Source organism: Watersipora subatra, chromosome 6 (assembly GCF_963576615.1).
Source record: "Watersipora subatra chromosome 6, tzWatSuba1.1, whole genome shotgun sequence".
Classification (NCBI taxonomy): Eukaryota; Metazoa; Bryozoa; class Gymnolaemata; order Cheilostomatida; family Watersiporidae; genus Watersipora; species Watersipora subatra.
The window spans coordinates 13492290-13564378 of record NC_088713.1 but is presented as its reverse complement, the minus strand read 5'-3'; the positions used below and the strand labels follow the sequence as shown (position 1 = coordinate 13564378).

The window sequence follows — 72089 nt, the reverse complement described above, 5'->3', positions numbered from 1 at the left end:
CTCAGATACAAGTGAACAATAAGGACATAAATGCTCGCTTGCGTCATTTCTCATTTAGTAATATAATACTTAGCCGATGTATTGTTATTCAAAACACACATATACTGTAGAAGGTACTTTGATGACTACTTCTATATACTACTTTAGTAGCTAATTATGAAACTACATAGTGTGTCACTTGTGTGCATGCGATAGAGCAGTTTGGATTTCTATTTGCTTCAAACTAATAGAGAAATGATCAGGATTAACATTCATTGAGTAGTCTCAATGGCCAATGTTCAGAACGATTGCTGCTAAGCTTAGTGTGACCTGACTGGGTAGCTATTAATTGAGTCATTAATTAGGCTAATATTTGACCGATGGGGTCAAGCACTGTGGTTAAACACGCATTGTTCAGGTGTTCATTGAAACCACTAATGCCTAGATTGCTCTAGATACCTAAATGCCTCTGACTAGGAGAGCTACATATGTTTTGTAACCTGACAGCAGCAGAACACAAATACTAGTGTCAGCATTTATGTAGGCAATGAATTTGGCTGAAATACTTGAAAAGCTAGACTTCTTTATTTTTTTCCACTGCAGTTGAGCTACAGCAAAATAATCACGCTTGGTTCCCTAGTACATTGTGTTAGTTTAAAGCCACTTATCATAGCATTACCTACATTTAATCTGATGTCTGAAAATCACTTTTCGGTGTTGATAATCCATGTATGTCACTCTGCACTTATTTAAAATCAATGCATTTTTGATTAGATGCTACTACACAAGGAGAAATATACCCTTGGGTTCTTTTTTTAAATTCATGCATTAGTGATTTGCAAATATATGAAAGCAGAGCCTCATTTAAAACTAAAATCTTTTTGCGTCGATATTAGCAAAGTTATGTTTGCTATTTTAACCTTGACCCAAAACTCCAATATCATAACATTCTGAAATACAGCTAAATTGACATAAGGTAGAATCTTAATTTGAAGGCCATGTTCATTTGAGTGCTACTCTCGAAGTGTTGAAAACTAGAGTGTCACCCTTTAATTGACAACCACTTCCAGTTGACTGCGACTTCAACATTCTTTGATCTTTGGATCCAATTTTGGACATGATGGATAGAAAAATGTTGACAAATTTTTACTAACAATGACTCAGTTACAACAATAGCAATTAATACTTTTGTCAATGCATATTGAAGCGAGTTTTCTAACTTCTAAGCTTTACAGTGTTTTCGTTAAAGCTTTGAAATCAGCACCATGGAAATAATTAATAACCCTATCAGGCTGATAATAATTTTATTGTTTAAGCGGCCTTGATAGTTCGGCATATATGAAAAAACGGTTTAGCAAATACGATGAAATCTGTACTACTATTTGAGGCTAAAATTTCTTGCACATGCTACAGCATTAGAATAAGCAGTTAACAATGGCATTTTGCAAGCTCAACGCCCAGTGTATATGTTATCACTGGCTCACAGCTTAGTTTGTGTGTTATATAGTTTTTATGTGTTTTTCAAAAGAAGTAACATTCACTTGAACGATGGAGTTCTATTTTTTACCATCATCTATTGTAGCGCAGGTCTAATAGAAGGGCGTTTAAATAAATGGGGATTCAATTAGAGATTCCATAATATTTTATTAACCCTTTCACCGCTGCATGCACATTTAGGCGAAATCAATGGACGACTGGCATATGTGCATGCTGCGAATTTCCTGGCATTTGCGTAGTAACTTAATTTTATTATTCGTTGACAACATAACTAACAATCTTTAAGACCTTTTATGGTATTGACAGTGTTGTCCAAAAATTTTCATGTAAAATTACCCTAAACTCACGAAGCAGTTTTAAATTTTTGTTTTGGACTTTTCAACATAAAAAGAAACATTTGTTCTTTATGATTTTCGAAATATTTAGTGCTATTATAGCTTTCGCAAGTACATCCAGAATTGAAAACAGATAATTACTTATGTTGATGACATTATTGATGATTGTTGATGATGGATTAAGATTTTAGTGATTGCACATATAATTAAAGTAGCAGCTCCAATAGTGACTCCAATGGTGGTCAAAGTAATAGTTTCGTTAGAGTAAGGAACATGGTAGAGCATTGTTTTTCGAGACTCGAAGGGATCGTAGCTTCACATTGCTTTAGCAATGCACGAAGTAGGAATGCATTAAGTTTTTTGAATAGTACTATTTTTTAACGTGTTGGAAAAATAACATCTATAACAAAAGTCTTTTAGATAGAGTTGAAGCTAATAAAGATTGAACATATATTATGAAGCACAATCGACAATTTTTGCCACTATAATTGGAAGGGTTAAAAACTGCAGTGCCATGGCATTCAAACAAAGGTTTTATAGTAATCTTATTTATTATAAACTTTGTGAAATAAAACTTTTATTAATGTGGCACGCTTTTGTGTAAATTAACCGTTAATCAGCAACATACCCCCCTTCAAGCAAGCGTCCAGCTGTACTTCGTACCATTTTCCATCTGGTGGATATAGTGCTTGGATGCGGTGACCAGGTTTCTACCAAAATAAGCAAAACAATTTGAATAGCCCAAACAGATGTTATTCAGATTAAAAATTGATGCAAAAGATGCCTGATGTTTTTAGGTTTTTCAGCAAATCCGTGTCCATACCTCCCATTACTAAAATTCTATGAAGCAGTAATATTTTATCTCATGCGATATTCTTCTACAAAATTGAAACGTAGATTTTAAAGCTTCAACAATGTAAAGGGTTTCATTTGCTCCAGTCACCTACTTATGACTCCGCCTCTAGTTTAAATCCGTATCAAATTACAGCTAAAATGCATCAACTTGTTAATTACAATGAAAATAATACATTATCATAACTTTATACTGCCCTAAGCAAGCAAAACACCCTATCTGACAAGCTTTTAAAAATTCCCTTTTTTTGTGCTTATATGCAAGTTAGGTTGAGATCTAACATGTCTCAAAATTTCATATATCTGAGACCACCAGAAATAGCACTTTTCACTATGGGCAAAACACCCTATCCACATTTACCACACATAAAGTGGCAATCAAAACGCTCTATCTGCAGATAGAGCGTTTTGATTGGCCTGAACATACACAAAGTTGGACATTATGGGCAGTATTATGTAATCAAAGAGTATATAAACAAAGGGAAGCGAAACAGAAGCATATATATTTTGTTGTTTTAAGGCAGCTCATACAAGCTAGTGCACTTCTAAGTGCTCAATCTTATTGCTATATTTTTATCATAATATATTTATTATGACAGGACGATATCTAAGTGACAAAAGTCTCGATTTAAAAATCCGACTCAGATTTGATGAAAAATTTGTTTTAATTACATGTCCATGGGAAGGTTTTGCTTTTTAAAAATACTGTCATTATTGCACTCAGTTGTTTGTTTTAAATTATTTTCAATAAAAGCGTTTGATATTATTAAAACTACTATTTTGCTTACTCCTTTCATTTCATAACATCAGGTTTGAAGGATACCTAGATTTTTGATCATCTCTTAACTTTTGAGCTGAAGGATGGCTATTACAGGGCTTTAATCCATGTGTTGACTGGATGAGTAATAGGAATTGCAACATATATCCTTTTGTTGACTAATTGCAGATTATTTTCAGAATTTAAACTTGCAATCCTTTGATAATCCAGTCATGGCAAATGGTCTTGTGGCAAATTAACAATGAGAAACCAGTCCAATTAAGCAATCAAAAGGCCCTATCTGCTGTGATAGGGCGTTTTGATTGCCTAGTGCCAGCTTAGTAAATTGTCAATTTAAGCAAACAAAATGCCCTAAGTAAAATAACTCCTTTGAAATTAAAGTTTCACGAAAAATGTTTTCCGGTAAAGTTTGTGGGATATCTCACCATAATAAATCAGAAAAAACAACTAAAATACTGCTAATACTGATGCCAGGCTCGACCAAAACGCGTTTTTGCTTGTGCTGAACAATTTACAAATATCAAGATACGGCGTTTTGCTTGCTCAGGGCAGTATAGTATACTAATAATTCTGCCTGTTTGGTGCTATCAATCAGCTAACACTACTAATCAGAATAAAAAGCATCCAAAATTATTTAATGCTTTTTAAAAAGTTACAAAAGTTAGGAGCATTGACAGAGTCGCAGATATTCATCAATTGCTGGCTACCATGCTATATGTTACCATAATTATTTTAATGTGTGTCGGTTAATCTCACAAAGCTACCCTCATGTATAATTACAAAGTTATCATTTTATAAAAATTAGTAATAATTTCATTCTTTTAGCATTATAAAGTTGGGGTTTCTTGACCTTTTTAACTTGACAATATTACGATCCTGCAGTTAAGGCAGTAAAATCCAAATCCGAAATAGCTGCGAAAACCTATGCATTGTTGTTTGCCGTCGCAATTTGATGACATGAGTAAGTTGCCTAGAAATAGTATTTAAAGTGGCTCGCCCTAATGATCAAAAATGGCCACTACCGGTCTAACCTTTTGCATTGGTATTGAGACGAAGTAAAATACTTTTCATGATGCCTTTTCACCATAATATGGTACAATTAATTCAATGACAAAATTGGCAAAAGTAATATAAAACAGTTGTGACAAACAAATATACCAATTGTGGCATGCTTAGTCTGTTCTTCTGCTGCTGCAAAACCCTAAATGGCTAGACGCGTGAAAAAAGCAAAAAGTTTAGCGGCTACAATCTCGCAAGAAGGTTGAACTTATGTGATAAGTCTTTAGGTTGTGTAGGAATGAGAGGTTGACTTGTTTCTTACAATCTATTTAATCAATTGACTAGCATGCAAGAAGGGGTAGCAAGCCAGCTCACATTAGGAGAATGAGTCACTTTAAGCACAAACCACAATTGCATAAGTACATAGGTCATTTCTGCTAGTGAGAAGACCTTGGAGAATAAGACCACATTATGCAATTATGTGCAGATTTTATTACTGAAGTTATGCTTGTGCTGCAATACTTCTAATGGAGTGAAAAGCAAATGAGCTGCCAAACCACAACCTCCTTTATTATAAAGTTACAAAGCATAGGATTAACAACATTAGATTTCATTGGGAGGCTAGGCTATTGAGAAGTAGAAAGTGAATTAGCTAAGCAGGCAATAGTAGAACACACATAATAAGAGCATTGGCATCATGATTGACATGTATGCAGGCAATGAATTTATGTACAATTTCACTACCAAATTCTTTAGTAAAGCTAAACACCTTTGGCTAAAGAGTGCTAGATATAGGTCAAAACTAGCCAGTGACAAATTTCATGTTATGCATCCTTGTTTGGACACTTTATTTCTAAAGTGTTTAATGCATTGGAAGTTTAACATAAAAGTATACCAAGAATGCACAAAGAACATTGAAAGCAATAACTGCATAGTACTGACAGCAATAAATGAATAGAACATGATGTTTAGTTAAAATCTAACATAAAAATAAACATTTTATTTTTTTTTGGTAAGCTTGCAGCAAAAATGTTTGTTGTGCACATAAAATATTATTTTGCTCCAAATACTTTACGAAACAAGTAATAATAACTTTATCGATGCAAGTTGTACTTAAATTATATTTGCTACGAGCACCAATGGATGTCAAAATAAGTAATACAATAATTCTTACAGACCTTTTAAAAACAATGGCCTTTGCTGCTACAAAACCTCGAGTAGACCCATAGGAAAATAAGTATATGTTCTTACACTGCTAAAACTACCTTTGGTTCAGAAATCAAATTTGAAAAGGGCAATGAATTATTATAAGCATTGGCAAAATGTTTGTGACGGATAGGAAACAAAGCTGGGTATTGCACATGCTGGTAATTTAGCTAATGTAAATATATTTCCTACACTACCTAATTGAAAGCATCAATGCAAAATCTAAACACATGTAAATACTTACTAGCCATAGTACAGAGTGACCTGTTAATGTTTGTCAACATAAAATTCGTACCGCTTTGAGCATCTTGAAACTATATTAAAGTGGACTTCATTATGAGCTCCCTTTGACATTTTAAAGTATTAACACCGGCAAATACAAATTGCATTTTCAGAGAACTTTTCAATTCAAGTCATATGCAACAAAAAATTCCTCTGCGTTGTTTGTAGTATATTCTAAAAGTGCTAACACTACATTTGTTTTAAATTTTAAAGTTGACACCAATAATTGAGCAAATTATGTAGCTTATTAGTAAAACTTTTGTTAACATCTGCGAACAAACTGCATACATTCTGCCCGATACCGAGGGCCAAAAATAATAATATATATTGCTATTTATATTTTTACCAATAGTTTTGCTGTTTTGTCTTTGTATTGCAATTTGTATGAAACCTACTGTATTTCAGGTTTGAGCAACTATGAGTTTTAGTAGTGTTCTGACCCTTCCTATCGCGTGTTTTCAACATTTTGAGGTAATAATGAAAAGCCATAAGTTGAAATTCTAACAAACTATTAAATGCAAGTCATTGCGCAACTTCAGCATTATCTTGCTTAGCAATTGCTACCATGACTCATAAAGACTAAGAAGAGCAATACTAAATCTCTTTGCTATGCTACATTCCTTTGATTGGTTTGTGCTATTTATATTATGTAATCTGCCAATAATAGATGAATAGAACACAAAAGTGGCATAATGGTTTATGTAAGCGTTTGAAATAATGCAATGCCTATAAAAGTTGACAACTTTTCTTACTGAAGCTATGGCTATATCAAATTATCACACTAATTTTTGGCTCGCTTGTATAATGTGCTAGTTTACAGCAACTTATTGCAATATCGCATACCTTTAATTTGATGTCTGCAAATCAGTCTTTGGTGTGGGCCATCAATGCTTCTCATCCTGCAGTTATCTATAACTAAAGCGTCATTGATTAGTTGCAACTATACAAAGAAAAACTACTTCTGGGCATGCTGTTACATTCTTACGTCAGGTATACATTTGCTAGTTACAGTAAAACTTTGTACAGTATATTTTGTATTGGTGATTTTAAAGGTTTGCTTATCATAGTAACTTTGCCCAAATGTCAAACATTACTACATTTCAAAATACAACCTTACTGATATAATGTTTTACAGTTTGTAATCTATAATTACCGTATATGTTCAAAAATATTATAAAATTTGGTAGATGAAACCTTGATAATTTTGACATACTTGTTATGCAAACCAACGTGTAATTAGCAACATACTTTTTTTAGAAAAGAAGATCCAACTTTGCCTAATACTCTCTGCCATCTGATGAATATACTGGTAATAATGCTTACCAAGTTTCTACAAAAAATGAAAAGATAATTCAAATAGCATAAACAGATACACAGACCAAAATGAATGCAAAATACACATTTTAGTTCACTGGTTAGGGTTTTTTGGCTAACTTGAATGTCTGCCTCCTACTACTGAAGCTCTATAAAACAGCTAGGCTCTTAATTACTACACAATTACTACACAAGATTTAAACTAAATACTAAAAGTTTTAAAATTCAAAGGCTGCATATACCCCACTTACTTGCTTATGCCTATGCATGTACTACTATTACTTACAAAATCATAACTGAAATACGCAAACTCTCACTATTCATGATAACAACAATACAATAACATAATGATCATGATATTCTAATAATAGTTTTGACTGTTGGTAGAACCACATTAATATCTTTACTTATCATTATAAAAAACATCAAAATTTATTATAATAATAACAACTGAAAATAGATTAAAGTTGGAGAATTAACTGACTCACTAAAATAACTATTAATTGTCAGCAGGGGTGTCTGTGTTAATGTTACAAAACTGAGCATTCGTGTAACAATAATAAAGTCCAAAATTAGGATTTTACAAAAAATTTTGATATTTTTCTTTATGGTATTATAATGTTGACCTTTTTTGACTTTTTTATGCAGAACAATATCAGCAGTTGGATGACATAAACGAGTGTAAAAGAATATATCAAACATGTTCTATGCTACATTCCTTAAAAATTATAATAATTGAAACATACTTTTTTCACACTAGTCCTATTTCAATATTAAATAAAATTTATGCTGCTTTTCTACAACTGTATGTTTCAAGTAAATAAACTGTAAATTGACTAAAATAACATGAACAACTTACCAAATGTGACGTGCTCCCTTACATGTAGTTATTCTGCTGCTACCAAGCTCTAGTAGACTACATGGGTGAAAAACTAATAGTCCTAACAGCCACAGCAACATTATAACAGCCACATCTCTCTAGCTGTTATATACTGTGGTTATACTTTTGCCACTTTACTTCAATAAATTTAAAAAATCAATTCTTTGACTAAAAACCATCTCTCAGGTATTACGTTCGGATCAAAGTTTCAAAAAAGGATTTATTTTGTGGCTGGATGCAACGGCAGCGAAAATATGAATTGCACCGAAGATAGACTTATTTAAACTTTTACTACAGCCATGCTTAAACATCAGTTGAAACCATAATGTGCAATTATTGTGAATTTTCACAAAAAAGAGCAGATCAATGAGAAACCTTGCAAAAAAAGGGAGTGCTTAAATGGCAGTCTGGAAAACCATAAAGATGGTCAGCAAATAAATTGTAATGTATTGTAGTTTGTTAATATACAACTTTATTTCTCAAATCTAATAAAGCTATCATGGATATTAGCAAAACTGACTGTATCCGACATAGCTGCTAATTCCTTGTATTGGCTGATGCTTAGTCATAAGCTTATTGCAATATGTTTTTAAATAGATTGTGCTATTAACTGAAACGATACCAAAACAATTAAAAGTAAGAATATTTTAAAATTGATATATGCCTCCTAGTTCCATATATAAGAGCCTCCTAGAGTTTATAATTTATTGACAGAAATTACACATTTTTGTTGGAGTTGTCTCCTCTTTTCCATATATATGAATATAGATATATAAGGCAATTATGGGAATCATGTTTAAAATACTTCTATAGGGTTGTTAAGCACTATAAACACTGCTAGAATTAGGAGGCTCCCTGGACGCCTCCTAATTTTTCAGAGCCTCCTAACATGGATTATATATTGATAGAAGCCTCCTAGTTGGGAAATATAGTTCTATATATATATATATATATATATATATATATATATATATATATATATATAGAACTATATTTCCCAACTAGGAGGCTTCTATCAATATATAATCCATGTTAGGAGGCTCTGAAAAATTAGGAGGCGTCCAGGGAGCCTCCTAATTCTAGCAGTGTTTATAGTGCTTAACAACCCTATAGAAGTATTTTAAACATGATTCCCATAATTGCCTTATATATCTATATTCATATATATGGAAAAGAGGAGACAACTCCAACAAAAATGTGTAATTTTCTATCAATAAATTATAAACTCTAGGAGGCTCTTATATATGGAACTAGGAGGCATATATAAATTTTAAAATATTCTTACTTTTAAGTGTTTTGGTATCGTTTCAGTTAATAGCACAATCTATTTAAAAACATATTGCAATAAGCTTAGGACTAATCATCTGCCAATACAAAGAATTAGCAACTATGTCGGATACAGTCAGTTTTGCTAATATTCATGATGGCTTTATTAGATTTGAAAAATAAAGTTGTATATTAACAAACTACAATACATTACAATTTATTTGCTGACCCTCTTTATGGTTTTCAAGACTGCCATTTAAGCACTCCCTTTTTTTTGCACGGTTTCTCATTGATCTGCTCTTTTTTGTGAAAATTCACAATAATTGCACATAATGGTTTCCACTGATGTTTAAGCATGGCTGTAGTAAAAGTTTAAATAAGTCTATAATCAGTACAATTCATATTTTTGCTGCCGTTGCATCCAGCCACAAAATAAATCTTTTTTTGAAACTTTGCATCTGAACGCAATACCTGAGAGATGGTTTTTTAGTCGAAGAATTGATTTTTTAAATTTATTGAAATAAAGTGGCAAAAGTATAACCACAGTATATAACAGCTAGCGAGGTGTGGCTGTTATAATGTTGCTGTGGCTGTTAGGACTATTAGTTCTTCACCAATGTAGTCTACTAGAGCTTGGTAGCAGCAGAATAACTACATGTAAGGGAGCACGTCACATTTGGTAAGTTGTTCATGTTATTTTAGTCAATTTACAGTTTATTTACTTGAAACATACAGTTGTGAAAAAGCAGTATAATTTTTATTTAATATTGAAATAGGACTAGCGTGAAAAAAGTATGTTTCAATTATTATAATTTTTAAGGAATGTAGCATAGAACATGTTTAATATATTTTTTTGCACCCGTTTATGTCATCCAACTGCTGATATTGTTCTGCATAGAAAAGTCAAGAAAGTTCAGCATTATAATACCATAAAGGAGAATATCAAAACTTTTTGTAAAATCTTTATTTTGGACTTTTTTATTGTTACACGAATGTTCAGTTTTGTAACATCAACACAGACACGCTAGCTGACAATTAATAGTTATTTTAGTGAATCAGTTAAATCTCTAACTTTAATCTATTTTCAGTTATTATTATAATAATTTTTGATGCTTTTTTATAATGATAAGTAAAGTTATTAATGTGGTTCTACCAACAGTCAAAACTGTTATTAGAATAACATGGTCATTATGTTATCATATTATTGTTATCATGAATGGTGAGAGTTTGCGTATTTCAGTTATGATTTTGTAAGTAATAGTAGTACATGCATAGGCATAAGCAAATAAGTGGGGTATATGCAGCCTTTGAATTTTAAAACTTTTAGTATTTAGTTTGAATCTTGTGTAGTAATTGTGTAGTAATTAAGAGCTTAGCTGTTTTATAGAGCTTCAGTAGTAGGAGGCAGACATTCAAGTTTGCCAAAAAACCTAACCAGTGAACTAAAATGTGTATTTTGCATTCATTTTGGTTTGTATATCTGTTTATGTTATTTGAATTATCTATACATTTTTAGTAGAAACTTGGTAAGCATTATTGCCAGTATATTCATCAGATGGCAGCAAGTATTAGACAAAGTTGGATGTTCTTTTCTAGAAAAGGTATGTTGCTAATTACACGTTGGTTTGCATAAAAAATATGTCGAAATAATCAAGGTTTCATCTATAATTTTTTAATTATAGATGAATTTTATAATATTTTTTAATATGTAAATAATTATGGATTACAAACTATAAAACATTATATCAGTAAGGTTGTATTTTAAAATGTAGTAATGTTTGACATTTTGGCAAAGTTACTATGATAAGCAAAACTTTAAACTCACCAAAACAAAATATACTGTACAAAGTTTTACTGTATTTAGCAAAAGTATACCTTACGTAAGAATGTAACAGCATGCCCAAAAGTAGTTTTTCTTTGTATAGTTGCAAATAATCAATGACGCTTCATAATCAAATTAATCAATTAGTTATAGATAACTGCTGGATGAGAAGCATTGATGGCCCACACCAAAGACTGATTTGCAGACATCAAATTAAAGGTATGCGATGTTGCAATAAGTTGCTGTAAACTAGCACATTATACATGCGAGCAAAAAATTAGTGTGATAATTTGATATAGCCATAGCTTCAGTAAGAAAAGTTGTCAATTTTTACAGGCATTGTATTATTTTAAACGCTTACATAAACCATTATGCCACTTTTGTGTTCTATTCATCTATTATTGGCAGATTACATAATATAAATAGCGCACACCAATCAAAGGAATGTAGCATTGCAAAGAGATTTAGTATTGCTCTTCTTAGTCTTTATGAGTCATGGTTGCGATTGCTTAGCATTTGCATAATTATATAAAATGAATAGTTTTCTATGGTTACCCATTATCACTTTTAGTTACTCAGCCAACACTGAGAGTAATTATTAGATTTGAGATATCATGTTTAGAGGCAGGAGATTGACAAATATTTTGTTGGTTTTTACTCTTACCCTACCATATGCGAATTTATGCTAAATCTATCAGCAACTGCCGTATGCACATTTTTGCAAATTTTCCAACAATTGCGTGGTCACCTAATTTTATTATCCGTTAAAAACATAACGGATGATTTTAATACTTTTATGGTATTGTCAGTGTGGTTTGAAAATTTCTCTAATATATTAGTCTAAAATAACCAAGCAGTTTCAATTTTTTTTTGAGAATTTCCAAAATAAAAATGGAATTTTTTGTGTAAGTTTTATTAAGTATCGCGCAATTCAGAAAACAGATAATTACTTACATATATGTTGACGACATTTTAGCCAATTCAAATTCAGATTTTTGTGATTACACAGATAATTAAAGTAGCAGCAGTGACTCTGATGATAATGAAAATAATAGTTTTGTAAGTGTAAGGGACATTGTAGAGCATCGTTTTAGCTTCGTAGCGATCGTAGCTTCACATAGCTTTAGCAGTACACAAAGTGAAGGTACATTGATTTTTGCATAGCACTATATGTTAACATTTTAGCAAAATAAAATATATTACAAAAAGTTTCTAGATAAACTTTGAAGTTGAAACAAAATTGTATACATGCTTCATGTACATATCATGAAGCTAAATTGGCAATTTTCGGTGAAATGGCTGGCGGTAGGCCGGTAGCTTAGTTTGTACATGGAAGTAGCTTAGTTTAAAGTGGAATACAACTATAAATATGTGTGGACATCTAATCAAAGAATATATCTGCGTAAAACTCCTGACTCGGATGCCATCCCTATAAACTCTGAAGACGATTTAGAAACGCTAAAACTTCTTTAAATACTCCAGTGAACTTTTACTACTGAGCTTCCTGGCAAAATGGCAGATTCTGAATTGGATTTAGATCTAGATTGTCATGGATACTGTATTAATGATTTTTTGTTCAGCCAGAGTTTCTTCGCTGACAAACTTTCAATACTTAACGTGAACTGCCAGAGCCTTAGAAATAAATTTTTTCTTTTTGAACAATTTCTGGCATGTTGTAATGTTCCTTTTGATGTTATTTGTGTAACAGAAACATGGTTGAATGATGACGAGACAAAATTTTTTGAAATTTCAAATTACACTTTTTCAGGTGCGCAACGTGCTACGCGCGGAGGTGGAGCTGGGATCTATGTGCGAGATGGCATTGGTGTGGAGGTGTTGCCGGCTGTGGACATTGCTGGGTCTGACACTCATTCTGTTGGACTGCATTTTGGTGTTTATGCTTCACCTATTATTCTAACTGTGATTTATCGGCAGCCCAGCGCAGGTGTTGCTGAATTTCTTGATGATCTTGAACGCCACATTTCTTCTTCTCACGCAAGTAATCACATCATTGCTGGTGATATCAACATTGATTATTTAGACAATTCAAGTGATGACTATGCCAACTTGTTAGCAACTTACTGTTTTTATAACACTATAACTATTGCAACCCACCATTTTAAGCCCTCAAACAAATGGACGTGCTTGGATCACATTTTGACAAACTTTGTTAGTCCGACAGTGACATCTGGAACTATAAGCGCAGACTTTAGTGACCACTTGCCCACATTTTCATTTTTTCACAAATTTAAAAATAATCAACCCATCTCCCGAAAAACTACTAATTCATATCCTGTAATTGATTATAAAAGTCTAAGAATCATGCTTGAAAACACTAATTGGGACAAAATCTTTTCAAATGATGTCGATTACTTCTATAACGCTTTTTTTGACAAATTATCTGATTGTTCCCAGAAATGTAAATACCAAAAATCAGTAAACACTAAATCTAATCAAACTTTCTTAAAGCCATGGATGACTGAAAACCTTTTGTTGAGCATTAAAAAGAAATATCGTCTTCATAGAAAACTTCAATCTAACCCACTTAATTTAAAATTGAAGTGCCAATATAACAAACTTAGAAACGATGTTAGCAGGAATTTGAGGGACTCCAAATATAATTATTTTTCGCAAGCTTTCAATAGCTGCACCAGCTCAAAGCAGATTTGGCAGCTTGTAAACTATGAGCTTCTAGGAAAACAAAAGACAAATAGCCATAAACAGCCTTCTAAACTGATTTGTTATCTTAATCCTGATGAACTAGCCATAACGGATGTTGAAAAAGCTAATGAGCTCAATTCCTTTTTTAGTAATATTGGTAAAAGACTGGCCTTGAAATTTGTAAACTTAGTACCTCAACCCCCTATCCAAAATCAAGCATTGTGGCTTGAAAATAATGCTGGTGAAGCTTTTGAATTCCAATACATCGATATAACTGGTTTATTAAAAATTGTAGATACAATAAATTCAAACAAAGCCTCTGGCCTAGATCAAATTTCTGCTAAATTTATGAAATCGGTTTCACAGAGTATTGCTTACCCTTTATGTAAGATTTTTAACAAATCACTAGAGACTGGGAAGGTACCTGATGCACTTAAAAAAGCTAAAATATTACCTTTGCACAAAGGGGGTTCTTTAAATGAATGCGGTAATTTTCGTCCAATTTCAATTCTACCAGTCTTTAGTAAAATATTGGAAAAACTTGTTAATCAACAAATTGTTGATTATTTAGAAAATAAATCACTTTTATATAAAAACCAATTTGGATTCAGAAGAGCTAGAGGCACATCTGATGCCATCTCAACTTTTACTAACCAAATTCTAGAATCGTTTGACCGAAGTGAATGTGTTATAGGAATTTTTATAGATTTCAGGAAGGCCTTTGATACGATCGATCACGCAATATTATTTAAAAAACTAGAGCAATTTAATTTTAGTGAGTTAACCATCAGATGGATACAAAGCTATTTAACCCGCCGAACCCAAACAACAAAAATTAATGATACTTTTTCTAACGCTGACAATTTGACTTGTGGCGTACCTCAGGGCTCGGTGCTAGGCCCGACTTTATTCTTAATTTACATAAATGATCTTTGTGATTGTTTAACTCATCTAACTCCTATATTGTATGCTGATGATACCAATTTGTTTATGAGTTCAAAGAACCTAAACGACGATTTACCTAAAGTCCAATCTGATCTTGAAAAACTAGCTGATTGGTGTCAAACGAACAAATTAACCATTAACTTTGACAAAACCTGTTTTACTGTTTTTAAAAATTACCAGAGCAAAATTAAATTTGATCAGCCTATTCTTTTTAATAACACTTTTATTAAAGCAATTGATGAAGTCAAATTTCTTGGAGTGTCAATTGATAAAAATTTGAACTGGTCTTCCCACGCTCGTAAGCTTTTATTAGATTTACGGCCTATATCAGGCATCTTTTACCGCATAAGTGCTTTCATTCCAAAAAAATTGCTGATTATGCTTTATTACACACTTATTCACTCCAAATTATGCTATTCAATAGAAACTTATGGCAATGCATCCAAAATTCATCTTAGCAAAATAATACAGTTTCAAAAGAAAATTGTCAGAATCATTAACAGTAAGCCATTTGGATTTCCAACAAACGATTTATTTAAAACCTCTGATATTTTAACTATTGATAAATTGCATAAATATAAGTTGCTTATTCAAGCCCATAAATTATTTTACTCAAAATGTGATCCAGCACTACCATTTTATAATACTCGTCATCAATTACTTTCTCTTCCCGTACCTAATCATCTAACTTTAGCCGGTCAACGATCCTCAAACTTTGCAACACCTGCGCTGTGGAATCGACTACCTAATTCAATAAGATCAATAAAATGTCTCGGTAAATATAAGGTGGAACTGAGGCACCATCTCCAGTCTGGAGAGTGAGTGTTACGGTCTGGTTTTTGTGCTGCTGACTCGGGCTCGCGTACCACTGGCTTTGCCATTTCGCAATGGGCCCCATCATCATTTCTTACTTATTGTTATTTTTTCACGCATTGGTTAATTATATTTTGTCTCGAGTATTAATTCAATTGTGTAATCTTTAAAGGTGAAATAAAACACACACACACACACACACACACATGGGTGGCAGTAAAAGGGTAAAGCTATAAAAGAATTAGAGATACAAGTGTATGTATTTCCTTTTGAATGATTTAGTGAACTTTGATGATTAAGACAATGAGTTTGGCGAATGATATATATGTATAAGATGCTGCTGAAGTTGCTCATTGAACTCATGGCTTTTAATTATTACCTCAAAATGTTGAAAACTCGCGATAGGAAGGGCCAGAACACTACTAAAACTCATAGTTACTCAAAGCTGAAATACAGTAGGTTTTATACAAATTGCTATACAATAACAAAACTGCACAACTATTGGTAAAAATATAAATAGCAATATATATTATTATTTTTGGCCTTCGGTATCGGGCAGCATGTATGCAGTTTGTTTGCTGATGTTAACAAAAGTTTTACTAATAAGCTACATAATTTGCTCAATTATTTGTGTCAACTTTAAAATTTAAGACAAATGTAGTGTTAGCACTTTTAGAATATACTACAAACAACGCAGAGGAACTTTTTGTGGCATATGACTTGAATTGAAAAGTTCTCTGAAAATGCAACTTGTATTTGCCCATTTTAATACATTAAAATGTCAAAGGGAGCTCATAATGAAAGCAACTTTAATATAATTTCAAGATGCTCCAAACGGGGTGCGGATGTTATGTTGACAAACATTAAAAGGTTACTCTGTACTATGGCTAGTAAGTATTTACATGTATTTAGATTTTGCATTGCCGCTTTCAATTAGGTAGTGTAGGAAATCTATTTACATTAGCTAAATTACCAGCATGTGCAATACCCAGCTTTGTTTCCTATCCATCACTAACATTTGCCAATGCTTATAATAATTCATTGCTATTTTCAAATCTGATTTCTGAACCAAAGGTAGTTTTAGCAGTATAAGAACCTATACTTCTCTTCCTATGGGTCTACTCACTGTTTTGTAGCAGCAAAGGCCATTGTTTTTAAAAGGTCTGTAAGAATTGTATTACTTATTTTGACTTCCATTGGTGCTCGTAGCAAATATAATTTCAGTACAACTTGCATCAATAAAGTTATTATTACTTGTTTGTAAAGTATTTGGAGCAAAACAATATTTTATGTGCACAACAAACATTTTTGCTGCAAGCTTACCAAAACAAAATAAAACGTTTATTTTTATGTTACATTTTAATTAAACATCATGTTCTATACAGTTATAATTGCTGTCAGTACTATGCAGTTATTGCTGTCAATGTTCTTTGTGCATTCTTGGCACACTTTTATGTTAAACTTCCAATGCATTAAACACTTTAGAAATAAAGTGTCCAAACAGGGATGCATAACATGAGATTTGTCACTGGCTTGTTTTGACCTATATCTAGCACTCTTTAGCCAAAGGTGTCTAGCTTCACTAAAAAGTTTGGTAGTGAAATTGTACATAGATTCATTGCCAGCATACACGTCAATCATGATGCCTATGCTCTTATTATGTGTGTTCTACTATTGCCCGCTTAGCTAATTCACTTTCTACTTCTCAATAGCCTCAGCCTCCGAATGAAAGCTATTGTTGTTATTCCTATTCTTTGTAATTTTATAATGAAGGAGGTTGTGGTTGGGCAGCTCATCTGCTTTTCACTCTATTAGAAGTATTGCAGCACAAGTATAACTGCAGTAATAAAATCTTCACAGAATTGCATAATGTGGTCTTATTCTCCAAGGTCTTCTCACTAGCAGAAATGACCTATGTACTTATGCAATTGTGGTTTGTGCTTAAAGTGACTCATTCTCCTAATGTGGCATGGCTTGCTACCTTCTTGCATGCTAGTCAATAGATTAAATAGATTGTAAGAAACAAGTCAACCTCTCATTCCTACACAACCTAAAGACTTATCACATAAATTCAACCTTCTAGCGAGATTGTAGCCGCTAAAATTTTTGTTTTTTTTCACCTGTCTAGCCATTTAGGGTTTTGCAGCAGCAGAAGAACAGACTAAGCATGTCACAATTGGTATATTTGTTTGTCACAATTGTTTTATATTACTTTTGCCAATTTTGTCATTGAATTAATTGTACCATATTATGGTGGAAATGCGTCATGAAAAGTATTTTACTTCGCCTCAATACCAATGCAAAAGGTTAGACCGGTAGTGGCCATTTTTGACCTTTAGGGCGAGCCACTTTAAATACTATTTCTAAGCAACTTACTCATGTCATCAAATTGCGACGGCAAACAACAATGCATAGGTTTTCGCAGCTATTTTGGATTTGGATTTTACTGCCTTAATTGCAGGATCGTAATATTGTCAAGTTAAAAAGGTCAAGAAACCCCAACTTTATAATGCTAAAAGAATGAAATTATTACTAATTTTCATAAAATGATTACTTTGTAATTATACACAAGGGTAGCTTTGTGAGATTAACCGACACACATTAAAATAATTATGGTAACATATAGCATGGTAGCCAGCAATTGATGAATATATGTGACTCTGTCGATGCTCCTAACTTTTGTAACATTTTAAAAAGCATTAAAATAATTATGGATGCTTTTTATTCTGATTAGTAGTGTTAGCTGATTGATAGCACCAAACAGGCAGAATTATTAGTAGCCTATACTATACTGCCCTGAGCAAGCAAAACGCTGTATCTTGATATTTGTAAATTGTTCTGCACAAGCACAAATGCGTTTTAGTCGAGCCTGGCATCAGTATTAGCAGTATTTTAGTTGTTTTTATTTATTTATTATGGTGAGATATCCAACAATCTTTACCGAAATCTTTTTTCGTGAAACTTTAAAATCAAAGGAGTTATTTCACTTAGGGCATTTTGTTTGCTTAAATTGACAATTTACTAAGCTGGCACTAGGCAATCAAAACGCCCTATCACTGCAGATAGGGCCTTTTGATTGCTTAATTGGACTGGTTTCTCATTGTTAGTTTGCCACAAGACCATTTGCCATGACTGGATTATCAAAGGATTACAAGTTTAAATTCTGATATTAATCCGCAATTAGTCAACAAAATGATATATGTTGCAATTCCTATTACTCATCCAGTCAACACATGAATTAAAGCCTTGTAATAGCCATATTTAGCTCAAAAGTTAAGAGCTGATCAAAGATCTAGGTATCCTTCAAACCAGATGTCATGAAATGAAAGGAGTAAGTAAAATAGTAGTTTAAAAAAGATCAAACGCTTTTATTGAAAATAATTTAAAACAAACAACTGAGTGCAATAATGTCAGTATTTAAAAAAAGCAAAACCTTCCAATGGAAATGTAATTAAAACAAATTTTTCATCAAATCTCTGAGTCGGATCTTTAAATCGAGACTTTTGTCACTTAGATATCGTCCTGTCATAATAAATACTTTATGATAAAAAATATAGCAATAAGATTGAGCACTTAGAAGTGCACTAGCTTGTATGAGCTGCCTTAAATTAACCAAATATATATGCTTCAGTTTCGCTTCCCTTTGTTTATATACTCTTTGATTACATAATGCTTCTCATAATGTCCAAGTTTGTGTATGTTCAGGCCAATCAAAACGCTGTATCTGCAGATAGAGAGCTTTGATTGCCACTTTATGTGTGGTAAATGTGGATAGGGCGTTTTGCACATTGTGAAAAGTGCTATTTTTGGTGGTCTCAGATATATGAAATTTCGAGACATGTTAGATCTCAACCTAAATTACATATAAGCACAAAAAAGTGAATTTTGAAAAACTTTTCAAATAGGGCGTTTTGCTAGCTTAGGGCAGTATAAAGTTATGATACTGTATTATTTTCATTGTAATTAACAAGTTGATGCATTTTAGTCATAATTTGATACAGATTTAAACTAGAGGCTGAGTCATAAGTAGGTGACTTGAGTAAATGAAACCCTTTAAATTGTTGAAGCTTTAAAATCTATGTTTCAAATTTGTAGAAGAATATCGCATGAGATAAAATATTACTGCTTCATAGAATTTTAGTAATGGGAGGTATGGGCACGGATTTGCTGAAAACCGTAAAAACATCAGGAATCTTTTGCATCAATTTTTAATCTGCATAACATCTGTTTGGGCTATTCAAATTGTTTTGCTTATTTTGGTAGAAACATGGTCACCGCATCCAAGCACTATATCCACCAGATGGAAAATGGTACGAAGCACAGCTGGACGCTTTCTTGAAGGGGGTATGTTGCTGATTAACGGTTAATTTCCACAAGAGCGTGCCACATTACTGAAAGTTTTATTTCAAAAAGTTTATAAGAAATAATATTACTATAAAACCTTTGTTTGAATGCCATGGCACTGCATTTTTTAACCCTTCCAATTATAGTGGCAGAAATTGTCAATTGTGTTTCATAATATATGTTCAATCTTTATTAGCTTCAACTATATCTAAAACCTTTTTGTTATACATTTTATTTTTCCAACACGTTAAAAAATAGTACTATTCAAAAAACTTAATGCATTCCTACTTCGTGCATTGCTAATGCTATGTGAAGCTACGATCCCGTCGAATCTCGAAAAACAATGCTCTACCATGCTCTTACGAAACTATTACTTTGACCACCATTGGAGTCACTATTGGAGCTGCTACTTTAATTGTATGTGTAATCACTAAAATCTTAATCCGTCATCAACAATCATCAATAATGTTATCAACATAAGTAATTATCTGTTTTCAAATCTGGATGTACTTGCGAAAGCTATAATAGCACTAAATATTTCGAAAATCAGAAAGAACAAATGTTTCTTTTTATGTTGAAAAGTCCTAAACAAAAATTTAAAATTGTTTCGTGAGTTTAGGGTAATTTTACAGGGAAACTTTTGGACAACACTGTCAATACCATAACAAGTCATAAAGATTGTTAGTTATGTTGTCAACGAATAATAAAATTAAGTTACTACGCAATTGCCAGGAAATTCGCAACATGCACATATGCCGGTCGTCCATTGATTTCGCCTAAATGCGCATGCAGCGGTGAAAGGGTAAATAAAATATTATGGAATCTCTAATTGAATACCCATTCATTTAAACGCCCCTCTACTAGACCTGCACTATAATAGATGACGGTTAAAGATAGAACGCCACTGTTCAAGTGAACGTTACTTCTTTTGAAAAAACACATAAAAAACTATATAACACACAAACTAAGCTGTGAGCCAGTGATAACATATACACTGGGCGTTGAGCTTGCAAAATGCCATCGTTAACTGCTTATTCTAATGCTGTAGCATGTGCAAGAAATTTTAGCCTCAAATAGTAGTACAGATTTCATCATATTTGCTAAACCGTTTTTTCATATATGCCGAACTATCAAGACCGCTTAAACAATAAAATTATTATCAGCCTGATAGAGATATTAATTATTTCCATGGTCCTGCTTTCAAAGCTTTAACGAAAACACTGTAAAGCTTAGAAGTTAGAAAACTCGCTTTAAAATGCATTGACAAAAGTATTTAATTGCTATTGTTGTAACTGAGTCATTGTTAGTAAAAATTTGTCAACATTTTTCTATCCATCCTGTCCAAAATTGGATCCAAAGATCAAAGAATGTTGAAGTCGCAGTCAGCTGGAAGTGGTTGTCAATTAAAGGGTAACACTCTAGTTTTCAACACTTTTAGAGTAGCACTCAAATGAACATGGCCTTCAAATTAAGATTCTACCTTATGTCAACTTAGCTGTATTTCAGAATGTTATAATATTGGAGTTTTGGGTCAAGGTTAAAATAGCAAGCATAACTTTGCAAATATCGACGCAAAAAGATTTTAGTTTTAAATGAGGCTCTGCTTTCATATATTTGCAAATCACTAATGCATGAATTTAAAAAAAGAACCCAAGGGTATATTTCTCTTTGTGTAGTAGCATCTAATCAAAAATGCATTGATTTTAAATAAGTGCAGAGTGACATACATGGATTATCAACACCGAAGAGTGATTTTCAGACATCAGATTAAATGTAGGTAATGCTATGATAAGTGGCTTTAAACTAACACAATGTGCATGGGAACCACATGTAATTATTTTGCTGTAGCTCAAATGCAGTAGAAAAAATAAAGGTGTCTAGCTTTTCAAGTATTTCAGTCAAATTCGTTGCCTACATAAATGCTGACACTAGTCTTTGTGTTCTGCTGCTGTCAGGTTACAAAACATATGTAGCTTTCCTAGTCAGAGACATTTAGGTATCTAGAGCAATCTAGGCATTAGTGGTTTCAATGAACACCTGAACAATGCATGTTTAACCACAATGCTTGACCCCATAGGTCAAGTATTAGCCTAGTTAATGACTCAATTAATAGCTACCCAGTCAGGCCACACTCAGCTTAGCAGCAATCGTTCTGAACACTGGCCATTGAGACTGCTCAATGAATGTTAATCCTGATCATTTCTCTAATAGTTTGAAGCAAATAGAAATCCAAACTGCTCTATCGCATGCACACAAGTGGCACACTATGTAGTTTCATAATTAGCTACTAAAGTAGTATATAGAAGTGGTCATCAAAGTACCTTCTACAGTATATGTGTGTTTTGAATAACAATACATCGGCTAAGTATTATATTACTAAATGAGAAATGACACAAGCGAGCATTTATGTCCTTATTGTTCACTTGTATCTTAGAAACCGTCAATTCTGTTTTGACTTGCCGCACATAAACCAGCTTATTTACCTTTTGAATGGAGCTGAGCAATGATATGTGATTCATCAAAACCATAGCTTATCAGATTTTTATAAATGATAATTCACATTATTTACTATTTCAATCAGCAGAAAACGGTAAATTGCAGAGGAAATAGCAGAATTTGACAAGCACTGGACTGAAAAATCAGGCAAACTTCCAACAAGATCAGTGTTGGATGCTATACACTCAACGCTGCCTAACAGAAGTGTTATAGTGATTCGATCTCGACCCAACAACTTGCTAAAGAAGGCTGCGAGAAAAAATGCCAGCTGAATTTTTGTTGTTGTTGAACGTTCTTATTATCATTGTGTTGTATTTGTCAATAAATTTGCTCTTTTTGAAGACTAAAAGAGACCAACTCTGCAGTAATGCACTTGTATAGTTATTTTGTATCAAGCAGTCTTAGCTATTATTTTATGTACAGAAAATGTGCATAAAACAATGACTATGATAGATAATACAATACCGACAATAGATATTATCTGTTGTACTGCACTGTACACTATGATGTATTATTCAAGAAACAAGCTCTAAGATAAATTATAATAATTCTTTTGAAGAAAAACCAAATATAGGGAAAAATGCCGCAGCAGCCAGTCTACTGACAACTTACTGTCAAACCGACAAGCCCAAAAAATTACTTAGAACGCTGTGCTTGACTAAAAACAATCAGAAATTCACTACACAATGAGAAAAAAATATCTTTTTGGGTCATTTTCCAAATTTAAGTAAATGTGTCTGAGTAGAATGTTTTATCAATTTCTTGACAGTTCAGGGCATTATTATTACTGGTAAAATGTGAATAATAGCACTCAGTATTACTATTGATCAATAAAACCACCCACAGTCAAGAGATCTAAAGTTAGAAAAAATTTGATACTGTGCTGGGTCCAGCCCAACTGATCATTGCTAACAATAAATTGCAGTAAGAAAGAAATTTTGAAAAGCGAAAATGCCCTCAAGATAGAATGTTATTGTATTTTTAATGGCTCTCTACGTGACATTAAGTTTTTCCCTGGGTTTTACATAGGCACAATGGGCTTGTTTGGAATCTACCCAATTTATGGTGGTGTGGTATTGCGCCGGTTTTGCAACCTGACACACCATTCCCGAGTGGGGAAATGTTTTTACTTAACGTTCTAAGAGTGGCTTAAGATGAATAGAAAGACGTTGCTGTTATTGTATGTTAGATTGAGTAACTAAGTATGTTGTGCAAGTAATTCATATTATTACTGTAGATAATATGCACAGCAAGCAAAAATGTGTGTGTTTCATTTTAGCAATCACAGTAACTGAGTTGCGTCCATGCATTGTTACCAACTAATTTTTTTAAGTTTTTTATGCAGTGCAGCAGCGATATGAGACTGAATTAGAAACTATAACATAGACCATATTTATAAATATCGAGTTACATTATTCGTTTATCTTAGTGAGCAGAAAGTTATGCAGCCTAAAAGAAAATTGAGAGTTCAAAAAGCCATGATCGGAAGATTGAGGCAAACTACCAAAAATGCCAGAGCTGTATACTGTTAAAAGAAATCGGTGTTTGAAAATTATAATGATGACTTATGCCCGAGCCCACAACTTACTCAAGAAGCTGCAAAATTGAACTGGCAGCAGGGTCTTCTTGTTGTTGAGGCTTTTGTAATATCGCATTAAACTTGACGTCTGAATAAATTTACTCCACTTGGTGACTAAGCAACGACCATTCTATGGTACTTGACTAATTGAATTTTTTGGTATCAAGCATGGTGGCTGTTGTTGTTTTATATACAGATTTATTGAATCCTAGGTTAAAGTTTAACATACTATACAATATGTAAGTTTTAACAACAATTAAATTATTTCAGAAAAAAATACTTGGAAATGTGCAACAGAGGCCGGTTTGCCCACAACCCATGATCGCACCAATAGGCACAAAAATAAAGTAGATTCTATAGTAAAATGTTGTGAGTGTTTTTAGATAATTTTGTTACTTTTCTGATATGTCATAAGTCAGAAAAGTCATTTTGCGTATAAGTTGCTAAAAGAGAACAAGGTTTTATGGCTTCTTAGCTAATGTGTGCAAGTTATGCTATCTTCTTAACATAGTACATAATCGATCATAGCCTTCTGAAGTATGTGCACTGTATACATCATAAGTACTTCTAAAACCAATATATAAGTTAAATAGCTTTTTACATATGTGAAAGGTATATCGCTATAAGATACAAGTTGTATAATTTCATGCAACCTTCTGACTAGTATATAAATTATAGTTGTTAAGTAATAATAACAGATAAATAAGGTATAGCAACCAACTAAATGATATATAAATATCAGCAGCCTCTTAAATAATATATAATTCATAGCAGCCTCCTAACTGATATATAAATAGTACTGTAGCTACCAACTATATGAAACTCAGATTATAGCAGACTCTTAGTTGATCTATAAGTGATAGCAACATCCCAATTTATGTGTAACCCATGGCACCTCTGCGTTGATATGATAGTTATAGCAACCTCCTAACTGATATATAAATAGTAGCTACCAACTATATGAAATTCAAATTATAGTAAACTCTTTTGTGATCTATAAGTCATAGCAACATCCTAAATTCTATGTAACCCATAGCAACCACTGCAATGATATGTAAGTTATAGCAACCTCCTAAATGATATATAAATAGCAGCAGCCTCCTAATTAATATATGATTCATAGCAGTCTCCGAACTGATATATAAATAGTACTGTAGCTACTAACTATATGAATATCAAATTATAGCAAACTCTCAGGCGATGTATAAGTGATAGCAGCATCCTGAATTATATGTAACCCATAGCAGCCTCTGCAATGATATGTAAGTTATAGAAACCTCTTAAATGATATATAAATAGCAGCAGCCTCCTAATTAATATATAATTCATAGCAGCCTCCTAACTGATACATAAATAGTAGCTACCAACTATATGAAATTCAAATCATAGTAAACTCTTATGTGATCTATAAGTCATAGCAACATCCCAAATTATGTGTAACACATGGCACCTCTGCAATGATATGTAAGTTATAGCAACCTCTTAAATGATATATAAATAGCACCAGCTTTCTAATTAATATATAATTCATTGCAGCCTCCTAACTGATATATAAATAGTAGCCACCAACTATATGAAATTCAAATTATAGGAAACTCTTATGTGATCTATAAGTCATAGCAACATCCTAAATTCTATGTAACTCATAGCCACCTCTGCAATGATATGTAAGATAAAACAACCTCAAAAATGATATAAAAATAGCAGCAGTCTCCTAATTAATATATAATTCTTAGCAGCCTACTAACTGATATATAAATAATAGCTATCAACATGGAAAATTCAAATTATAGCAAGGTCTTAGGTTATCTATAAGTGATAGCATCATCCTAAATTATATGTAACTCATAGCAGCCTCTGCAATGATATGTAAGTTATAGCAACCTCCTAAATGATATATAAATAGCACCAGCTTCTTAATTAATATATAATTCATAGCAGCCTCCTAACTGATACATAAATAGTAGCTACCAACTATATGAAATTCAAATTATAGTAAACTCTTATGTGATCTATAAGTCATAGCAACATCCCAACTTATGTGTAACACATGGCACCTCTGCAATGATATGTAAGTTATAGCAACCTCTTAAATGATATATAAATAGCACCAGCTTTCTAATTAATATATAATTCATTGCAGCCTCCTAACTGATATCTGAATAGTAGCCACCAACTATATGAAATTCAAATTATAGGAAACTCTTATGTGATCTATAAGTCATAGCAACATCCTAAATTCTATGTAACTCATAGCAACCTCTGCAATGATATGTAAGATAAACAACCTCAAAAATGATATAAAAATAGCAACAGTCTCCCAATTAATATATAATTCTTAGCAGCCTACTAACTGATATATAAATAATTGCTATCAACTATGGAAAATTCAAATTATAGCAAGGTCTTAGGTGATCTATGAGTGATAGCATCATCCTAAATTATATGTAACTCATAGCAGTCTCTGCAATGAGATGTAATTTATAGCAACCTCCTAAATGATATATAAATATCAGCAGCCTCCTAATTAATATATAATCCATAGCAGCCTACTAACTGATATATAAATAATTGCTATCAACTATGAAAAATTCAAATTATAGCAAGGTATTAGGTGATCTATGAGTGATAGCATCATCCTAAATTATATGTAACTCATAGCAGTCTCTGCAATGAGATGTAAGTTATAGCAACCTCCTAAATGATATATAAATATCAGCAGTCTCCTAATTAATATATAATCCATAGCAGCCTCCTAACTGATATATAAATAATAGCTATCAACATGGAAAATTCAAATTATAGCAAGGTCTTAGGTGATCTATAAGTGACAGCATCATCTTAAATTATATGTAACTCATAGCAGCCTCTGCAACGATATGTAAGTTATAGCAACTTCCTAAATGATATATAAATATCAGCAGCCTTCTAATTAATATATAATCTAAAGCAACCTCCTAAATGATATATAAATAGCAGCAGCCTCCTAATTAATATATAATTCATAGCAGTGTCCTAACTGATATATAAATAATAGCTATCAACATGGAAAATTCAAATTATAGCAAGGTCTTAGGTGATCTATAAGTGATAGCATCATCCTAAATTATATGTAACTCATAGCAGCCTCTGCAATGATATGTAAGTTATAGCAACCTCCTAAATGATATATAAATATCAGCAGCCTTCTAATTAATATATAATCTAAAGCAACCTCCTAACTGATATATAAATAATAGCTATGCACTATGGAAAATTCAAATTATAGCAAGGTCTTAGGTGATCTATGAGTGATAGCATAATCCTAAATTATATGTAACTCATAGCAGTCTCTGCAATGATATGTAAGTTATAGCAACCTCCTAAATGATATATAAATATCAGCAGCCTCCTAATTAATATATAATCCATAGCAGCCTCCTAACTGATATATAAATAATAGCTATCAACTATGGAAAATTCAAATTATAGCAAGGTCTTAGGTGATCTATAAGTGCTAGCAACATCCTAAATTATATGTAACCCATAGCAGCCTCTGCAATGATATGTAAGTTATAGCAACCTCCTAAATGATATATAAATATCAGCAACCTCCTAATTAATATATAATCCATAGCAGCCTCCTAACTGATATATAAATAATAGCTATCAACTATGGAAAATTCAAATTATAGCAAGGTCTTAGGTGATCTATAAGTGATAGCAACATCCTAAATTATATGTAACTCATAGCAGCCTCTGCAATGATATGTAAGTTATAGCAACCTCCAAAACAATTTATAAATAGCAGCAGCCTCCTAAATAATATATAACTTATAGCAGCCTCCTCACTGATCTATAGATAATTGCTACCAACTATGTGAAACTCAAATTATAGCAATTTCTCAAGTGATTTATAAGTTATAGCAACATACTTTATTATATGTAAATCAGAGCAGCCTCTCAAACAAACAAGTTACAGCAAACTCCTAAATGATATAAGTTACGACATCTTACTAAAGGGTATGTGAGCTATGCCATGCTATGTAATGTTTCCATTGTAACTATTACATAAATTACAATGGTAACATTCTAATTTATGTGTAATTTGTAGCAATCTACTAACTGGAAATCATTATTTTTGCTTACTCATTGAGGTATGAATTAATTTACCTTCAAATTGATATGTAATTTACAACAACCATCTAGACATTCTCCAAGGTTTGACAGTTTTTCTAGTATGCATATATACAAAGTATGATAAGGCGATAAATATATATTGTATGATACCATATTCTCCTTAAATTTCCATAAAAATATATAATAATTAGGAGGTGAATAAATATATATATATCTACAATGTAGATAAATTAGACCATATAGGAGGCTTACCCATATATATTTGCGTTAACTCCTAATCCCTTATATTCAGAAACCTCCTAACTGGTATATATTTATTCAACTCCTAACTCTGAAATATGGGTATATATATATATATATATGTATATATATATTGGAAAATGTTGCTTCAAAGCTCATTTCACTCATTGCTCGGTTTGCCACGGTTCACTACCAAAACTAGCTTTTCATACGCTATAGAAGTGGAGTTATGAGCATCAATTCATTGTGGAGATAGCAATGAAGATGCTATTAAATAACATGATTTAAATCTGCATATTTATCGGTGATAAAATGATAATCTTTCAAATGATACAAATAAAATTGTTTCATGAATAAGTGATATAAACAAACAATAGTTATATTAAATGCTAACAAAACAGTTTTCGTTTCCAAAAACAAAAATGCTTTCATTATTTGCTCAGATAGCGGCGTTCTGATTTTTACTTTCGATTAAACAAATATCTTTTTCGTTGTCTAATATCTTCCGCAATGTCTTCCGGCATTAACCTTTTTTGCACTGTTGAACTAGTCAATATCAGCGTCCAAATCACTTTTAGTAAAGCAAATCATTTACGCGCTGCATTTAGCACAAATGCAACACGTAAAAGTTTGCTCTTCAATAATAGCCTTTTGTGCAAAACTTGGAACCCATTATTTAAGCATGTTTTTTGATATATTAAAACCGTGTTTTACAAAGAACTCCTATTAGCTTCAGACAGTATTTATTTAATACTTTCTCAAGTAACAACTTTTATTACTCTCGAGTAATTATTCTCATGGCGTTACCTCAAAAGTTTATCTGCCATCACAGATTTATAAGGTTTCTCTCTAACAAGTATGTTGGCTACTTTGAATTAGAAAGACCGTGTTTAACAAGAAGCTACTATTAGCTTGAAACCGTTATTGATTATTTTTACGGTAATGCTTGCAAAGTTTTAACAACAAAAAACAGTAAAAAGCTTTGGAGTTTGAAAACGAGAGAATGTATTGCTTTTAATGTACATGATCTAATGTTAAGACAAATTTGTGGACAACTTTATTCTGTTCACCCTAATATTATGTGCTCATAAAAATCAAAGACATTCAAAAAGGTTGTAGAATGAAGGTTGCAATCAAATAGAGGGTGTCGCCCTATGTTTCAATCATTCTCTCATGATGGCAGTCAAATAAAAGTTGCGTTCCAATAGGGATGGTGTTCAGTTAGCGATTTACGGTATGTTACATTTACAGTGCCTTATTGCTTCAAAACTTATATTAACTCACTGACTCTTACTTTTCAGTTCGTAATAATAATACCAGTTTGTTTGAATCACTTCATAAATAAATGCAGAAAATAAATTTCTTGATCATGCACAATATACACTTTAAACATGCACATATTTTGCCTCTCTCATATGGGGAAATTACTACAGTGAAATGTAAATAGTATACCTCATAAACTTAAAGGACCCGAATTGTGAGTAGGAGGAAGCAGTGAAGTAGGTGGATGAGCTGACACATCAGGAGCATGTTCTATGAGTTTTATCCTTCACAATCATTTTTGAGACCGAGTTCAATGAATTCCGACAGAACCACAGTGGGAAGCTTAACAGTGGCCGGCTGACGTGCCTTACACTCTTTTGGGCTCAATAGACATACTAAAGGCTTCTCTTGAAAGTTCAATATGATCTGGCCACAGCAATACTGCCTTTTGAGGCAAGGGTAGCAATGAACAGATCATGACACAGACTCAAAAGTACCTTCACTCTACAAGCTACTTCCTCTCTAAAAAGTCATAAGGATGACCTATACAGTTCCTGATTGATACCTGATGTACAACAAACTTGTTGAGTAATGAAGTGTTCAACAAGCTCTCTAAAATTATGTGTAACCTAACAGCCATTCTACTGAATCGAGTTTCTTCTATACAGCTCAGAGATGTAAAGACCAATGAGGCCATTTTTGGTAAGTTACATCAGGAAAACCGCCTTATAAAAAATGTGCTTTTTTGTGGCTCATCAGTGCGCTGTGAAGTTTCAGCAGTTGTTAATTTATGTCAATGGGTGTCTGTTAATTTGTACACATAGGCATGGGCAGCTCTTTCTGAATGAAGTACAGCGGGTAAAAGACATACTGGTGCCGGCTCAGACCGAAATGACCTCTCCATATCGAGCAACCACTCAGAGTTGCTAATGGTTGGAACAGATAGAGAGACCAGAGTGACCAGAGTGACCAGAGAGACGGACCAGAGTCTCCCTCACTGGCTTCGAGCTTGAACTGGGAAACTTAGTCATGCTCTGTCTAAACCTACTGCAACAACCTGTACATATTTTAGCCGGCGCCATGTTTGCCACTTGCATGGGAATGAATGGCTACCAAGTTCATCAAAAATCACCCCTCTCTAGCACATGTCTTGCAAAACATGGTTTGAAACAACCAGATCCTGTGATGCCAGCCTATCTAGAGGATTTGTTTTATGCAGTGAAGCAGAATTGTACCAAGACAAACAACAAAGCAGTTAGCAAAGATGCTAATACGTTGCAACAAGACATTCAGCCATGGTGACTTAGACATAGAACAGCTTTTTCTTGTAAAGCATGGTAATCAACTGAAATGGAGATCCTGGCCCATATGTCAAAACTCACACAAGCTTGGGCCAATAAATTATGTCAAGGCAGCATCACAAGTGCTTTTTCAACAAAAGACTCATCGAGCCCACTAAAGGCGCTTGGAACTTTCTGATGGCCTTTCTTCAGACAATGGAATAGAAATGGTCATTCTGTGTGGACAACCGAAAGATGAATGCAGTCAACCAACCGGATGCCTACCATTTTACCCTATCGAGTGACAGCATCAACACTCTTCTTGGGAGCAGACATAATACATATACATGTAGACTTGGTCAAGGTGTACTGTCAGGCGTTATTGCATGCTGATGCACAAAGAAGTCAACATTTTTTAATTGCTTCAGTCGATGGAAATAGGTCTTCCGAATTGGATTCACCTCTGCACTAGCCACTACCCAAAGGCTTTTGAAACGTGTGTTGCATGGCCTGCACTGGAAAACGTTATGGCTTTATTTTGACAACATAGTAGTCACTGCTCTAGCTTTGACACGTTCTAACTATCGATGTGTTTCAGCAAATGATTGTAGCCAAGTTCAAACTACAGCCACGCGCTAATTGTTCTAGTAACAGATGCACTATCTTAGGTATGTTGTCAGCGATAAAGTGACAGCTACTTACTCCAAAAAGCTAAATGTGTCTGAGAATGGCTGACCCTCAGATGGTTCAAGGAGCTGAATTTATTTCTGGGACCAGTAGGGCCCCATTGTAATAACATGGTAAACATTGCTAGAAATGCACAACCCTTGCATCTATTGACAGGGTATAGTGAGATGTAGGATGAGGAAGAGCGAACAGCCCTAAAGGTGCTAAATAGAAAGTTACTTAGCATCTGTCGTTGGCTATTTAATTTTGAATCAGATGTAAACAAATTTAATCGATGTAAGCAAATGTGGAGTTGGTGCATCACTGTCCTAGACACAAAAATGCATCAAGTTAGTAATTATGCACTTATGTAAGACGTATGCAATCAATGATAAGAATTACTGTGTAACTCAAAAAAATTATTACCATTGTCAAGGCCTTGAAAAACCTCTGACTTCACTTTTATGGATAACCTTCCATATTTTACACAAACTTTGCCCCATTTCACTGGCTTTACAGAAAGATAGAAGACTCAAATTGAAAAGCCAGAAAAGTGTAAGTAGTAACCAATTTCCAGGATACTTTGAAACACCAAGTGGTGCTGCCCCACAGAAATGCAAATATCCTAAATCAACAGACATGCAAAAAATATTGGTATTGTGAACTCATTGATTTGAAAAATGGAAGACTAAGTTGAATTGAGCTTGCCATTGAAAGCCGCTACTTGTTGAATAGCAAATAGATAAAAGTGCAACAGCTGTGCCAGGGCTTGCCACAACTAAAAGTAAAGCAGTTGATGGCATAGGCTAGTTTACTGCCACTGTGACGCCTGGAGAATTGACTCAGGGCAAATCGAAACCTGCCTGATACTTTGTGACATGTAAAAACTCAAGCAGACACTGACAAGAATATGACCACATGTAAGCTGTAGACTGGGGACCCAAGGCCAAGATGTTTCGAGCAATCTCTAGAGCAAAAATTCTCACCAAACACCTGTCCAATTTGGGAGATTACAAGCTCTGACAGGTACGCAGAAATTAGCCGCTTTTGTGATTACAACCAGACAGAGTGTAAAGACCTGATAGTATTCTCACATTCAGCTTTGATAATGTGCCTTCTGCTCATAGCCAATCGGAATATTGTGTAGTAAACACATGCTAATGGCTATGCTAGAGTAGGAAGAGTAAACACCCGGCTCCATCCGACATGGTCCTGGCCGAGAATGACAGCAACAGTAAAGATATTGGTCAGGAGCGGTTTGTTATGCCATGTAGAAAGGAGCAAAAGAACAAAAACCACCTGCGCTGGACAGACGCTTTTTTGTAATGACCCTAGCAGAAAGTAACATGTTTTTTTATGATACTACTACTGACGAAACTTGGATGAAAAATGAGTCATTTACTAAGTACTCTATCTATGTTCTGAATCTACCCAGTTTATGTTAAAATATGTTTGTACTTGCTATGAACAAGGACACTTTATTCCTTAAAAACTATTTTTTGACATATAATTGGTAGCCTTGAATGAGTTTTCTCACTCAATTAGATTTCCCAGAAAATGTTTTTACAGAATTACTTCACTGCCCAATCTGAGAGAGCTGACTCTTTCTAACTGTAAAATGGATTCTGCCAATGCTTTAGTGGTCAAGAGTTTAGATACACTGGAGGAACTTAACATGCTTGGTTGCAATTTCGCCAACACACCACTCACGTATGTATAACATAGCATTCTAAGGCACTTATTTCATAATTGTGTTTTGATTGTAATTACCAAAAACATGCATGCAAAACAACAGAATATTTGGTCATCTTGTATGAGTATCTGATTCAACATGATACCACAGTTAGCTTTGAATGTGGGGTTCAATTTCTTTAGATTATTCTGTACTTTCTATTACAGAGTTGCCTCACTCCCCAAATTGAAAGTGCTGAACCTCTTCAACAGTAAAATGACTTCTGTTAGTCATGTTTTTATTTCAAATTTGGACTCTCTAGAGAAACTTGACATGAAGAGCTGCAAGCTAATTAAATCATCACTCAGGTAGATGTGAAATATTATCAAAAAAACAATATTAAAAACTCCATTTTCATGAAAGTTTGTGTTAAAATTAACAAATTTTTTCTCTACCTCCCTTGCTAAACTCTAACGCGAGAAATAGAGACAAGTTAAAAAGAAAGTAAGTTACTAGATATATACTTGAACATACTGATTCAGACTCATAACACTGCTGATGCGGCTTTCAAATGATATCACCTGTTTTCATTAAGGTTTTCCAAACAATTGATAAAATCAATTTGTGTTTTCCTTATGTATTACTTTTATGTTAACTGGATTTGTAGTAAAAACAACTTTTATAAATTAAGTTTATAAGTTAGTTTGCTGAGGACTAAAATAAATGCACGAACTCAAAGCTCAATTAACTAAAATGCGTTCCTTAAGCTCAAGTTCCTTAAACACGAGAAAGTGATGCACTTGAAATGCATTGTTACTTCTCAATTTTCATCAAGTTAAGCCAAAACTGAGCAATTTAAAATCATCTCAGAAATGTAGTGATTTTTTGGAGCCACTTTTTTCTGAACACAATTAGAATTATCGGCCACAGAAGTCAAATTTTTTAGTGGAATTTCATCTAATACTTATGTTCATCCTTTGAATCAAATGTATCAAATGACCTGTATCACTGAAAATGGCTAAACCAGATATATTTTTGTCATCAATTTGAATAAACTATTGTACTGACTCTCTAGGACTAAAAATAAACTTTGGTTCATTTTCGTAGTAAAATTGACTTTCTACAAACTTTAATTACAGTTTGGAAACTATCAAAAGATCAAAAGACTTTTGTGTTAAAGCCACATTTAAGAATAGCTCCCTTTTTAATAAGCACAGCAAAATATATGTTGAATAAATTTAGATTCGAGTTTGATAATCAAAATTTCGTAATAATCAGCACTATTTTTAATAGGCTAAATAATTCTTGATATATGTTCATGAAAATCCCAAACTTTTCTTTATACTACACATAATTAATTAGAACTATTGTCTAGCAATCTCTGAAGACACTTAAAAAATATATTTCATCACTCCTCACAGAGATTTCCGATATGAAATTACCAACCACTTCATTATGTCTTTTAACAAAGATTGTTTAACTAATCGCTTTTTTTTCATACTCACTGCTGTTGATCAGCTCGCTAGTGATGAAATCACTCATCTAAATGTCCAGCTACACCTGCACAGTTTAAATGTATTTACACTTAAACTGTGCAAGTTTAGCTATTTTAATACACTGCATCCTCAGGAGATGGTGTTGATTCGCTCTAAAAATGGCATTGTATAGTGAAAAACTTGTATGTAGGGGTATTAGAGACCATTGTATTCATACAATGCAAACATCTCCTGGTGAAAATCGTCGACATTTTATAAAATTGTGTAAATTTTGAAAATTAGTAACAAAATAGTATGTTAACTTTAGTAATTATAGTTACATGTAATAACTGAATTTTATTTAGTGTATTTTAATGGTTATGACCGGCAATATAATGCTACATTATAATGAGTGTACCAAATGTGGTACGTACGGTGAGCAGTTTCTACCTTCATAACATAACGTTTCTACCGACATAACATAAACTTTGAGTTCACTTCAAATAAGTTCAGCTTACTAAACTCTCACTTAAACTTGAGCTTTAGTTTATATTTTTAGCAACTTTACTGAATTTCAGCTATTTATCATGAAATTTTTACTCTTCATCAGTTTCGGTCTTCCTTTTCACCAACCAATAATATAAAACCCTATGAGGGGGCATTCATATCCTTACTTTCACTATAAAATTTAGGGCGTCTCGTTCAATCTTTTTCTAAACTTAATTCGACAAGAAAGACCAAGCCATGCATTTTTGAAAGGAACCCCTTGCACACTTGACCACTTGACGGTAATCAAATTTTATTTTTATACAGTATATCGAACATATTTATCTTGGAAGCAAAATGACTTGAGCTAGTACATGCAAAGATTAGAACGGAGAAGAGGCAAAGGCAGAGCAATGCTAATTATGTTAGTGTATATGGAAAAAATAAAAATAATACATAATGAAATGGAATCTTTTTTCAAAAAGCTAAAAAAAATTGTTTAATCCTGTACAATTTCTTTAATGGTTTTAAAAGAAAATTTTACCACTTTTGGTTGCTGAAATTCAAAAAATGGTCAAGAAGACACGGCTTTCCTGCTGATGCTGAGAGTGCTCTAAGAATTCAAACTAACTTGGTGCAATATAGAAAATAACCTCCTAGATTACTTACTGAAGATGACGCTTGCTGGTGCACTGTAAGTGATCGCGCAATGCAGCAACTTGCTCGATAGCTAACGCTTGTGAAAGAATCCAGAGAAGGTTGTACAGTAGTTAGACTTATGTGAAATGTGCATAAGAATCAATGTAAACCTAAATAAAGAGGTTGGTCAGTACTTATTTTCAGTAGAGGACTCAGATTTAGTAAGTTCTAGAAAGTAATGTGGATGCATCAACTATCTTGAGTAGCTAGTTATATATGTATTATATATATGCGATGAATTTAATTTACCCTGTAGAAAACAAGCCTTATTGGAAAGACATGGTTAAAAAAAGAAAATAAAACAAAGTCAAAAGAAATTTATTGCTACAAATACATCTGAATGCAAGGTGTGACTCCGTTTGATTAATCTGGACCATCTTTTACAGAATTTGTTCACTACCCATCCTGAAAGAGCTGATTCTCCCAGGTAGTAGAATTGGTTTGGCTAGTACTTCTGTCAACAAAAAACTGGATTCGCTCGTGAAACTTGACAGGCATGGTCCTAACACAACCACATCCTTTTCCATGTAAGTGTGAAATGGTATTCTATAATATTTTTTTCAAGCTTTGCCATTTTACATGTATAAAAAAGCTTTTATAACTTTCTGTCTTTATGACATTGATTGGCACCGGCTGTGAAAGTTCAATACCATTCAATAGAAAAATAGGTGGCTAAATACAAATTTGAAATTATAGTATTTTTGAATAAGAAATGCAAATTTAAGTTAATCTCAAGGAGTATCAATCTTGTGTCACATATAATTTTCTCACTCATTATCAGTCAGTCTTTACTGACAAAATTAATAAGTGCTTTCTCATGAACTCACCTGATCTTGAAATTTTCATTGCATTTCCCTTTTTAAGAAAAGCAATAACACCTATAAACTAAAAAACAAAAACAAAAAAATTTACAACTTTTTATCATCTTTTGCACATTATTGAAATTGTGAGTCCTGTTTTTCATTATTTTTTTTGCAATGCTGTTTTGGTGCCCTGTTTTCACTGTTTGTTAGATAAGAGCTAGTTCATCACAGTTTAGGTTTTTGAAACACATAGAGTAATTGTTGTTGATAAAGACTTGCATTCGTGTGTGATACAATTATATTTCTTTCTCACATATGCTCCTGATAATGAAAAACAAACAATGAACTTACTTTAAACATTGACTAACACAATAGTTTCATCAATCTAAAGGTCACATCTCAAATGAATCAAATTCGTAAGTCGTTTGTATTCTCTAAACATAGTCTAGAAAACGCCTAATAGTGAGAACAAAGAAGTTTAGTTCAGCAAAACCTATTTTGATACTATGACAAGGGTTTTTGTTTTAACATGGGTCGTTCCAACTAATAAACACTCATAAAAACAGCAACAATTTTTTGACACTGAACTGATATCAACATTTTTTGATATCAACAGATTTCCCATATCTTATTATGCTGTGTTGAAGGTGTAAAATATGGGGAAATACAATTACAAGCTCTCCGAAGCTCAAAAACGAACAATACACCGCAGCCATCACGAAAACGCTGTAGATTGGAATCAATTTCCAAAACGGTTCAAATGAGACGTAGTTGATCAAGTTAGCTTCTGTTTACACTTTCATGCAACATCATTTTTCAAAGTATTTTCACAAATATAATCCAAACATTGAATAATACTGTATTTATTGTTCTTATGCTTTTTTTTTCATCATAATTGCAAAAGTGTCATTTGAGCGCTGATATCTCAAAAATCTACAGTAAATATTTAATTTTTTAACATCAGCTCATAAGAATGCATGTCATCCTTGGATGAACATGAAGAGCCTATTGTTGACCTACAATAGCCAACAGCTGTTCATGCGATTTCACGGAAAGTTTGGGTCACATGATCAGACTACGACTAAATGACTAGACCAAGCTGAAAGGATATTGTGAAGTAGCGAGCATTCATATTTCATATGGTTTTCCATGAAAAACACGAAATATTTGTCATAAACTAGTGCTACAAGATATTTTACATCAAGCGTTATATTGGTCTTTAAGTTCATTGATAACATAATGTGTTAAAACAATAACCAAACGGTTGGAGTACGTCAGCCAAATAAAGAGGTTCTAAACTACGGTTTTTTGTGATTGCAGCAATTAACTATTTGTTCATTAGCCTTGAAAAGCTTGTAATCACATCTCTACATATTTTGCACCTACAACACAGCAGAGTAAGACATTTTGAACCTATTGATACCAATTACCTGTAATTCGATATTTGTTGCAAGTCAACCTTTAAAGTTAGTAAAGATCAAAAGACAGGAAATTTAACCATAAAAATACTAAAACCATAATAAATATCCTATTTCTGATAACACACTAGCTTATTTGGAGACATTTTATCACACCCCTCTGTCACAGCTTATGCCTCATGCGAAATATACATGTACGCTAAGATCTCTCTATGGTAGCTCAGCAGTAAAACTCATTTTCTTGGAGTTGCATTAGTTTATTCATTCTTTTTTTCATGATATAATTTACCATTGACTATTGATTGATAAAAGATAATTGTTTGGTGATGTTTAGTTAGACTTTAGACTTGTTAAACGAATTAACAGACCAAGTTGATTTCTTATACAAATGTATGTTTAAGCATTCAATAATTAAATTCAAATGCAAAGTTTGACTTAACTGTTTTACGAGCTAATGTTATTTATAGGAGTAGTTCACCAAACGCCTTTGAGGAAGCAAAAATTGCTGACAGTCCAATGAATTTCTATGGTCCTGTAGTCATTGAAAATCTTGATTCCCTAACAAAACTTGACATGTGCAGTTGGAGCCTAACCCAATCATCATTCAGGTAGGCATGAACTATTACGCTAAAAAACTTGTTTCCAACTATATTTGTGTTTTTAACATTTATATATAAGTTCACACTTTTAACCAAACTTCTTTTCGCTGAGTTTAGAAGTTCAAAATCTGTCAATAGCAAATTAGGTTGACAGATAAATAATCAGCAGTGTTACTAGCAAGTGAAGTAGCACAGTTAGCTGATGAGAATGTATCTATGTATACCACACTGGCCGTGAAAACGATAGTAAATATACTCATGCTGGAATGAGAGCTGCAACAGTTTTTCTAATTAGAATTCAGTCTACCACTATGCAGAGACTTAGCCCTTACATGAAAACGGAGTGGGGATTTTGAAGGAACTGGATGAGATGCATACAACCATTTAAGAAGAGCAAATGGCTATCAGGATTTAGGAATAGCAAGAACAACTGATGTACATATTGAGAAATGGGGTTTACTTTCTGTACAAAAGAAGGAAGAAAAAAGACAACCTTAATCTTCAAGCATACTAGGTACAAGGTCATTGAGGCTTGTTCCAACCACCATTACATGATAGAGCATCGACGCTAGTCTTCTGAGCAGAAGGAGATTTGGCTGAAGCATTTCCATGTTTGCTCAAAGAAGTTACGACGAGCACCAACTAGCATCAGCAAACTAAAAAGGGCCTTCAGTCACGAGGCAAAATGTTCAAGTCAAGTTAAGGGTCAAGTGGGAGTTAGCAAAACGTTAGGCCAAGGTTGGCAACAGGCCAAAGTTTAAATGTGATGTTCTGGGAGAATCTGCAAGTGCCTTGCCTGCCCAGCTTTCAGATTTATGGCAAAGAACACCCAGAGTCACAATTGGCCCAACCTTTCATTGGCTCGGATCACTCAGCAGTCACATCAATATGAAGAGTGGACTTGGTTATTGAGAGTAGAAACCAATCCAGAGAGCTCCAACTAAAATACATAGACAGAGAAAAGGCAAAAATCTAAGGAAATAAATGAGTCAGTGCTATTACCTGCTTCACCTTGCAGTGAGCAGGTTCTCACCTGTGGGTACCGCAATATCTATAGCACAGCCACATATACTGATCCCTCTTTCAAGAAACCGCCTAACATGACTAAACCAGGCGATACAACACCAGGATAGCATTATTCCTTGTATGGAGATGTCAAACAGCCTTCAGAGGAAATTGTGTCAGGCATTTCTCAGTCTTCACGAGTGTATCAACTAAGTTAAAAAATTGAAAGAGGCAAGCTGGCTGAGCCACTCTGTTGCCAGCCTCTTCTGAAATTGAAAGGTTAAAGACGCTGCCTGCCGAAATGAGGAAAGGGGCCTCTATACAGGGGGATTTTATTAGTGGTGATGCATGGGAGCGGGTGACTGAGGCAATGCAAAAGCCAAGCACTTGAGATCTCTGTGGCACCATAACTAGTACGTAGAAAAACTGACAACGCTCTGTTCAGCTTTTATCTGTTGGCGTGTGCTCCCGTCAAATCCTGCATGACTTTAATAATCTAGTTACATGTATGTCATACCAAAAAATATGGTAGGTTTTAAAACACACAGTAGGTCTGTTGGTAGACAAGGCAACAAGGTATTTTTTTCTGAAGACAACAAGATGGCTAGCCTACCTTCCAACAAAGACACCCACTCCACTTTTTAGTTGGCTGGTTAAATTAAATTACCCATTGTGGAGAAGCACGCGTTTTACAGAACCTCTTCAAAGAGGATTGTGGACTAGCCGGAAAAAAATCCGACTTGGCAAGCATTTGACTCGATTGTTTCTATGCACTGAGCATGACTGGATCACTTGATCTTCGACCAGTAAACTTGCCCAAAAGAAGTTGATGATGAAGGATTGGCCTGAGCGTTTCCCAGTTTGACTGATGACTGAGTGGTGAAGCCTGACAGCTGTTGAATTTTTCTACCGCTAGCAGAACCAAAGCTATTCAGTTGCTTGGAGACAACCGTCACAGCAGGCGCTAGCTCTCCGTACTGCCAGTATGGTATAGACTTAGAGACCGAGGGGAAATGATCTAGCTTTTGCCAAGTTTGAGAGGCAACAGTCACAGTTTAGAGCATGACACCACTGGCTCTGGTCCCAACTACTCTTGCCTTCCAGCTCTGAACACACAGCTCAAAGGCTACATTGTAGGAGAGTGTACTGGAAGAGCATAGAGACTTTGGCTGAATAGCACTAGTTTAACGTCAAGCATTGTTAAAGTTTAGAGTTATGTAATAAAAATAAGCAAGTTAAGGCAACTTCAATAAAAAAACTTCACCCATAACCAGCTAAACATTGAAGATTTGCAACCCATCATGCAAAAGTGTATCAAGTATTTAATTATATTTCAAAAGTTGTTCCGGACACGCTACTTGAACAGATTATTAAAACTTCGATGTCTTGTCATTAAAGAAGAAAACTTTTTGACAATGAATATTAAAACAACTGGAACAAAACCCAAAAATTACGGTTTTTTTAGTCTATCTAAAATTGAGTATCACTACACTGCTCAGTCAGATCTCCATTGCCTGCATAATCTACATCAAGCTGCAATGCTTATATAATAAAATGCCATTAGTAATCTTTTTTCATTGATTTTCAATATTTTCCTTATTTTAATGATCTATTGAATTTTTATTTGCTTAGCATAATGGGATGGTTTGCTTGTAATGTAAGATTAACTCAAGTCGATATTGTTAGGCATTGAGCATCAAAGCTCAAAAACGGTTCACATTGTGTTCGTATGAAGTTTCTTGTTCCAACATGCTAGAGTTAACCTCAAATTCAGAGTCTCAATCTAACTGATTACACTAATAACTATTTTATAGAATTGCTCAAATTCCCAACCTAAAAGAGCTGAATCTCTCTCACAGTAAAATGGAGTCTGCCAGCCCTGTTATCGTTGAAAATCTTGATTCACTACAGAAACTAGAAATGCGTAGTTGCCAACTAAGCCAATCAACGCTCCGGTAGGTTGAAACTTTATCAAAACATAACTTGTGCAAATTGTGTGTTTGTCAACATTATCAAACTGAATAATTTGGCATAAATTATAAATTGTTGGTCTTGCGGCTAAAAAGTTATGATGATTTATACACACCACTGTAAAATATTAGGTTTTACCAACTGTACGCATAACTACATGTATGTCTAAGTAAAAGAATAATTGGGTAGCTCAAGACTTAAGGAAATGAAAGATAAAAACTTAATTTAAATATTACTGCTCATTAAATATGAGCTAGCCCATTGCAGTTCCTGTTTTTTGGTATTCAGAAGTACTTGGTGTTGTTGGTGAAATTTGAATTCATGTGTGATGCAATTGTAATTACTGCGAATTAACTGTCTCAGTAAAAATAACAAAGTACATGTATATAGGGAAATTAAGCTTACATGTACATATTTCAAGTAACTCAGTAAACTAATCTAAATCCTATGTCATAAATCACTCAAACTGGTTATTAGCTCAAATTCACTGAAATTAGTCTAGTAATGACGCAAGAATAAAATATTAGATACATGTAAGTTCATTTTACCATGAACCACTTAGCCCTCTGAACCCAATGCGTGTCAGTAACTCTGGGCAATCTGTCCAACAGTCCGAAATTTTTAAACTTATATTAAATATATCTAAAGGTTCACATAATACATAGATATTTGGAAAAACAACTAATAAAAAAGTTGTGCGACTCACAGCAAATGTCATCAGAAAAAAACAGTACTTCACTATTATTCGGGCTATAACTCGATTTTACACAAATCACAAAAAATTTTCGGTAGCGGCATTTGTATTTAGCACTTGTTCATCATCATTTCATGAGTCAAAATATACTGGACAATTGTAAATAGTATCAAAAAACTCTTTATTTGCGTCCAATCGTAAATGACCTATCAAAAAAGAAGTCGCATAGATTTTCTTCGAGATATCGCTCGAGTAAAACTTGTTATTAAACTGAAGGAAGTAGGTAAAGATACTTGAAATATTTACAAATGGAAGTGAAAGTTTAGATCTAGCATCTTGTGCTAAAATTAATTTGATTGGTTTAGGATGTTACTTAGGAACAGATTTTATAAACAAAGCAATGTGAAGGCCGGAAAACCGGCAGCTTGGGTTCAAAGGGTTAAACGTTCTAGCGTTTTTTTCGTTTGTTTTAAATATAATCATTTCACTAAACAAAAACTAGCCAAAGCGCAACTATAAGTATCATAATTCCTTTTAATTTAAGATGGAGTGTTTCAACAGCGCTTAGCTTGAGTGGCAGACCTCCTTTACTAAAAATCAATTGCAAATAATAAAATAATTCTGACACTTTCCGATAAAACCAGCTAATATGTTATGTAAGTTCAGCTAACATAGCGTAACATAAAAACTTGGTTAGTTCTGATTTAATTTAGACTCAGTTTCATCTAGTTTTACTAGATTTATCCGTCATAGCTACTCTTTTCTGAAAATTATGCATCAATGTCATTGTATTTTACAATGCTTCATATAATGTAATTAGTGGCTTGAAATTTGTGATAACCCAACTTATACATGATGAGGCCTTATATCCATAGAACTCCATTCTCAACAACATACCTCTCAAATGACATATTTTGCACACTAACATCAATATTTGCTCTAACATGCAACAATTATCTTTTAACGCACAGTATGACTCGCTTGGATTATTCTGGGTCTTTTGTTACAGAATTGCTTCGCTACCCAAACTAGAAGAGCTGAACCTCTCTGACAGCAAAATGAATTCTGCTAGTTCTTTAGTCATTGAAAATCTGGATTCATTGGAGAAACTTGACATGCGTACATGTCAAGTTGCCAAATCATCCCTCAGGTAAATGTAGAAAAATTACAAGGTGCTTATGCAAAGCTTTGTCTCTTTTAAGACCTCTTCTGCATAACTATTTATTTTCAACAATATTGTTATCTATTGCATCTCAAAATTTGCAGCCTTTGAATAAAAAACTAGTTTGCTGAATAATTGGATAGCAGTATTACTCTGAAATTGAAAAAATAATGAAGTTTAAGTTTTTCTCATTCAGTTTCAACTGTTGATGTGACTTTCAAAGTCATCTCATTGGTTTTTAATCTGTTTTAGATTGATTAACACAATCACATGTGGTTTGTTCATGTTTTATATTAGTTGGATTTGGAAAGAAATTTGTAAAGTCACTCTGAAAGTTAGATCTTTCAAAACTAAAATAAATTCATATGCATATGGAATACCATTTATCAGCTCTTTTGAACTTGAGGATGAAGATCCAGGCTAAGTGTGGTGTCAATGTGGATCGCATCGCAAGTTGATCCTAGACTGAGCTATTTTTTGATTGTGTACGATATGCATGGATTTTATCATTCTCCACACTGAATTGCACAAACTATCATGAATATCAAATTTTTCAGATGAATATTGTCAAATAACTATGAAAATTGTGTATCATCTTTGATCAATGGTTGTAATTATGGCACAGTTGCTGGCATTAAAGCAAACCGTAAGCCATATTTTACAGAATTGAGCAAATACCTAAAAAACCTAAAACTTTCTCACAGTAAAATGATTTGTTTACATCAAAAATTTTGGATTCACTAGAACAACTTCATATCTGTAGTGGCTAACTAAGCAAGTGACCACTTATGTTAGGTGCGAAATATTATCATAAAAGCACTTTGCAAACTGTTTTTTTATTAACTTTTTCTTTATGAGTTTCAACCTTTTCCTCAACATTGAAGTTGAACTTAAAAAACTAGGTTTCTTAAGTTCATCTGAGTTCTTAAGAGACAGTTGACACTACGTACTGTCTTAGAAGAAAAATTGTGACTTTATTTCACTTGGTGTTAGATGGCAAAGTCTTTTTTTAAATTACATCAATCATTTTTAATCTGTTTCAAACTCTGATAGAACAATTTGACATTCTTTTTTCTTATTCATTTGGGGTTAAACTCTTGAGCCTCTTTGAAATCTTAACACAAAAATGCATCAGTTTTAGTTTTAAGTCATCTTGGCAAACCCTTTTACAATATTTCAGTCTTTGACACATTTTTATGGAAACAAAAGTACTTTTCATAAATTTTTAGTTGCATTTTCCTACTACGTAATTAAGACATAGCTCATTGCAATTTATGTCACTTAAAAATCATAAAGGAATTGGTTCTATTGAAGATCCTTTGTATTCATGTGTGACAAGATTACATGTAATTATTACAAAAAAGTGTCTGTAAAAATTCAAAAGCGTCTATCAAAAAATAGTTTTTGTATTTTGGCTAAAACCCTAGTGTTATCCCTCTAAATAAAGAATCGTAAAACAACCAAACCGGCAGGATGGGTCACACCCATTGATCTTTGTCCAGGATTGACCAAAAGAGTAAAATAGTTTGATCAAAGTAGACAAAGAGTACGAAAAACTATTTAGATATCCAAACCTTTTTTTCACTATAAACTTGGTCATTTGGGATAAGAAAAGTATGGTAAAACAATCAGCAACTTGATTATAAATTTTACCTTAGCTGCTAACAAAAACATAAAATGTCTTTGAAATAAATAATTGATGTTTTGAAACATTTCCGGAATGATAAAATGGTTTACAATCAGATAATTCATGTGAAATTTTATTCGGAAGATCATAAATTAGTGTATTAGAAAAAAGCACACGGAAATTTGAAAAAAATTAAAGATATAAATGTGAAGTTATTTTAAGCTATGACTAACTTATTAAACTCCAAATCCTGGGCTTTGTTAATATGTTGGCGAACAGGAATGAAACTCTTCCTATATGGCAAATTCACCATGATGTCAACTCATCTTGCTTGTCTCTGACATAGTGCTTAATAAACCTTCACCGAATTTTAGTATATTTTATCAGAAATCAATGGACTTTGTGGTTGTTTGCGCTTATTTTGGTTTTGAGATTAAAATTGATAAGTCTTGATCAGAGTTAAAAACTTATATTCAAGTGAAAATGTGGTTCTTGAGTTGCCATTCAGGAATTAAATGAAAACATAATAGAAACGCATGAATCTGCAAGTTAATGTATTAGTCAAAAATTATATATACATGTATGGTGCACCCTCAGAATACGATGTAGATTCGTTCCTTAGTTGGCATTGGTCCTAGAATTGGCTACGTAGCCAATTCTAGAGCCCATGCTAACGCCATGGTGAAACCATAGTTTATAGAGCTATGGAATTACTAAAAAGTATATAACTTAACATATCTAGTAAAATTGTCAGAGTTCTATATAAGTGCTGTACATATTGAAAAACAGTAACACAACATTACGTTAACCTTTTTAACTATAGTTGCCCACAGTAATTTTAATCTAATTAGTGAATTTATTGGTTACGATCTACATTGAAATGTAATGTTACAATGTCCCTGAGCAGTACTACCTCCTATAATAGAAAGTTCTAATCTTCAAGACCGATGTACGACAAAAACTTTTAATTCCTTTCAAATAAGTTTACTTAACTATAAATATAAACGTACAGCTAACTGGTAGCATCTATTTTAGCTATTTTACGGAATTTCAACTTTCTTGCTAGAATTGTATTACTTATCTGTTTCATTCTTCACTTTCGATAAAATTTTTAGTAGGCCTATTTGAAACATTTTCACCGTAGTTCAGCAACAAAACCTAAACGATGGAGTTTTTGATATGAAGTAGATTGTGTTAGCAAGTTAAGGGAAGTTGTCTGACCACAAGCCGTTTTGTATGATGGGATCGCAACATGGAATTTGCTACTGGTTTGTAGGAAAAACATTTTGATTAACACATGGAAATTGGTTAACTGAGAGAACTCATTCATTGCGCCTGTTTTAAAGACTCGGAGAATAATTTTGATGACTGTCATTTCAGTGCCTTTTGTTATTTTGACATGTGTAATAAGAACATAGACTGCCAATTTGGACCTCGGACAACACTCTGTTGCATTCGAATGGGAGAAAAATTTGTATGATGAGGTAAAAAAAATCATCATGTTCCCCTTTTGGCCTTAATAAGGCCAAAAAAACATATATTAGGCCGAGCTTATCCTGAGGGTGCACCACACCAGGAGAAAAACCGTCACGTAATTGATGAAATTAGGTTGGATTTTTTTCTGAGTGTTTTAACATCAATAAAGTTTGGTTGGTTATAATCATGAAACATAAAAAACGTTAAAAATGATAGCAAATATTGATAATATTTCTTAAAACATACCAAAACCATTTTAAGGTCACATTTGACATCAAACCCTATTTAGGTTTCTGTTCCATCAGACAAAACACCCAAGTTATGACAATCTTATGAACTACTTAATCATGACCAGTTTGACATAAAATGTGTCAGACATACATGTACATGTATGTATATGTATGTCATTACAAGTATGTAATGTATTAGGCAACGTTTGAAAATTTATGTTATACCAATCTATTGGGTGATTAGCAAATTAGGCTTAGCATTGAAATAAACATGAGCAAAAAAAACTAAAGCAACAATTTAAAACAATTTCAGATAGTAATTTCTTTGTTCAAGTTGACCATATGTATACTGCTTCGCTAGGCTTATAATGCAGACCTTGACTACAACTACAAACTCCCTTTCCCCTGATCTTTCTTCTTATCTCTGCTCGTTTCTCTCTCTTCTTCTTCCCTTTTTCTATCATCCCTCTTTTTTCCCTCTCTTCTCTTTTTACCTCTCTCCTTTTTCTCTCTCCCTAACCTCTCTCCCTTGCCCTCTCTGTCCTCTTCTCTCCCTCTACATGTATCCCTTTACCGTTTTTTTTTATCTCTCTCTCCCAGTTTTTTGTTCTCTTTTCGCTCTCTCTCACCTCTTTTTTTGCTCATTCTCACTTTCTTCACCTCTGTATTTCCCTTTATGTCCGTCTTTCTGTCCTCACTCCTTCCTCTTTTTTCTTATTTTTCTATCCCTCACTCTCCTTCCCTATATTTTCTTCTCTCTCATTTTGTCTCTTTCTCCTTCCTACACCCATTACTATTTCTCCAGATCTCTCTCTTTTCTTTTTTCTTCTTCCCTTTTTTCTCTATCTTACTGCTTCTCTTACACTTTTCATCTCTCTTTAATTTCACCTTCTTTTTTCATCTTTTTGTCCCGCACTTTATCCCTTTCTATTCCTCCTCTTTTTGACCTTTCTAACCCTTTCTTGCTCTCCTCTTCCCTCCTGTTTCCTCTTTGTTATTTTTCTTTCATCTGTCCTCTTCTTTTCTATTCTTCCTTTCTCTCTAATTTCGTTTACCCGCTCTTCATTTCTCTTTTTTTTTCTTTCATTCTCTTTCTCTTGCTTTCTTTTTAATCATTTTTTTCTCCAAGCCCATATTTTGCTCTTTACTGGTTTTTACAACATTTTTCTCTTTTGCTTTCTGTCGCTTTCGTTTGCTCATTTGATCTATCCTGTATTCTTTCATTTTCTCTCAGGTAAGTTTTCTGTGTATTGCTCCTATCTATGTATCTCTTTTGTTCATGCTCCCACTTTTATTTCCTCTTTTACTCTTTCATTTGCTCTCTTGTCCTCTTTCATGCTCTCCTCTCTGTTACAATGTCTTTCTCTATTTTTTTATTTTTTGTTTATCATGCTCTATTTACATTGCTCTTTTAGTCTCTCTTTTCCTTTATATCAATGCTACTTTTGCAAAATGATCTGTAAAAAATTGCATGTTATCTGCCGAGTGTGCAAACAGAGTACTCTAATTTTTGGACAACATCTTCTGCCAAAACATGTAATTGCGCATAATTTTTGAGGAACTGGGACACATAGGACAGGTCAGCATTGTATTTTGTTTTGATGTAAACTATTTTACTTTTGCCTTTAAAGGAACTTTAAGGGTAGCAGCAATGTGTGGAAAGGAAAGATTGGGTGCCGAAACACAGACTATTTTAATAAGATTACCTACAAAAAACCTCTACACAATCTGTCATTCAAGTATCTCCTCCGATTTATCATTTTATCAGTTTAGTTCAACTTTCTCAGAACTACCAAGAGAACTCATTTTGAGACCATATCAAAGACGTTGGTAGAAAGTACATACAAAAATACAAAAGCTGGGTTTTTTTAGAAATTTGATCTGTAATCAACGAAGGAGGATCATAATATCTATTTTACTACTTCCTTCACAAATTCCAAACTGCATCTTGGCCAATACATTTTTGAAAATACAATATATATTTTGATAAATAGTGCACAGGTTGTTATCTATTAAGCAAGTGGCAGGTGAAACCCTTTTATAGTTGGTAAGGTCGTCATGATCTGCTTTTGAAGTAGCATGCAATGTCAGCATCTTTGTAAATGTTTGCATTGACACCTTTTCCCATATATTCCTAATCAGTTGAAACAGTGCCATTTGGAGTTGCCTACCTTTATGTTTCTGTTTGCGCTAGCATGCCACCTTACCGATATGCATTTATCTGTTATGATGGCAAAAGTGATAATTTCTGTTTGTCAGGTTGTTCATTCAGGCAGATCATGATTGGTCATTGCATGAGGCAATCTGAAGCACGCTTTACTGTAGGGTTTCTGGAGCATTCAGAAGCCAAGTAAATATACCGAGTAACCTGAGCCAGAATGTGATTTTTGTTTAGTAAAGTTGTTTCTGCATCAAATTTATTCAGCTAAATTTTTTCGTTTTTTTTTTCCGGGCAATATACCTTTCAGAGGCCAAAATAGAATTATGTTATAATAAATTGATTGGCAGCCCAGCAGATTGAAAGTTGTTTGCCTTTTCTTTCTCCTTCTGTGATTTTAATTTTCCGGTTCATAGTTGGCATTTGTTTCTCATGGCCGAAAGTTTTTCCTGTTTGCGTTTTTCTATAATGTACTACATGATATCTCACAACGTTTATTTTTTCAACAGCTGGTTTAGCTTTTCACCATTCGCTCTGAATAACTATTGGTGTCTCCTAGATTGTATGCCCAGTATTTAATATGGTATGCTAAATCCTGAACTCTTCAAAGTTTCATTTTCTTAAATATTTTTTTGATATAATCATCTAGATCTTTTCTAATTTTAAAATTTGAAGTTTTTTGGCTCTTCAACAGTCGACCTTTTTGATGGTTCAAAATGTGGGTATTTACAAGTTTATTTGGTTTTGTGACGGTTATAATAGAACAGCACACTTTTTAGCCTATCTCGTCGTCCGCAACTATGTAGACATAGTTTAAAAGCATTTCTCCATGCCACTTTTTTTGCAACAAGATAGTTCAGTATTTGCCAAATAATGAACTACAGATACATCTTTGTTTTCTTGTGATGATTTTTTTGTAGTGGAAGACTATGTTATCAATTATGAGATTATGCTCAGCGCAAAGAGCAAGTAGATGTTTACCACTATTAATAGTTACAATCTTTCAGACCTTGATATAATTTAACTCTTGGCTAACTGGGGGGATCCTGTTCCACTCTTGCATTATAGACACATGCCAAAATTGTTTATTTGTGTCAGGGATGTTTGTCTTCACAAATCTCAAGTGATGGTAAGAGTCCACTTAGGCTTTATGATTTGTCATAGTGGAACCGGAGGCACTTACATGTATGTTATGCAAATAAAAAGTGACTATATTGTGGCTATTGTAGGGTCATCATCTTGTTACTCATCGTCATTAGGGCTTGCTCCAATTTCATGATAGCTCAACACTTGTGTTAGCACAGCTAACTCCAGCCTTTTTGCATTCACACTCTTTTTTTCATTCTAATAGAATTCGTAAACACTAGCCATTCAAATTCATTAAATAACTAGCTAGCAACTAAAGTGTGCTGAAATATCTTTTGCTGTCTGTAAGTTTTTTGCCAAAAGTGGAGTCTGTCGATTGTATTAATTTGGGTGATCTTTATTAAAAAGTGTTCTTAAATTTTATTCTACAATTTACAATATTTACTCGTTACTGTCATGTTTGCTTCTTTGCTAATTCGCCATTTGGTGCCCGAGCGTGACTACAACAGCACAAACCTTTTACGATGAGCCAAATTCAAGCTGGTATGATTAATATAGATAATAATTTTTATAAAACTGCATGTTATGGATATTGAGGAACAATAGTTTTTTGCGTCGATGAAGTTTTTTTTGGCAATTCATAGATTTGATGCTATAAACAGGACCAGATCTTAACATTCTCACATTTGGAATCTGCTGCAGCAGCCCTCCAGAAAATTAATTTGTCTATCAATGCGGTCTACTGTGGCCATGTCACATTTTTGAAGTTTCGTTAGATTCTTGGTTTACTGCATTTCTTTTTTTAATCTAGTATTAATTTCAAACTAGTTTTTCCTGACTTTTTTGCCAGCAATCCTACTCAATGAAGGTTGTATCTGCATTCTCCAATTACAGGTATAAATAATTGACCTAATAGTCTAAAAACAAACTATGCCAGACAGACCTGAGAACACAAATCAAAACAATATGATGCGATGTGTTGTTGAACAAAAAAATGTTGTTCTGTGACTGTTTGCCAAATCGGTAATGTTGACGTCAAAGGTTTGAAGTTTAATATATTACATTAAAAACCTGTTAACGAGAGTTTAGAAGCCTCTACTCATAGTCAGTTGAACATGAAAATTTCCATTGTGTGGTATAAATGAGTACTAAATGTTTGACATTAAACTATTATTAAATGTTTGAGAATCATTTTTGCATGAATCCGACGTCTTGGCAAATATGTGAATGTGCAGTTTAATGAAACAATCATTTTTTTTCGAATAGAGATAAAAATGATGTAAAAATGAGCAATAGAAGAACACAGAAACAAAATAACTAATTTGTGATTATACCTGATTTCTGTTAAACTAGGGTTTCTCCAAGTCTCTCTGTCACAGCTTTTTTTGCAAAATTTATATTGTGCTAAGGTGTCGCTATTTTGATTTAGTTTGGCAATAAAAAATTTCTGGTTGATTTTGTATTACCTCATTGACTCTGTTTTTACAACCATGCTTTATAGCACTCAATATAATGGATTTATTGGCTTTAGTGTATGATCACCCAAATTGTTCATGCCCAAACGTTTAGTATATAAAATAAGCGTAAATGATGTTTTACATGTATATAAATAATTATAGTATTATTTTACAAATATTTCCTTCAACATACAACAGTTAGCTTGGAACCCCATTAGTGACTCCTTTCCATTGTTTTCAACCGTATCTTACAGATTTGCTTCACTGCCTAACTTAAAAAAGCTGAGCCTTTCTCATAGTATACCGGACTCTGCTAGTTCTGTCATCATCGAAAATCTTGACGCACTAGAGAAACTTGACATGGTTGCTTGCAACCTAACAATCTCTTCACCGGGGTAAGTGTAAAAAAACATCAAAGAACAACTTTTTTGTAAGCTTTGTGTAAATTTTGAAATTCCACATATGATTTTCTACACTACTTTTTTTCTCATTCCTTGGTATTAAAATTCGAAACCTGTGAATATGACTTTAGTTTGCAAGATAAATAGTTAAAAATCATTTCCTAGCATCTTCAAGGTTAAACCTAGTTTGAAACTTTTTTTTCAAACTGTCGTTCAAAATGGCACTCTGTAACCCATCACGTGTTAAAAACCTTCATGGTTATTTCGCATACAAACCAGCTTTTTATTAGTATTCAGTTGCTGCTAATTGCTGGGTAGTTCGAAACTTTTTTCCTGCAGCTTATTTTAATCATAGTTAACAATGTATCTGTGGTTATTGAAAAAGTATTACATGTATGTATAGGTGATGGATGAATACGTACTACTCATAAATATTTTTTGAATGTCATCAAAGTAACCAACGGTTTTTACGCTCCAACCTGCTGAAATGATGCTTAAATTAATTGATTGTCAAATGCTCTGAGACATTTACATTTATGCATAGGTGTTCGATCTTTAAAACAAATGGAAGACAATAATGAAGTTGACTCAATCTAGATTCATATGATTTTAGGGATTTGCAAAAAAATGTAAATAACTTCACACAAAATGTATTTGCCATCTCATATTCTGAGCTCAAGCAGGTAATAATCAAGTCAAGCATGATTAAATAATGTTTTTTTTGAAGGACAGCTTCAAATTTAGCTGATAATTAGTAGAAACAAAAATATGTACTACTGCAGTATTAAAATTGAACCAGTTCATTCTTAAATAAAGTAACAGATAAGAATCTTTATGCGCCTGTTGATAAAGGCAAGTATACTTACCAATGCAATAGATCAAAAATAACATTAAAAGATAACTTCGGTCATTATGGATATAATTTATAGTAAAAATATAGAATCACAATAGCAATTTTCCTATTGACAACATGATTTACTCTAGTCTTGTTGAACAATATTACGATGGAAACCTATGACTTTCTATTACAGATTTGTTTCACTGACCAAACTGAAAGAATTAGATGTCAGTAGAAGTGAGCTGGATTCTGATCTTTTTACTGGCATTGACCAGCTGTTGCTTTTGGAAAAGCTCAACTTGTCCTTCTGTGACCTGACTAAACTACCATTTAGGTCTGTTTATTTATAAAGTCAAAGCAAACGGTTGCAAACATATCAGGCTATATGGAAATAGTTTAATATATATGCTTTTACTAAATGGCTACATTAATATTTTGCTAGACTGCTGCAGATTATTATCATTGTGTTCATGAATGGCTGACTCAGCACTCTACTCAATTTTTATTGACAATTGATCTGTCGGTTTTTGTGAAAGTTTCCTTATTTGGTTGCAAAAAGTATTTAGTCACTAATTTTAGCATTTGTTTGTACTATTGCTTGTGCTATATGTGTTGCTGCATAAAAAGATTGCTGCAAAGCTTCAACTTAATTTGGTATTTTTTGTTGTACAAACCTGATGTTTTTATCATTTTTTCATAGCAAAGGAATTATATTTTTGAAAATTTTATCAATGTATATTCTTAGACAAAATACTTTAATAACTTCTGATATTTTTTGGACAAGCCGGTAAGTTTCTCAACGCATCAGAAACATTTTGATTAGACTGATGTAGGGCTCCAAATCTTAACGGCAATCACAGTTTTCCTAAAGATATCAACAACATGATTAATTTTACTCTTGTTTAATAATGTTAGGAGTATTATGGTCATCAATGACTGTTTATTACAGATTTGGTTCAATGATCAGTCTGAGAAGTCTGGATGTCAGTCACAATAAATTACATTCAGATTTTCTTGCGGACATTGACAAATTAGCTTTGCTAGAGACGCTCAACATGAGTTCTTGTGATGCGACAAAACTTCCGTTCAGGTCAGTCTGTATTTAACCTCCCTAAGGAATTTCATGTCAATGGCAACTCGTTAATGTTGTAAATCAGCAATTGGCAGCATGGTTATTTTGTTTTGAAGTTTGACATTATTTTCCTACCATTGAAATTTATTCAAAAGTAGAATAAAATTGGCTACAGAGGTTTTAGCTTTTAGATTGTCATAAACACTAAGTTTTAGTGTTATCTTACAGTCTTTCAAGCAACTGATTGTGAAGGTTTAAACTTTATGCTGATTTAACGTTATATAGCACTTACTTTTTGTCGAACGAGTTTTGAATTACTTAAAGAGTCTTGGGAAATAACGCCTCTTTGTTGCTTTCAACTCATCATTAGGGCAGTAAAACCAACTTTGTATGTGTTCTATGTTGTACAATACTGCTGGTTGGACCAATACTGTTTATGTAACTCAAAATGCATGAAGTACTTGTTGTTATTGTTGTTATTGATGATATGTAAAACCAGTGTATGGTTCTCACGTACGGCTCATACATAGTTTTGATTAGGAGAAGAAGAGAGATACCGAAAAACATATGCTTTGTTTTCACTAAGACTTTAACTTTACCACTCTCGAAAATCATTTAAAGGTACATGTAAGTTGGTGGGCGTCTGCTATAATTATTCTGAAAATAACACAGCAGCCTATAATGCATATTATAGTTTGGTATCAAATGTAAGTCGTGTGCATGATGATGGATCTCTTACATATTAAATTACTCTGCTAACAATTTGTTCTAATGACTATAATTAAAAACAAGTTGATTTTTTTGCAGATAGTTGGAAAATTAAGTTAAACCAGAGTTTGAAACAAACAAAATTTATCTCGATTTGTCTATTCGAAACATATCTATGTCCTTGATTTTATATTGCATTACCATCAACCTGTTAGACAATCCATAGTATTTTATTGGACTCAACAACACAGCGTTATTTTGTTCTTATGATCCACACAAAGACCTTTGGCTGCTATCATCTTGGTTTACATTTTACGTTATTTGAAAATTTTACAACTGATCGTTCTTCAATAACTTGCAGTTAAAAAAATTTTATTCAAATAAAAGTTTTAATGTTTAATATTTAATGAACTTCTTAATTAAAAAACCTTACGATATACAATAATTTGTCATTTTCGTTGAGTAGGTTTTTGTCACCATATCAAATAATTGAGCATTGATAAAGTGAATGAACGTTAGGAGTACTACATATAGTTCTTTAGATCTCCTAGTGCAGTTTGTAAATGTTTTTTTATTAATTTGACAATCAATTATCACTTATTTGTGTAACAGTAGAGGCATACATCACTCTTTTGACTGTTATATTTTTATACAATTAGATTCTCAGAATTTTGACTGCTAAAAACAAAGAAAAACAACTTTTATTGGGTCAAAATAGCATATACTCTTCGCTTTGATGTTTGAGCAGCTCAGAAGATTGCATGCAACCATCAGTAGTGGTGTTGCACTTTCAACAATAGCCTTGAGAATTGGCTGGGTAAAGCTACATGTATCTTTGAGCGCGGTAGCCGTGTAACTTGATCGCTAAGTTTGATTTTGCCTAGAGTGTCGGTGTTCCCTCCAGCTCTGACATGCATGGTTGTGGCATATAAAAACCGCATCACATAACTTCCAGTGAAATGAGCACAAATGCAAGCTTTATTATTAGTGCTACTTTTATAGATCCGGTCGTTGTGATTTCATAAAAAATTAATTGCCACTTTATTTAATCGTTTCATTTGCTCAAACTACAGAGTGCCGATCTGTACTGATAATAATATTTAGTTAATCAATCACTGTTTGTCAATCACTCCCCCTTAAAAACTTTTAATATTTTATCTGTCATTTTACTTATGTTCATTGTTAGTTGTCACATTCTAACTGTGAAGAACCATACATAAAACTCAGGTAAAACTGACATATACTTGCACTCTGGCATTTATGAAAGATCGCCATGTGTAGTTAGTATGTGCACAATCATTCAAGCAAGATGGTCTAATCGCACAGATAATACCTCGCTTCGCCACTATGCTGAATGTTCAGGTATGGTTCACAGACAAAGCGATCTGTTTTCCTAATTCCCTTAGCGTGTCTTCAAGAAGATAGACAGACCGATTAGTGTAACACTTGTCAATTCAAATGTTGCATCACTCCTGCCAAAGAGTAAGTATTTATATAATAGTGAAACACGCTACCAGTACAAACTGTTGTTATGGCTTGTTCAAAACTATGTGCTAGTTGTCTTTAACATCTATGAGTTGACACAAACCTTTAAATGATACATTTACCTTGAAAAAAATGAAATAATTGCTCTCACACTGGTACAATAAATCAAAAATTTAGCGATGACAATTGTTATGGGACAATTATCAATATGAGTTACGTTGTACTGGTAATCAAATATAAGTTGTATTGTGGTCACCACTTATATTTGTTTGTTTTATATATCATATTTGTTTGAGTGTTTGTTACAGATTCAATTCCCTGCCTAAACTTAAAGAATTGGATGCCAGTTACAATAAGTTTGATTGTGATTCTCATGTTGATATTGGAAAGTTGGTGTTTTTGCAAAAACTCAACTTGCGCCTCTGTAATCTGAGGAAAATTCCATTCAGGTCAGTTTGTATATAAACTTGATGGAAAGCATTGACAGAGTTTCTTGCTGACGTAAACTACTTTACGCATGTATACGTGTTATGACTACACCGATGATCTGCTGCACAAGTGGATAGTTATCACAATGTATTACTTAATGCCCTACTCAGTCCTGTGCTAAAATTCTTCATGAGAACTGTTGTAATTATTTGCTAATTACAGTAGTATCAAGCTATTCCTAACACTTAATACGTATAGTCACTAATTAAAATTTTGTTAAACATAAGTTTGTATTATTGCATAGCTAAATCAATATCTTACTGTAGCTGCAAGCCAACTGGTTTATGTAAATACCTGCTTAGAATAATAGTCCAGTTCCTCATGATTAGAAAAACATGCTTCAGATGAAACTCCTCCAAACCTATTAAACAACATTTGTCAGAGTTTGTTTCACTGGATTGATACAGGCATAAACGTTTCATGTTTATAAATAGGTCTATCAAAATGAGTAGAACATGTTTTAGCTGACAACTTATAACCAAACTCCAAACTTATAACAAATTTCTTTGTAAATTTCAAACGGCACTTAGGTGCTGTTTGAAAATTTGTAGTGCACCAATTTCAAAGTGCAGTTTTGGAAAATTCATGTCAGCTATTACATTACACTTTTCTGATTATTTAATTACCATCACAATATCAAAATTTTCATGTTCAGTAACGTCATTAGATAGATTATCCAGGGCAACAATATTTTGTATAGCTGATATGTTTATTAATATTATAGTCATCAGTGGAAAATTTTCTATCCCGTTCAAGTCCGTGGCTATTTTCTTTACTTTTTCATCATTTCCTTTTCCTATCTCTTCTTTTATCTCTTTATAACTTTGATTTTGTTACATGAATACAGTATATCAGTCAAATTACCTGTAAATGTAAACTTTTAAATACAATACCAAGCAGCTAAAAGGCATCTCAGAGAAAAAGAACTTCATACTTACAGGCAAAATAAACCAATTATACACTTACAGCAGATGTCATTAAGATGTTGTTAATGTGTCATCAATATAAATGACTGTGGCATTGTAAATGATGTAATCGATTTTGTGGGAAACATTTTGATGCTTGTTACAGATTAGATTCACTCACCAATCTGAGAGAATTGGATGTCGGTGAGAATAAACTGGGTTCTGAGTTTTTCATTGACATTGAAAAACTAAGATCTCTAAGGAAACTCAAGTTGAATTGTTGTGAGCTGACAAAACTTCCATTCGGGTCAGTCTGCCTAGAATTTCAGTGCAAAATTTAGACACGGTTTTACAGCGACGGCAGTTTTTTACGTATTTTGGTTTATTGTGTTTGCTGATGAAAATTGATGTTACATAAATATTTTGCTGCAAATTAAGTTCTTAATCACAAATTTTATTGAAAAATGAGAAAAAGAAATGTTTAGTGCGTGCACTATGTTTTTCGTTCTGTCTATTTGTCATCACTCATTTTAGGGTGCTTTGTTCTATTTTATGTACTATAATTTCTGCTGTTGTTTCATCAACATGTTTTAAAATGCATAACATTTTGGTTGGCTCCAAAGCAGAAATGTTAGTCGGATCTTAAAATAAACAAATAGGACCTCATTTTGCTATCTTGCATGTCTACTTTATGCGTTATTTGAAAATTCTATGTCTGACTTTGTTTCATGAGTTTGCAGTAAAAACTAATGTTTGTTCAAATAAAGTTTGGATACAAAATAAAAACATATTCTAACAAAAAATTAAGTACATGTATGTAATTCTTTGCCATTTACATAAGGTATTTTTAAATAAAGTATCAAATATATAATTTGACACCGATGCTTATCTGTTGATAAAGGCTGGTAAACATGTACTTGCAGGTCTAAAAAATCAATGAGGTGGTGACAACAGTTAAATTAAAGAATTATCAACATGAGTTACTTGGTACTGATTAATTAATTGTACTAGCATTGTGGTTACTTTGGAATTTTTTAGCTTTGATTCACTGACCATGCTGTCAGAGTTTGATATCAGTGGCAATAAGCTGGATCCCGATTCACTTGCTGGCATTGACAAGATAGCTTCACTAGAGACACTCAACTTAGGTTCTTGTGACCTGAGAAAACTTCCATTCAGGTCAGTCTGTATATGAACTCAATACAGCATTTTCACATAATGCAAACAAATAAAAGTTTATCCATATGAGGGCAATTAAAAAGCTGTAAATACATGTATTAAACAAAAAATATTCAAAACTCCAAATTTTGTCCTTGCAAAATAGTTTATAATTTTCGGCGGTTTCCTTTACACTTGTGACAGTCGTCAAATTGAAAATCTTGGCTCCACATGACCGGGTCAATAACCACGAGCATTCTTGATTTCTGGCGGGCTATGAACTGGAAACAGCTTCACCGTCCCCCTCCGGTTGGCCTCCTCCTTGGTTGTAATGACCAAAAAGGTCATTGTGGTAAATCTCATCAATAAGGACCCCTTTCTTAGGATGCCCTTCTTAATTGTTCACTATTGTGCCATAAGATTTAAGAGGTCAGTGGTCTTCGTTGACGATCGACTTGTTCTGCCAAAAACATAGTACCCGCACAAAAAACTCCCAAGTTCAGCTCCAAACTATATATATGCGTGATATTATGGGTGAGTCAGTCCGACTAATAAGGTTCTTGCTGGTACAACCCTCAAGCCTGGGACCAAGAGCACCTGATGTCTCTTGACACAGTCTTTTGTCTCTTGACCAGTATGAGGAGTGGACGTGGGTGGCAACCCTGAAAACCAATAACGTATATGGAGAATCTCTTGGCTAAGCTGTCTCCAAAAACGACTCTGTTTTTAATGATGAAAAGGGTCTTGTCGACTCACACCTGTTTTATGCTCTGCTTTCAACAACGGAGTCAGAACACCAGGTGGAGTGACTAAACCTTAAAGAAGCGGACTAGGAATTGCAGGACCGACCCGGCGAGATACCGAGATATACCTGACCACCAAGAGGAGCTTGAGCCACCGAGAACAAACTGAGGGGCAGAGAGAGGAAATGTAGGGACCGAGAGGAAACTGAGAGACTGGCAAGATGCCCAAGTAAAAGAACAAAGGAAAATGGGCGGAACTCAAGCTATGACTAAAATAATAAACTTGAGAAAGTTATCATTGAAAGTCAGACTCTTAATGTACACCCTCTTTGCATATGATTGCCACTTGAACACGGTGTTGTTTTTTTACTGTCTTGTGAACGGTAAAGGGAACCAGCTATTTCCTCGGTCATATTACACAATCTCACATCACTTTTGACACTTTACTAACTTGATGAGCATAATATAATGTTAGTTTTACCATTACGATTTATTTTTTAGCTATGAGCCACCTCATCTCATTTATGGTTAAATTTCATTGATTGACACTTTCACTGCCAACCATGTACAAATTCGGCTATCAGCCTAGTGTCAGCCATTTTACCAAATATTGCGGATATTTCTTTATGATATGTATACAATCTACTATATAAACGGCAATCGTTGTGTGTGTGTGCGTGATTGAATGTCCACCTTATAGAGTACCGTACTTTTCGGACTATTACCCGCTACTAGGTATCTAGGGCGTGTTAACGGGAATCAATGGTTAATACACACATCTATACATAACCTACCTATTCATCGGTTTTACACAAAATCACATCACCTTCGGTTTGCGCGTGCCTCTTTACGGCGCCCAACAACACTGGCACATTTGAAACAGTAAATTTGCTGCCGTGGTATAAAGCACCGTTCTGAGTTCGGCTGCCTATACAGCTATACAAATGTACTAATCATTAAATAAAATGAATTAATGAGTAGTAATTTACATGCAATTAATTATTACTGCCAACGTGTACCGAGAAGGTCAAGCGAACGTTGGTTTCTTGCGGTCACTGGAAAGTGCAGTTCTCTCCTACTAAATTTCTACATGAAAAAGGTAAGTTTTTCTTAATCAATGTTGTATTGTATATGAATTGCCACACTTCCACTACATAACCCTTTCACTCGCGTCCGTGTACAAATTTAGCTATCGGCCTACTGCCAACCATTTTGCTGATATTGCTTAAAATGTATACATTATTTTTTCAATTTCAATCACGATCTAGAAAGTTTGTTTTGGTTATATACTTCATTTTGCCAACATGTCAACAAGCACTGTTATACAAAAAATACGTTGTGTCTATACTTTGTGCATTTTAATTATTTGTGTATTCACAAAAATTTGATATGGCTATAATTTCATCAACACAAGTAGTTATTTGTTTTTTAACTCGGACGCATTTAATGAACTCGCACAAAAAATCTTCGTTTTTAAGATGGAAATTCTCAATTGAAGGTTTAAAGTTAAATTTAAGGCTAATTTTATAGAGAAATTTTTGGACAACACTGTTACTACTATAAAAGTTTTAAAGATTGTTGGTTATGTTATCAACGAATAATAAAATTCAGTTGCTAGCAATTGCTGGGAAAGTGGCAAAAATGTGTTTACGACAGTCGACCATGGTAAGCGCATGAATGAGTCTACTTCAGTGAAAGGATTGACAACGTTGGATTTACCACTGTTTGTGATAGTAAACATGTTCATTTCCTTCCGCAGCTGAGTTACTTTTGCTTTTTTTCAGCTACCAGTACTACAGATCTACAGCTACTTCAGAACTTGCACGGGCACTCCGAGCGTTGCGATAGGCGATGGTGAAAAAAAAGTGAGCAGTGTATATTACAAAAAAAGCACACAATCTCATTCAATTTTGGAAATCCTTGAAGCAATGCAATGCCTTCTAAAAAGCCTACTGTTTAAACGCAAGAACATATTGATTCCTGTAGAGAAAGGGACCAAATTTGCAAAGCAGCAGCAAGACGAGCAGAAACTGCAGAGCAAACGCAGCTATGCCCACAACAAAGCGGAACTGCTACTGCACCTGCTAGAAGTGCAGAAACTGCAGAGCAAACACATCTACGCCTACAATGAAACAGAATAGCAGCTGCTAAAAGAGCAGAAATCGCTGAACAAACACAGGTACATCGAGAGCAGGCCAGAATAGATGCTGCAGCCGCTAGATGTGCAGAGACTACTGAACCAACCCAGCAGCGACTCAAACGACACAGAGTAGCCGCTACATCGGCCAGACGTGCAGAAACCTCAAAGCAGATGCAGCGGCAACAAGAACATGATGCACTAGCTACAACAGCTGCTCTGTGAGCCGACTTTTCTGAGCAAACAAAACGGCGACAACAGCGAGATGCACTAACTACAGCAGCTGCTACCCGGCGTCGTGTATGGACAGAGAACTTTGCACTTGACTACAGTCCTGTAACATAGTATAGGGCCATATTTTTCTATGGGACGAATGTCCAAAAATGCTCCAGATGTAATGCCTTACGTTGAAAAGGCGAGAGGCCATATATGTAGTTTATATAGTAGATTTTATTGATAATAAATTTCATCAACACGACCACATTACTGCTGCACAGTTTGTATATACCATGTCAAAGCACAGGCTATAGACAAAGAACTGGTGAGTCATGATTAGTGTTTCAAGCATGTTGAAGTCTCAATTCAATAAATGCTGTTGATAGCTAAGCAGTGCAATAGGAAAACATTTTCTAAAATTTTTTAAAATATGTAAAAAATTTCAAGTCTGCCAGTTTGAAGAACGTCAGTTTGCCTAGCGATGTCAATTTCATAATCAGTTCTGTGTACAAAATTAGGACAATTCTGATTTAAGTGGTTCGAGACTGATGCATTGTAGACAAGCTGTAACACATCGCATATTTCCATTGGTCTCCAACATTATTGACATATACAACTGCATATGTGTATGCAGCCAGATCAGCACAAAAATTTCAGTAGATTGCATATTTGGAGTTGTTTTACAGTATGAAAGACAACTCTCAATAAAACTATTGCTTTGCGTAAATCCGTTCCTGAACACGGGTAATGCAGCTAGTATTCTCTCAAATTCAAACTCTATTTAGAACATTTTTGTTACATATTTAATTTTGCCAAATTTTAACCAACATCGCTATGCACAAAGTCAATGTACATGTATTTATACATTGCGCAATGATAAAGCTATGTGAAGCTATGATCGCTGCGAATCTAAAACGATTCTCCACAGTGTTGTTACTTTTTCAAAACTATTACTTTCACCCCTATGGGAGTCTGTGCTGCAACTTCAATTATCTGTATAACCAGGAAGATTTTACTTTGAATTGGCTATAAAGTCACCGACATAACTAATTATCTGTTTTCTAACTCGTGCTGTACTTGACAAAACTTACACAAAAAATGTCCACTTTAGTTTGGAATTTATCAAACATTGATTTAATATTGTTTTGTTGTTTTATAGATAATTATTTGGACAACACTGTCAATTTCATTAAATTTTAAAAGACTGTGCGTTATGTTGATAACGAATAATAAAGCTAAGTTACCACATAAATTCACAAAAATGCGTCTGTGGCCGCAAAAGAGTTTATCATTCCTTGTCGTTGATGAAGATAACTACTTCAGGTGTGCCTTAGGCTTTTTTACATCCAAATCATAATCGATTTTGTTGAAATCGAGGAATCACTTATTGAAAAAAATGAGTTTGATTTTTGGGTAACACCTCAATGCAATTGCTTCAAAAAATGTATCATGACTGTTACTGTGTGAAAAAAATATCAACATATAAATTTTTGTATGAAAATGCCACAACAACATGATAAATCACAATTTGATTTTTGTTCAACATTTATGTTTGATAATACATCGTAGTAAATCATTTGAGATTCATAAAATCAGTAAACTCTGATTGACTCCTTATTGTGTAAAATTTTTTTGCGGGCATCATAACCGTTAGAATCTATTTACAGCTTTGTAACAAATGATTATCAAAGAATTATCATTATTAAGAAACAAAAAAGTATCACAAACGATTACTATTGTATTCGTATATTATGTTACTGATATTGCGGTAGCCTTTAACTGTTTCTTGCAGTATTGATTCACTGCTCAATCTGAAAGAGTTGGATGTTAGTGGAGATAACGTGGATTATGAATTTCTTGTTGGCATGGAAAAACTTGTGTCCTTGAAAAAGCTTAACCTGAGTTCTTGTAACTTGGAAAAACTTCCATTTAGGTGAGTCTCTATATAAGTTCCGTGCAACATTTTGGATGATTTTAAGTTGATGAACATTTATTTGTACATCTATGTGTCACCTGGCTACTCAATATTTTGCGGTATAGTCACAAATTATATCTTAGCACCAAATTAAGTTGTAAAGTATAATGAAAATTATTTTAAGAATTTTTCAGTTTTCTAGTGGCTACAGAGAAAACAGAGCTTTTTGTAAGCTTGAAATTGCAGCAAGCGTACATTGATGAACTCACATAATTAAAACTGTAAACAATCATTTTTTTGGAATAATCTCTGTAGTTTATTGCTTCAAGCCAATTGACAGGTTTTTTGCTAGTACAAGACAACAGTGAATTGACGCAAAGTATATTTTAAATATTCTAGCTGACCTATGATTTTGTACGTCCATATTTAACTTTCAGGTAATTTTACAATCTATCATGAACTTTCATGGATTAATAAATTGGTAAAATTGCCATTGTCAGCATCAACTGACTTCCGGTTGTTAGTTTTAAGTTGACTAACTTCATAGTTTGTTTATTAGCACATATATAGTACTTGTTGCAGTTGATAAATACATTAACTCTTGTGTTGAGCATCTTTTATGCTCAACTCGTATTTATTAGTTGTAATAAAGATGAATAATTATATATAGTCTAAATATAGTTTTTATTTTACTTAACATCTCAATTTTATTTTATCAAACGACATATTACATATGCAAAGTGATTAAGTAGTTGAAGACTTTTGAAATATTGCATCGAAGTACCACAGCGAGATTTTAGCTAACTCTTTGATATATTGTAACATGCATGCTTTGGGAATAGGTTTTTAAAACTATCGGAAAGCTGTAGAATTAATTTGACTTGGTAGATCTTTTCGGGAATCTCTCTAGTTGCTAGTAGACATCTTCATTTTCATAAACAGTGATTTAGAAGTTAGCCTGAACATTATTTGACAAATCTTGCTTTATGTTCTAAGATTAACTTGGTAATCATCGATTGGAAAGAGATAGAACATAGCTGTAAAAAAGGTGACCTTTAGTTCTTCACCTAATTTTTAATTAGCCAAAAACATTTAATACTGAGCCAGTATCTTTAGTTTCTTCATTGTGTATCGAGCCATAGTTACCATATTTTGAATTAAACATCAATTAAAAAACTCAACGTTCTTGGAAATTTTTAACAGAGGCTCGCAAGTCAAATCAACAATATATATAACAATGGGGTTCATGTAAACATATTGTTGACTGACTGTACCTTTGTAGAATAAAATTAGCGGTTTTGTGATGAACCATGACTGTTTTTACAGATTTGATTCATTGACCGGTCTAACAGAGTTGGATATCAGTTGTAACAAACTTGATTCAAATTCTCTGGCCAGCATCAGCCGCTTGAAGATGCTAGAGAAAATCAACTTGAGTTCATGTGAGCTTACAGAACTTTCATTCAGGTCTGTATGAATATAAACACACAAATGTATATTGGCCGGTTTTATAAAACAGTTTGAGTTTTTGGATGACCACCCAGGAAAAGTAAACTAAGCACTACGTGTTTGCAAGTGTGAAATTAGAACTAGTGTGTTGTGATGAACTCAATAGAAGACTTGGTATTTATACTACATATTTTTCCAACGTTTCTGATTTACGTTGAAAAACTTGAGTCCTGTTTGCATCCCCTTTGTACTTCTTAAAACAGTCTTTTCAATAAGTTGAATTCAAACGAAATATGGTTTTGATTGAAGTAATTCAAATTACAACTTAGGTACTAGTTAGCTTGTTATTTACCAGCTTTAACAATGAACAAACGCTAGTCATACTACTTTTTAACTTTGTACAGTAAGCCTTGATATCAGACAGTCTGCCAATAAATGTGGTTGATACATATATGCTTTACTTATTGTCACCAACTCTGTGTAGTTTTGCAATAAAAATTGGAAGTGTTTTAGATCTGTGATTTATTTTTAACATATGGGTAATGATCACAGAAACCATGGTTAAGTCGGAATTGAAAGAGTTTGGTTTATCTACGTTTGCAGAAGGAGGAAATTCTCACAGTTATTTTGGAAAAAAAAATTAATTCTAGCTTAATTACGGCAGGTTTTAGGGTCAATAAACTGAATGCACATTCACCATCAGTGCAAAAACATAGCTCTGAGAAAACCGGTGTTAGAGTTTGAGAAACGAAAACCGATGCATAATGTTTTTTACGTTTCAAAACGTCATAGCAACCGATATCAAGAAGTTGTGATATTCTTCTAGATTTCTGTATTTATATCAAAAAATTGTGCTGAGTTTAAAAATCTAAACAGATTTTACTCGTTTGTCATAGAAATACCTGTATATCTATAAGAAAACGTATTAAAAATAGATTGGATTGCATATATTAAAAACGGATTGGCAGTACTGCGATATCAGACGCAGCCAAGTCATCAACAAAATCTTTAGAAAAAGGACAACCGTAACATATTGCACACCATCGGTCTCTATATACTGTACTTCAATATTAGAAATTTTAATGATTATTCTTATAATTAAATCTGATGATAATCCTATAAAATCGAATAGTTATTCTTACAATTAAATATTGTAATAGTTTTGTATGAATCGTTAGGAAAATATCATTGTCATTCACTTTACTTTTACTGCTTTTGACATCAGTTGCAATACCAAAGTACTCATTACAGGTGTCCAAAATGTCAAAGTTATCTTTAAAATCGGCAAAAAAGAAACAATTACATTTATCGGACACCATTTTTCAGTATTTCCTGTTTAGCATAGCAACAGTTTTAAATTTTTTTTTCTGATGGTTAAAGACTTCTATTGGCTAAACTGACTTCATATTCAGAACCATCACTCTTTGATTGGTCCAGATGCACGTGTTACAAAAATTGTTACCAAAATTATAAATTCAGTTGGTGCAACTTCAAAGTCGGATAACTCAACTTCGTAATTTGCGACTTGACGATGGTTTCTGTGACCGCGACACACACACACACACACACACACACACACGCACGCACGCACGCACGCACGCACGCACGCACGCACGCACGCACACACACACACATATATATATATATATTTATAGAACAAAACAGAAGAAAACCATGTAAGACACAATCATAGCTGCTCTGTTGTCATGGGAAAAATTGCCATTGTATAGAGTTATTTGGGTTAGGCTACATTTTTGGTATTAGCCGCAGGCCAACATGTTGGTTGTGGCATGCCTGAGGGCGTTCTTGTTACGTTCCGCTTGGCTGCCCAGTCTCAATGGTTGCGTAACTTTTTCCATCCAATTGTCAATCTCCAATATAGAAGTTTGTTCAATTATTGTTCATTTGGTCATTGAGTGAATTGCCTTGCCCAGAACAGATGTTGCCTCATTCTATGCTCTGGCCGAGATTCCTTGTGAGCTAGCGCTCTTTTTTTTGTTTAGTTCCAGATTTTTAAAATTTTTCCAAATGGTTTGTAAGTCATCGGTCTTGAAGTTGCTATATTTTGAAGAGCTCAGGCTTTTCTGCATTGTCTTTTCTAAAGAGCCCTGTAAACTGGCAAACATTTTAATAGTCTTATCAAACATCCGGTCTTTGGCATTGCGGTCACTTTTACTTACGGTGTAGCAAACAAATGTGTTCTTCCTAGAGTGCTTCCTTCAAAGCTAACAATAATGGTAAGGCGTTCCAGCTGACTGTTCCATAGTTGTCACTTGTTTAAGACCTAACGGATGCAAGAGCTCATCTCTTCATTTGTTGGTTCATTTTTAACCTCATTAGGAAACAGTTCCATTTAATAGATTCTACAAACTAGACAATCTGCTGGTGTCTTTCTCATTGGTATTCCATTTAGTGGAGCATCACTTGCTTCCTAGAGACATCTCAGAATTTACATGGATACACAAATAAAACAAAGTGCTGTATTTTTACTGGTTGCATACTCTTTGAGTGACTGTCATATATCCACTGATGCTTTACAACCGCTGAAATTCCTTTATCGCTGAAGTGACTGCGTTCGCAGTATCTGCAGGGCAATACCCAGTGGTGAAAATGTCCTATTTTGGTTGGTGGCTGTTGGACTCGTCCTACTCTTTTTTTTGTCTTAAAAATGATGCTTTAACGGGAGAGATTTGCTGCTAGATTTTGTCTGTAAATGGCTTGAGTGCCTTTATGTGGTTGGACTTTGCATGGCACCGGGTTTGTTCATGCCACCAATTTTTTGGGCTTTTGTAAGTTTCAGCTCAATCTAGTTGCTCTTTGTGGTGTCTTTGAAATTTTTGCGGAAGCTTCCTATTTTTGTAGCTGATCACCCCTTCAAATAAATTGAGTGGATTTGGCTCTGTATTAGAAAGTTTGGCTATTTTTCTCCAGTCATCTGGTGGCAGTACACAAAGAAATACTTTAGTTTTACAATTTTCTGCAGCTTTTTGTTTGCTAGTTCGGTGCTATCCATCTCTATTATCCAAATTTTTATTTCTCCAACATTTCAGGTTTCAAACTCTAAAGCAAATACATGTAGTTTTGTAAAGTTAGATTCATGGCATGTGAAGTTGCATGTTAAGTATTGGCGCTTAAAGTATTAATTCATATTTTCCAATGCGTAGGCTTGACAATGCTAGTATATGTCTTAAATTAATTATGTCATAAAAATTCCACTATTTTTTTTATTACGGAACTTCTTGGTTTACTCAACCTCTGTAAAAGTTCAGCTCCATTGTAGTCCAGGCGGTATTGGATTGTGCTGACTATATATATTGGCCATGCTTGGCATGCTGGTCTGAGATGAGAGTAGCAGTTCATCCAATTGTTTGAAATATCTGTTATGTCAACGGTTTTATTGCCATTGCAGATTTTCTTCGCTGGCCAAACTAAAAGAGCTGAATGCGAGTGGCAATAAACTGTGTCGCTATTCCCTTGGTGACATTGATCAGCTGTCGTTGTTAGAGAAGCTCAACCTGAGTTCCTGTGGCCTGAGAAATCTTCCATTCAGGTATGTCTGTATATAAACATACAGAAATACTTTGGCATCATTCCACAATAATTGAAAATTGGCTCATGTACATGTTTTCAGTTTGTATTGTAGCCAAAATATGATCAAGCTAGCTAAATACCTGTTTACTAAAAGTGGGAAAGACTAAAAGTCAAGCTTTGTGTTGTTCATTTTTATCAAAGTTTTTTACAATGGTGGTTCCAATCTAAATTGAGTATTGTTTTAAAGCTGAAAAGAGTTTATAATTGCTTTATTATAACTTAGTAAATCTAGAGAGGTAGAAAGCACTTACAAATTGCAGTCATAAATTTCCAAAGTCCACATAAAGCTCACATTAGAGATTTTTTTTTTAAACAAATAATTTATGCTCTGTTTTTGTTTGGTGGCAAACAATAGTTTTTTATACATTTATTCAACTTTTTCAGTACTAATTAGATATCGGTTGACTGCCCCAAAGAACAATTAGCCTTTTAGTAGCCCTATAAATAAAACGGACTTGCGTGGAATTGAGCATAACTGGAGTGATGTTCAAAATAATCTAGATTTAATTTTAGCAGCCTAAAGTATAAATTCCAATCTACAGTTTGATTTAAATATTTTTGTTCCCTCACAACTTCCACTAACCAAATTTGGTAATATATATGTTAAAAATATTTTGATTAAAATGAACTTTGATGTTTCAATGTAGCTAACGAACAGTTGTTTATTTTTGTATTATGTGAGACTGATGGGGGCCTTATTAACGACAAATCAAACAAAAGTATATTCACTTCCAATCAATAGAACAAGTGTTATGAGCTTCTAACCAACACTACATTGATTATCAATCACTTTATCAATTGTAAATTCAAACAGTATGCTATATTATACTGAAATGCATTGCAGACGTTATTATGGATATGTTATGCATAAACCAAATAATAAGTTAGCGGCTAACAGACAACAACCGGCAAAAAAATACATTTACAGTAAAAAATGAATACACACGAAAAATAAAACTTTGATATATATTGATGAAAATATTGCTTTAAAAGTTCCGCTCAGCATGCCACTACCTAAAGCAGGAAGCTGAACACTAAGCTGTCATCACATTGTGCTGTAGAATATTTGGTTTCAATTCTCTTTATGTTCATTTGTCCTTGACCTTTTCGTGTTGACACTGTTACACACTCAACATGATCTAACCTTTATCCTCCCAGTATAGTCAGAAGTCTGATTCAAAGGAGGATAATGATTTGTAGTGTTTAGCCTTGCAAGTTCAAACCAATTGTATGTGGTCTTTTAGCCGCACTGCTCCTACTAAAAGTCATTAGCTGGCCCTGCTTTATGTAGTAGTTGACCGATCACATCTGGATGATATTTCAGGCTGGTGACAACTTTCCTTGTTATATTGTGATGTACTATAAGCAAATGGTGAATAGCAAAGTCAACAAGATAGAAAAAGAGTTTATTGTACCTTTGATAGGCCTTCTTTCTAAGTAGTAGTGTTGGATCATTTGTTTATCGTAGTCTAGTATTGTAACAGGCTTTCTGATTGGTTGGTTATTGTGCGTTCGGCGGTCTAATTTAGTGTGCTAGAAGTTCCTGTGATAGTTGGAGCAAAACAAAAAGAAATTTCTGTCAACCTAACATCCAGTGAGAACTGGTAGACAAGTAAAGTAATGTGACTCGCCTTTTTCAGAAGTAGACCAGGCTCTTTTTGTTTGTTTGACTTGGGCACATTTTTCCTATTAAAACACAATGTTTCGTAGGCATATATGTACGTTACTTGCTCGGGCAATTCTTTCATTAGAGCCAGGCTTGAATACCTATTATCTGTGAACAGTATACTACCTTGGTTCTGCATAGCCTACATCATGTCAAAAACAAATCTGTGTGGTACACCCTGAATCATGTGGAAGTTCTCTCGGTCTTGGCCAAAATTAAGGGAATATTTGCAAACGTAGCCTGTCTTGCTCTCAGCAAGACAGGCTGACAGCTGACAGGCTGACAGCACTCGGCAAGACAGCTAGCCTTTGCGGCCAAAATGTGTTTTCTTTTTTCAGAATGTACTGTTTGAAACACAACCTATTTGTAAACAGTAATAAAATCTCATTAACACAAACTTGCTGCCCAGGCTTATATACGGAAGAAAAACGGTAATTTAGTTTTTTCAAAACATCATGTATTTTATAGCAACGCTCAGTAGATGGATTCAAATTAAATACGACGTGGAGTGCTCTCATTATTCTCATAGGTTGGTCCTGAGTTATAACGGAATTGAACAACGGAGTTGTTAGGATTGTATCCAAACACTAATATGTGTTTAACATGGATTTTCTCATTATCCCTGTGAACATAACCAGAGTGAACACGTGATACAAGTTATTCTTAATTATTGATTTCCAGTCGGTTATCTTATCACTGCTATACCTGTTTGTTTCTCTCAATATCATGCTCATAATTTCAACATTTATAAATAACTGATAGCAATCAAGAACTGATGGATTCACTCCACTGTTACGCCCATAGCTTCTGTAAATAGACTTACTTGGTTCTGCTGCGGTATGTTCTTGTTCCATTGCAATCCACCTAGTGAAAGAATACATTTAGTAAATAAAGCCTTTAGACATCTCCTAGTCAATCCAAAGTAACTGCAAAAATTCAACCGAAAACGTTACCCATAGAACATTGAGTACCTTGTTGATTGTGATGATTAGGTTCATCTCCACTACCTCCATCATTCCCTCTTCCTCTAGTATCCATCTTTCTACCACGATAACACCTCCACATATTACCTTCACCTCCCTGCTTGCCACAAAAATCCTGATGTCTACATCGAGCACTACTTCTATCAGGTAGCATATTACCATCACTTTCACCGGAATAAGGTAGTTGTTAAAATAAAGTTCATTAGATACATGTAATATCATTGTTCAACAAATATCCTTACTTGCAATGCCACGTATTACCAAAACTTTTAAATATTTAGAAGCGTAGATGCGAACACTAACAAAATTGTGTGATAACTTCTGCAGTAATCAAAATTGGAGCTTGCTTGATTGTTAACGTATCGTTGGTCATAATTAGCATTCAGGTCACTGTCATCAGATGTTTGTGTGAAATGCCTAAGCATGCATCATTAAAAGCATCATCACTCACAATCCCTGAACTGTCTTCACCTGCCTGTAGCAATGATAGTCAGTTAATAGGTAAAGACTAAAAGGTAACCGATTTGCTTTCAAACTTCTCACACAGTCATGAACAAAATAGTGCCTTACTAGCTTTTAGGGTAAATATTCAAGAAAAATGGAAAACAAGTTAGTTTACCGCAGCTAACCATTGGTAATACAAAATTCAAATCATTTTCTGATACTGGAGATATAAACACAGAAAGTGATACAAGCGAT

General features: G+C 33.7%; 1 protein-coding gene across 1 annotated transcript; it reads left to right on the top strand.

Moving 5' to 3' along the window:
- The first annotated feature begins 32822 nt into the window (after nucleotides 1-32822).
- LOC137398053 (leucine-rich repeat protein soc-2-like) lies at nucleotides 32823-70675 on the top strand. The gene is made up of 18 exons (XM_068084154.1): nucleotides 32823-32872; nucleotides 33186-33326; nucleotides 33516-33656; nucleotides 36335-36475; nucleotides 38637-38777; nucleotides 41588-41728; nucleotides 43448-43588; nucleotides 51889-52029; nucleotides 53067-53207; nucleotides 53823-53963; nucleotides 56447-56587; nucleotides 57699-57839; nucleotides 58571-58711; nucleotides 61570-61791; nucleotides 63579-63719; nucleotides 65028-65168; nucleotides 68560-68700; nucleotides 70549-70675. The coding sequence occupies exons 1-18, from the start codon at nucleotides 32823-32825 to the stop codon at nucleotides 70673-70675; spliced, it is 2514 nt and encodes an 837-aa protein (XP_067940255.1).
- Nucleotides 70676-72089: the final 1414 nt, after the last annotated feature.

What these genes read in the sequence shown, in the direction of transcription:
- LOC137398053 (XM_068084154.1), top strand. Translation starts at nt 32,823, where the DNA reads ATGGTCCTGGCCGAGAATGACAGCAACAGTAAAGATATTGGTCAGGAG. An exon ending in CTAACAATCTCTTCACCGGG is followed by an intron (nt 52,030 to 53,066) that starts GTAAGTGTAAAA and finishes TTTCTATTACAG; the next exon opens with ATTTGTTTCACTGACCAAAC. An exon ending in TTGGAAAAACTTCCATTTAG is followed by an intron (nt 63,720 to 65,027) that starts GTGAGTCTCTAT and finishes CTGTTTTTACAG; the next exon opens with ATTTGATTCATTGACCGGTC.